We start from the raw sequence: 61067 nt of genomic DNA, 5'->3' as shown, positions 1-61067 counted from the left end.
TGATAACACTAGTGCTATAAACATTTCTAAGAATCCTGTTCAACACTCTCGCACAAAGCACATAGACATTCGTCATCACTTTATTAGAGAGCTTGTGGAAAATAAAATTCTTGTCTTAGAATATGTTGAAACTAGCAAACAAATTGCAGATATTTTTACTAAAGCTCTTGACTCGGTCCGATTTATTTCTCTAAGGAAGTCCTTAGGGGTTTGTACTGTTTAATGCTTTTATTTTTTCATAGTCCTTGATATTTGAGTTGTCTTAGAGTTCATAATGTCTTGTCTTTGTCCTAAGAATTTCAGTCATCATTTTATTGCTAATGTTGTAATATTATGATGTCATACAGGTTTGTCAGGAAAATTGTCCACTCCTCACAGGAATATTCAGGTTCATCAAACAGTGTTATGTAAGCTACCATTTTCTAATAATGTTGTTCAAAAACTGTGTGTTCAAGCTCCATTGGATGAATAGAGCTACCTATGTCAATGTGTGAAAGCCATCTCTGAGTAAGTTTTAACTATGTAATTGGGAGTTATGTAGAAGATACGCTACCATTGAAAAGGGCTACCATTGAGGTAGTGTGACAGCGTCTCCTATGGGTACAATTTATCAGAAAAAGTCTTTTTGACAAATTGGGCAATGTTCCCTGCTTACACTTTCACACACTAATGCTTGACACAGTTTGTGGTAAAAATTGTTTATTCTCGAAAATGGTGTTATAAAGCTATTACATACTGTTTGATGTGCTTTAATATTCTTGGTGATGGAGTCAATTTTTCCTGTGAACCGGTATGACCTCATTCTATTACTTCATTAGTTTGATAAAATAATTTCTGATTATTCTTATGAGTTTGATTTTTTCATCAGGGACAAAGACAAATGGACATTGTGAATTCTAGTTGCAAAAATATCAAGGTTATTTTATTTTTCTGTCTTTTATTCAAAAAAAAAAAAAAAGATTCGTGATCGAGTTGTCAAGTGAGCTTTGTTAAAAAATTTTGTTCTTTTTTGTTATGTTTCATTATGTTCTTAGACACAATTTTTGCTCTTAAGTGGTGATTAGTGCTTTTTGTGTCTTGGTGTGTTCTCTTGTTCTTTATTTGCAATTTTTCTTTGGGGGGCATTTTTTTCTTTTCGAATTTTTTTTCGAATTCTTGTACATTTTTTCTTTTAGTTTTTCATTTTATGGAAACATGTTTTAATTGTATACTCTATTTTGTGTTTCCTTTATTTGTGGAGATTTGGTGCTTTTAGGAAACTTGTACTTAAATAATTAATTATTTTTTGTTTCCTTTTTGGTGGCAATTTCGGTTTTGGTAAGGGTTTTTAAATTCTTAGATTTTGTGGGAATTTTTGGTTTCCTTTTTTCCATTTAAGAAAACATTGACCGAATTTTGAAAAACCTTTTTTGGTTTCCTTTTTCCTCTCCCCACGTGGTGATTAAGGTAAGTAAGTTACTTTCCTTTTTCCATTTTCTTTCTTATTGGGTAATTAAAATTGAAATGTTATATATGCTTAACCACCCATTCACCCACGATCACCACTCTCTTCTCCTTTCATTCTTTTTTCTCTCAAAGGTCTAATTTTTTTCAATGTGTAAGAGGTTTTGTGTTCTAGGGTTTCAAAGAAAAATGGCCAAAACTAAGAATGCCCAACCATCCAAGAAGCCCACTCGTGGATCTGCTTCTGCTTCTCCGGTGACTCCGCCTGCACCGCCTGCACCAGCAACCGGAGCTTCTGGTTCGTCTTCTGCTCTGACGAAGTCTGCCAAGAAATCGAAGACCCAAGCTCGAAAATCAGTGGCAAATTTCTCATCTCCTCTTGTTGGTGCCTCTCCTATTGCTTCTCCAACACATGGGTTGGGTGATCATGATGAATCCCATTCATCCGATCACACATTGTCGAAGTCCTCTTCTTCGAATGGTGCTCCTAATGTCGACCAAACTTTGGTGACTTTGCCCACAGTGAGTTCTCGAACTAGGTCCAAGGTTTCCACTCCTAAAAAGCCTGAAGTGGTTAAACCTAAAATTGCATCCAAAGGGAAAAAGTTGGTTTCTTCATCTTCAAAGGGCAAAAATCTCAAGGAGAATCCCCCTTCGGTCTCTTCCTCGGATTCTGAACCAGAAGAAAGTGAGGAGGATCATGATTCAGAGGGCTTGTCCGATTCAAGTGAAGAATTTGTGCCCAAAGATCTTCCCCGCCGTTGATGATTACGGATCCGAGAGTGAAGAACCGTAAACCGAACTCCGTCACTACAGAATCTGTTCCAGTCCCTCCTGCTGTTCCAAAGAAGGACAAAGGAAAAAGGCCCATTGTCTCTACAAATCCTGTTCTTCCACAGAAAAGAAAGAGGCCCTCTGGTATTTCTCTTGATAACTTCAAGCCCCACTCTCATTATTTTTGTTATAATGATCATGCTAGAGATATGAAATTCTATGAGAATAGGAATTTTACTGTGGAGAAAAATTTTAATGTTATTGCTCATAAGCCTTTTGGAGTGTATAACATGTTGAAAGAAAGACAATGGGTAGATACCTTGATCGGTTTTGATGGGTATGTGGATAGAATTGTGAAGGAATTTTATGCTAACATCACTGATGAGTTTCTCGATGAGGACTCTTTCATGTTTGGCAAAGTTTTTGTCAGAGGACACTGGTATTCCTTTACTGTGAAGGATGTTGCTGAGGCTCTCAATTTGCCTATGGGAATTGAGCCAACTGATGTGGAGTTTGATCGTCAAAAGGTGTTCGGTTATCTCTCTGGTGATAATGAAATTGAACTCTCCGACACCATGCATATGTCTCAACTCACCTATCAACATGCTGCTCTCATGAGGTTTGCCTTATCCAATTGGTTTCCTTGCTCCAATCCGGTAAATGTTTCAAATGAACTTGCTTTCTTTTTGTATAAAGTTTCAATTGGTGCTAAAATTGATTTGGCTGACATGATTTGGGAGCAAATTGTCTCTCGAAGGGTAAGAAACCTAGGCTCAATCTCATTTTTCCTCACTTAATCTATAAAATTTTATCTGATCAAGAGGAATTGATTCTTGAGAATGAATCAATTGAGATGCCTGCTGATGGAACCACTTTCAAAATTTCTGAGAAGCCTCCTCAAGGAAAAACTGCTCAAAGAAAGGCTCGGTCTGCTTCCCCTGGTCTTACAAATGATCCTGCTGCTAGATCTGCTTCCACTTCTGCTCCTACAGAAATGGCAGAATTCAACTTGCGTTTGGGAAGAATGGAGACCAGTCAGGCCCTGCTTCTGAGGAAAATGGACAGCATCATGAAATACTTCCGACCCAATGATGATGAATAAGTGGTTCAATCTTTTATCTTTTGCTTTTTATTAATGTTTCTTTGAACTTATGACTTTGTCCATGTTTTTTTTTGCTATCTTTGGCTCCTTGATAGACAAAAAGGGGGAGTAGTACTATTTTTTTTTTTTTGGATTCATTGAACTCTTTGTTACAACTCTGGACCCTTGGTTTTAGGGGGAGTTGCTTGTTTGTGGTTTAACACTTTTCCGTTTAAAAAGTTGTTTGTGGTTTAGCACTTTTCCATTTAAAAAGTTGTGTTATTCGGTTTGCAAGCTTTTCCGTCCAAAAAAAGTTAATTGTTTTATGTGTTAGAGAGCTTTCATGCAGGGGGAGTATTTTCTATACTCTTGTATCTTTAAAAAGCTATTTGCTTTGGTTTCTAACACTTAATGCAGGTTTTCTCATAATAAAATGTTTTGTCAATCAAAGTGCCAAAGGGGGAGATTGTTAATTCTATTTTTGGCATATTTAATTGACAAAAATATTTTATTATTCATTGTATATTTTTGGCTGGTATACATTAATATGGTTTCCTATTTGGTGTATTCAAACTTGAAAGGAAAGTTGTCTAGCTTTCCTATTTTTGGAAAAAAGGTAAAAAAGGTAAGTTTGGTTACCCATTTCGTTTTTATCTAACCAGCTGTGTAATCTGATCTTGTGTTGAGTTTCCCATTTTCTTAGATCAGGTTTCTTGAAGAGAAAACCGGAGCTAAACTTTCCTTTTCTATAAAAGGAAAGTTGTAGTTACTGCCCACGATTCTGTAGGTACAGAAACGAAAATTCCTGGACTGATTGAAGAATTATTTTAGGGAAGTTTCTAGTGAGTAGAGGTCTTGTTCAGACCGAATGTAAGCTGTCTATGAGATGTATATTCATTATAAATACATCCTATAGCTGCTAGGTTTTGTTATCTCTTTCACACACTTAGAATTATATTCATATCTTAAGGAAAGAGTGTCTTTGTTATGTTAACTCTTTTATTCACTTTCATATCATAAGAAAAGAGTGTCTTTGTTTTGTAGAGAAGAGTTGTTCTACTCTTACTCTGTTTATTTGTTGTTTGTATTGTCTTGAGTCTGTATTCAAGTCTACAACGAAGAAGAACATCAGTGCACCTTCGGGAGAAGGGTATTTACAAGCTTTCGGGAGATTGCTTTTGAAGTCTTGCATCGGGAGGATACAAGCACACAACCTTCGGGAGATGGTTGTATAGGCTTTCGGGAGATAGCCTTTAAGCCTTGAATCGGGAGGATTCAAGCACTCTTCAAGGTGATCGAAGGGAGTTCGAGCACTTGGAGTTTTATCAAGATTCGGTTAGTAGGTGGAATACATCAAGCTTGCGGCATACAATAAGAGGGAGTCTATTTATGCATAAGTCAATTACTTTGTATTTTTGATACCGATCTAATGAATCTTATCTCTGGGCGTGGCCCCGTGGACTAGTAACAATCTGAAAGGATTGTTGAAACCACGTACAAAAATCTTGTGTGTTTTTACTTTTATGCACTGTTTGTTTTTCTGGGTTTCTCTGGAGTTACAGAGTTGCATTCTGTAACTACAGAAAACTGTTTTCAGTACCAGTTTTATTATTCCGCATTTAATTAATCATTTAATTAAATAATCAAACTGGGAATATTAAAATACGGAATTTCATACACAATAACTCAAAATATAAGATAAAAAAACATGTTATATTTATCAGCTAGTTAAAAATCGGAAACAAATAAACTAGTTCCATAAAATAACCAAGATAAAAATTTACACACAAAAGACCAGTTAAATATAATAAATAAATCAAAAACTAAATAAAAAATTGTTCCCTTAATAACTAAATTAAAACTCAATTCCTTGAATTAATCAAATCAAAAACTGGTTTTTGAAATAAATAATTCAATAATTGTTTTTTGAAATGACTTTAATACAAAACCAGATGACGCATAAATTAAAATAGAACCAATTTCACAACTAAATAAATAAAAATAAATAACACACAATAACTTGATAACCGGTTATAATTCTAAAAACACTGATACATAAATTATAAAAGAACAGGCCATTAATTACTAGTCGAGTTATAAAGCCTCAGAAATTACAATTCTGTAAAATTACTGCAACGAACAAGCCATTAATTTTCGTGTTTACTTTGAATAATAATCATTATATGGTGATTCTAGAACCCTAACCAAATTCTTTCCATATTAATATAAAAATATAGCATGAATTTATATATCATTTTTTTCAATTAAATGATAAAACTTTAATATTTGTAGATGGATCGATTCAATACTCTACTGTCTTCAAATCAAACATCTAAACTAAACCCAAAAAAAGTTCAACTTACCATATTACTAGAGCAAATATCAAAAGAAAAACTACCGAATTGCAATTAGCAAACATACAATCTTCAGGTACGAAATTTCCCATTTTAGAGAATTAATGTATAATATTCATACTATTGATCTTAAATTTGGCTAACCGACAACAAAGTCGTATTTATAATTGATATTACCACGTGTACACAATAAGAACATGAAAATAAAGAGACACATTATTTTTATAGAAGTTTAGCGCCCCTTAGTTAGCGAGTAATGATCTACTCCCATTTTAGTTGTATTAATAACAGAGATAATACCACTCAGATTACAAGAGTTGTGGATTTTGAAGTGGCTCTCTTAAGATTACAATAATGAGAATCAGTAGGCAAATCTCAAGTGAGAGAGATGAAAGAGACTTAGTCTCTTCAACAATTCCTAGGATGTATAGAAGAGAGAGAAAAAGAGAGTTGGGGTTTTAGACTTAAAGCTTGAGAGCTTTAGGGTTCTTCAAACTTAGAGAAATTAGGTTCAGGTTGAGGCTTGTTATGTAGGAGAGCTTACAAGAGAATAATAACATAATATCCCTGAAAATAGAAAACATAACATATGTATTGCATAATAAAATAATAAATAATTAATATGTTAATTAATCACCAAAAATAGGTAAATATTTGATATTTATTCCCTATTTTTGTGGATTATTGAAGCCCAATTTGCAACTTGGATTGCTGTCCAGGATGTAAGCTGCGCACCAAGTGCCTGCCAGAGTGAATGCTACACACCAAGTACCTGCTAGGGTGTAAGTGTTGGGTTTTATGCCCTAAATAAAACTCATTTCAATATAATCAGATTTACTTATTAATATATATCAGAAATAACATTTAATGTTGCATGGTTCACATGATTTATTTCATGATTATATGTACATAATGTATGAATTCATCTGAAACCCTTTTCACATACTTGATCCTGTTTATTGTGTCGTCAACACATTGGAAAGTAAACATGACTATGTGAATAAAGTTTCCTAGATTTATCAGACATAGGGTTTTACTGATATGATAATCTACAACAAGAGTTTACTTGTATTTGGAGAAATACTATGTTCTTTCCAGAGCATTGGTTAAAGTAAAGCTCAGGTTGGATGCATGGAGTATGCATCGGAAGGGACCGATATTGAACTTTGACTTAGATTTATTAAACTTACCGTAATATCTATTCAAGTCAATATCGCCTAAGTTGATCCTAGATCAAATGATCTTAATCCTGTTATGATTAGGCTCAATCTTGAAAGGCTATTCGTGTTCTTTGATTTGTTAGTTAAGCCTACTTTTAGGTCAGGGTGATACGTACATTTTGGGAACACGGTAGTGCAATTGAGTGGGAGCGCTATCATAAACATGGAATCTATAGCTTCTATCTGGCGAATAGTAAGCAAAGGATGATCTCCTTCGAGCTTGACCAAACGAACATAAATGGTGGAGTACTCATTTCACATTAGCTGAAATATCATTTATACGGGGTCAAGTGTTTTAAGGAATAAATACATTGTAGGGTGTAACGGTAATTTAATCCCTTTACAGTGTAGATCATTCATATAGAGGATCATTGATCACATTAGGATTATAACAATGGATAACTAATGATGTGTCTATATGGTGGAACATATAGAGCATTCTATATACCGAGTGCAATTCTCGAGTTCTATGCGTGGATTCAACGAAGAATTAATAAGTTAGTGAATTTTAGTGCTAAATTCTTGATCTACTTATTGGAAGCTCGGTTATATAGACCCATGGTCCCCCCACTAGTTGAGATAATATTGCTTGTAAGACTCATGTAATTGGTTTTGATTAATCAATTATAATTCACAAGTTAGACTATGTCTATTTGTGAAATTTTCACTAAGTAAGGGCGAAATTGTAAAGAAAGAGTTTATAGGGGCATATTTGTTAATTATGATACTTTGTATGGTTCAATTAATAAATATGATAAATGACAATATTATTTAATAATTATTTATAGTTATTAAATAGTTAGAATTGGCATTTAAATGATTGAATTAGGAAATTGGCATTTTTGAGAAAATCAGATACAAAAGGTGTTAAAATTGCAAAATTGCAAAGCCCAAGGCCCAATCCATTAAGTGTATGGTCGGCCACCTTTGTAGCTTTTTTAAATGATTTTTTCATTATTTTAATGCCATATAATTCAAATCAAACCCTAGAGGAATGCTATAAGTAGATAGTGAAGGCTTCGTGAAAATAACACACTTTCGAATCGAAAACTGAGCCTTCCCTCTCTTCTCTAGCCGCCACTCTCTCTCTCTTTTCTTCCTCAATATTTCGAACCTCTCTTAGTGATTAGAGTAGTGCCCACACACATCAAGTGATACCTCAATCATAGTGAGGAAGATCGTGAAGAAAGATCATCAGCAAAGGAGTTTCAAAGATCAAAGATTCGCAGAAAGAGATCCGGGTTCGAGATATTGATAATGCTCGCTACGTAAAGGAATCAAGGGCTAGATATCCGAACGGAAGGAGTCATATTATTCCGTTTGCACCCAATGTAAGGTTTCTTTAACTTTATATGTGTTTATTTCATCGTTTTAGAAAGTTCATATTTAGGATGTTAATAAACATACTTGTGAGTAGATCTAAGATCCTGGTAAAATAATTTCCAACAACTGGCCTCAGAGCCATGGTAATTGATTTACTTACATGTAATTTGGACTTTAAAACGATTGTTTGTATGTTCTTTGGATGGTATCATGTTGTATTGAGTGTTATTTGATGATTGATTGATGATTGTGAAATTTTCGTGAAAAATAATTGTTATTTCGGTTCTGGAATTATTTTTATTGGATAGTATGGAAAAAATTAAGCAAGTTAGCCTTTTACAGAACTCAATTTGGATTTTATTTGAATTAGTTATGATTTTTTGAAGATTTAACAAAATCGGAAATTGTCTTGATAGTTTCTCATGATCGCAGAACTGTCCGTACAGTTTCGGATTTTTTCCTTTTTCTTCAATTTTTCATACTTTTTCATGGAATTAACTTCCAATTTTTTGTATGGTTTTGTATATATACTATTACTATTCCTAATTCAATTCTAATTATCATTTTGAATTAATTTAAATTTTTTTTAATTTAATTCAAGATATTAGTGTAATTTGAATTTGAATAGAATTAGTATTTATCTTTTTGCTTAAAAAATCTATCTTATTTTAAAATTTGATTATATCTTATCTTATTTTAAATTTAAAAATAAGATATTAATAATCATGTAATTTTTAAATGATATAAGATATTTTGCTATTTTTTTTAAATTTTGTTATTTTATTTATTTAAATTACATTTAAAATTTGAAAAAGATATTTATTTATCTTTTCTAATTTTTTATTTAATTTTTATTTATAAAATAACATTTAAAATTTAAAAGTAGTTAGCAATTTTTTTTTGAAATGATATTTAGGTTGGTTGAAACCTAATTTTTCAAAAATTGTAGGTTTAATTTTAAATTTAGATTTTTTTTAAAAAAAAAATTTTCGAATTTTTCAAATTTTTTTTTTAAATTTTTTCGAAAAATTTAATAAATATTTAATAATTATTTTTTCAATAATTATTTTTTTTATTTAATTAATTATTTTCGAAATTAAATATTTAATTTAAAATTAAATAAATCCTACATCCAACTATCCAACTAACCTTGTTGCAGGAGTATGTGTTTTAGCTTATGTGTAAGTTTTTTAAAACCTATTATTACTTGATTGCAAATAGCCATGGGTACTTTTTGCCGTATCTAATGATCGATGGCTCCACAGTCAAGATAATAATTTGTAACGGTATATTTACAATCTTCTTTCATCTGTGTATGACCTAGCAACATGATAGGACCCATCCAAAGTGTGCCTGTGTGAGCCTATGTGTTTAATTTTATTATAGCTGCATATAGGTTAATGTTGCTAAATAAAATATCATAGTTCTTGATAGGATTTATTTAGGCCCATTTAGTTTTGGGCCTATTCAATTAATAACGGCTTGTTCTTATTAAGGTTAAATTCCTCTCTTTTGGGCCTTTGTGTGAGAGTTGGGAGCCATAGAAGTGGGTACGACATACCGAACCCGCACCCCTCACACAAACTACCCCAATTGTGAAGGCCCATTTGCTCGATTTGAATGATCGTACTAGGTTAATTAAACTAGTTTAACCTAATAAAATTGATTAGCAACATAATTAATTTCATTTATTTTGAAATTAATTTAAGAAAAATATAGTTTAAGGAATTTTATATTCTAAGCTAAACTATATGTATTTTCTTGTATTTAATTAAATATAGAATTATAACCATCTAGATTCTTTCTGGAACTTAATTTAAATTTTTCATTAAATATTCCTATTTAAGTTGATATTTAGTTATCTTCAACTAACCAACTTAAATCTGAATATCTTTTGAATTCAAAATTTCAAAATTAAGTTGAGGAATTTTAGGCATTGGTTATTAAGATTCTTTAGATATTTTTTTTTAGGTTAATATCTTTTCAAATATTAACTTAAAATGGAATATTTTCAAATTAAGTGGTTACAACTTAATTTTTGATATTTAATTAAATTTAAATTTGAAAATATTTAAGTTCTAGATTTTTCTAGTACAACTTAAATTAGATATTTTTTCAAATTTTGTGGAAAAGATACTTAGTCAAATAAGATATTTTCTAGATAGTTATTTATAGACTACTTATTATTTCTAATATTAAATAGGAAAATATTATAAATTGTGAAATTAATTATTTATTAATTAATTTTGGTACAATTTATTTTAAATATATTTTTTCCTAGTATTAAACTTAGATTAATAATTAAGCCTTCTCTACACTTAATTATTTATTTCTTGAATTTAATACATTTAATTAATTTGAAAATTAAATATCTAAGTTGATTTTTATCATCATACTTAAATATTTCTTTTTCATGACATTTAATTAAATAGAAAATTATTTTTAGTTGAAATTTAATTTTTCAACTAAATTTAAATAATTTTCAAAATATATTTTTTTCTTTATTTTATTAATCAATTTTCGAAATTGCATTTCTTAAATGCTAGAATTTCGAATTTTATCTTGAAAAATAGATTAAGTTGTAAATTAATTATTTTAATTAATTCTTGGATCAACTTAAATCAATGATTTTTTCATTTATTGATTAATTTAAAATAAATTGAATTAAAATATATTATTAGAAATTGAATTAATTAGTCAAAGGAAAATCTAGATAGGTGATATTTTTGCTTGAAGTATTTTTCTAGTGTATTTAATTAAATAGAAAATTAATATTTAAGTTGATTTTCATCATCATACTTAAATATTTGTAATTTTTCTTATATATTTAATTAAATAGGAAAATTATATTTTTTGTTGTAAATTAATTTTATTAATTAATTTTGGGCCAACATTAAATTAGAATAATTTTTCCAGGATTTATTTTAATATGCATTTTTCGAAAATTGTATTCTTATATACTTTAATTTTTCGAAATGCAATATATATTTATAGAAAATTAAATTTGAGTTGTAAATTAATTTAAATTAATTTTGTAACAACTTAAATATTTTTTCTAAATATTTATTGGAAATTATTACTAAGATGGAAATAATTCATGTTATTTTCATATCCATCTAAGTAAAATTTATAAATATTAAATTAAAATTTATATTTAGAATTTTTCATTCTAAATTGGAAATTTTAAATAAATAAATATATATTTAAAATAAATAGAATAAATAAAGAGAATAAAAGAAAATACAACTCTTTTTAAATAATGAGCTTTATTATCAAGAGACATTCGATCTCCATTGTGGGTTTTACACCGCGTTTGTTTTAGTGAGTAATCCTCCCTAATGGAGGAACGTTCATTAGCAATTTCGCACCGTTGGTTAACCTCGCATGATAAGTAGTTTGTAAGTGTTTTGTATGGTATGGATCACCCTAATGGTGGCGACCATACTTGACTGGCAAATTATGAAACAATGGTGGAAGCTCATAAGATAGAATTGCCTTGACTCTCGCCTAAACGGACAACTCGAATTCCAATCTTGATCGAATAAAAGGTTGCTGGGAATGTTTAACATTTGCATTTAGCTGACAACTCTATTCAATGAATGGTAGCTTTGACTCTCGCCTAAACGGGACACTGATATCAGTTTGTTGAAAACCTTGGAAATTATTTAGGATTGTAAGTTTTAGTATTTTCACTTGTCATTCCTACTTACTATATGTTTATAATTTCTGAATTGTGTATGAATTTATATTGAACCATGTTATTTTCTGTTATTAAGTTGTAGTTTAATTTCGAATCTTCATTGTTGGTCTAACTTGGCTTGTTTATCTAATGAGATAAATCCTTTAGTGGATTTTCACCATTAGACATACATAATAGTGTTAGATCTCGAAAGATAAATATTGTATATGCGACATCTAGCTGTTCATCAATTGATGACACCTTAGACTAGTATTTTTACGATATAAAACAAGAAGATTATATAAATAAGATTACTTTGACTTTCGCTAATCGAAGCATCGTTGGATTCTTATTTTAAACGAAATTATCCTAATTCCTCTTAGCTTATTCATTTCGAATTAGCTTTCAAATATATCATTGGATGAATGGTCTATGAATCATTTCATGTCATTATATTTTCTCTTAAGAAATTAAATGACGCATATGATTATAACCCCGAAATTCTATTCCCAATTGATATAAATCCTCAATCTTAGAAATCTCCTACTTGTATGGGCAAATCTGACTTAGAGTTTGTATTAGTAGTGGTGGTCCAAGAAAGAATTACTCATTAAATTTGGTTGAATTTAAGTCTTTGACTTTAATTTTAGATTCCAAATAGAAATTTTCTTAAATTTCTAATTCAGTAATACAATACGGATTACACTTTCTCAAGTGTTTAATATCCATCTTTTATTAATGGATTAAACCGTATGGAATGTGAGTTAGGTATTCTGTGACCCGGTGATCCACTTGAAGTATTCTAAGAACTCTCTCGATGTAACTAAACCTATGTCATCATAGACAACTTTACCACATTTTCTTAATCTATGGCATTTGTATCTTGTTCATAGTGGTTTTGACAAGATCAATCTCTGCAAAGAGTTAATATGCCTATATCCCCGGAAAGTAGTTCATCTCATTCGCAGATGAATGTACATTCAGGGGTGGATATGAGTTTTTCGTTGTATTCTTAAAACGATAACTCTAGATTATACCTTATGCAAAGAAATTTGAAATGTTTAAAAAAATTTCATTAATTTCTAGCAATGGTTAAACACCATTAAGGTAAGTGGTTAAAGATCTTGCGAACTGATAGGGGTGGAGAAATAGTTAGTAGATATGCAGTTCAAAGATCATTAAATTGATTTTTGAATTATATCCAAACTTACCTCCCCAGAAATTTCGAGTTGCATGTTGATGATTAGTTACTAGTCGTTGCCTAAATCCTTCTATGGTAATACAATTTCAGAATGATGTAATGGTTGTATACTTAATGTAAATCATTACTAGATTCATGGATGACCTAATCAAAATCTTAAGAAAAGCTAGAACTGTTAACCATGTTTTCTTAGCTATTCTAAGTGATTAGGGGTGGACCATCCCATTGTCAATAGATAAGAAAGTGTTTGTTCAAACAAATACTACTTTTCTAAGAAAATGACTAAGTCCGAAAAACAAGTAGCAAATAAAGGAGATACTTAATTCTTGATTCCAAAAGTGTTCTATCATCTTATATGACATATGATGATCCCACAGCCTCTGTTGTCTTGTCACAACCGAAGAGATCAATACCATTTAGTTTTCTTAGACATAATTCACGGTACCTTGTCGTAGTGGGAGAGTTTCTAGGAACTCACCTTCTTATGACTTGGGAGACACTAGTGATTAAAATCCATTGTGAGTTTAAACAAGTAATGGATTGTCAAGATAAGAAACTAAGAAGAAAGCCAATAGAACTATGGTTTAATCCATTCACATGGAATGACCTAAAGTTTTCTATTACAAGGACATAAAAGGAAATTTTCGTTAATAAGTCTATTCTATGGACTTAACAAAACTTCCTGTTCCTAGTATTATAGGTTTGAGTTTATATTTAAACCTATGGCTTGTGGTATACCGGTAATTACTTACTCTAATGCAAGCAACTTACTTTAGTAAGATGCTGAAGCATTTTCTTTCTAATGGCAATCTATAGAAGCTTCACAACTTCTTAGGCATAGATTTTATTTATCTAAGGAAAAGTCTCAACTATTCCAGAAAAGATAAAGCCATGAAAAAATTTCTTATATCAACGGTGAGAGGTCTTAGATATGCTTTTGTATGCCTTAGACCGGACACTAACTGTTGAGTGGGAGTAATGAGTAGGTATCGATTAATCCGGGAGAAGAACATTGGAAGACAATCAAGTAAATCTTAAGATAAAGAAGAGGAACTATATGTTAGTCTATAGGGTGTGTTTAAAACTCTTAGACTACACCATATCGATTTCGAAATTTGCCTATGTGCTAGTAAATCTTTCGATAAGATGGTGGTTACTTCCGGGTGGAATAGTGATTTTGGAGAAGTGTAAAAACCTATGCGAAGTCTCTAGGTCTACCGAGAAAGGACCGAATGTTAAAGCTGCAGGAAAGTTACTTATTCAGTCTAAGGAAAGTTCAATACATCTTTGGCACCATTCCAAATTGCCTTAAACTACTAGTGTTAATTTCCTGATTAACCAAAAGTAGTTGCCAAAGGTATAGAATCCAGTATCCCAAGAGAGTAAACATATAGAGAGGAATTTCACATTATCAATGATTTTGTGATTAAAGGAAGAGTAATGGTGGAGAAAAGGTTGTGTTTAATTCAACCTTTCGCATCCTATTACGAGGAGTTTACTACTACTACACTTGATTTGTATATCAAGGTGTTGAGATTATTTGAAACGCACTTTTTGTTTTATATTAGTGCAAGTGGGAGTTTGTTGGGTTTTATGCCCTAAATAAAACTCATTTCAATATAATCGTATTTACTTATTAATATATATCGAAATAACATTTAATGTTGCATGGTTCACATGATTTATTTCATGATTATATGTACATAATGTATGAATTCATCTGAAACCCTTTTCACATACTTGATCCTGTTTATTGTGTCGTCAACACATTGGAAAGTAAACATGACTATGTGAATAAAGTTTCCTAGATTTATCAGACATAGGGTTTTACTGATATGATAATCTACAACAAGAGTTTACTTGTATTTGGAGAAATACTATGTTCTTTCCAGAGCATTGGTTAAAGTAAAGCTCAGGTTGGATGCATGGAGTATGCATCGGAAGGGACCGATATTGAACTTTGACTTAGATTTATTAAACTTACCGTAATATCTATTCAAGTCAATATCGCCTAAGTTGATCCTAGATCAAATGATCTTAATCCTGTTATGATTAGGCTCAATCTTGAAAGGCTATTCGTGTTCTTTGATTTGTTAGTTAAGCCTACTTTTAGGTCAGGGTGATACGTACATTTTGGGAACACGGTAGTGCAATTGAGTGGGAGCGCTATCATAAACATGGAATCTATAGCTTATCGGCGAATAGTAAGCAAAGGATGATCTTCACTTCGAGCTTGACCAAACGAACATAAATGGTGGAGTACTCATTTCACATTAGTGAAATATCATTTATACGGGGTCAAGTGTTTTAAGGAATAAATACATTGTAGGGTGTAACGGTAATTTAATCCTTTACAAAGGTGTAGATCATTCATATAGAGGATCATTGATCACATTAGGATTATAACAATGGATAACTAATGATGTGTCTATATGGTGGAACATATAGAGCATTCTATATACCGAGAGTGCAATTCGAGTTCTATGCGTGGATTCAACGAAGAATTAATAAGTTAGTGAATTTTAGTGCTAAATTCTTGATCTACTTATTGGAAGCTCGGTTATATAGACCCATGGTCCCCCCACTAGTTGAGATAATATTGCTTGTAAGACTCATGTAATTGGTTTTGATTAATCAATTATAATTCACAAGTTAGACTATGTCTATTTGTGAAATTTTCACTAAGTAAGGGCGAAATTGTAAAGAAAGAGTTTATAGGGGCATATTTGTTAATTATGATACTTTGTATGGTTCAATTAATAAATATGATAAATGACAATATTATTTAATAATTATTTATAGTTATTAAATAGTTAGAATTGGCATTTAAATGATTGAATTAGGAAATTGGCATTTTTGAGAAAATCAGATACAAAAGGTGTTAAAATTGCAAAATTGCAAAGCCCAAGGCCCAATCCATTAAGTGTATGGTCGGCCACCTTTGTAGCTTTTTTAAATGATTTTTTCATTATTTTAATGCCATATAATTCAAATCAAACCCTAGAGGAATGCTATAAATAGATAGTGAAGGCTTCAGGAAAATAACACACTTTCTGAATCAGAAAAACCTGAGCCTCCACTCTCTTCTCTAGCCGCCACTCTCTCTCTCTTTTCTTCCTCAATATTTCGAACCTCTCTTAGTGATTAGAGTAGTGCCCACACACATCAAGTGATACCTCAATCATAGTGAGGAAGATCGTGAAGAAAGATCATCAGCAAAGGAGTTTCAGCATCAAAGATTCAGAGAAAGAGATCCAGGTTCAGATATTGATAATGCTACTTGCTACGAGAAAGGAATCAAGGGCTAGATATCTGAACGGAAGGAGTCATATTATTCCGCTGCACCCAATGTAAGGTTTCTTTAACTTTATATGTGTTTATTTCATCGTTTTAGAAAGTTCATATTTAGGATGTTAATAAACATACTTGTGAGTAGATCTAAGATCCTGGTAAAATAATTTCCAACAGTAAGCTGGCCGGCCAAGTGCCTGCCAGGATGTAAGCTGGCCTGCCCTTCCTTTGCTAGAGGTTGGCTGGCCTATGCTGGTCATAAGGCCAGCCAAGGGGGTTCGATCAGACCCTTTAAGGTGGCCAGTTCGTTGTCTCTTTGTTATGCTTAAGTATTCAGACTTCTCGTCAACTGATATATTGTGTATGATGACTTGGCTTCTTATTGACAAGTTATACTACATGTGTCCTTAACCTTGCCCACATAGATATGCCACATCATGTGTGCAAAAATTGGGATATTTATCCCCGATGTCTCCGTGCAGATGTCTGTATGGATAGGGACTTTCCATAATCAGTTTGGACTGATGGAGCCTTAACCGGCCAGATCTTCCAATATATTCAGTCTTGAAATGTTTTCTCTTGCTTGTTTGATCACATTCCTAAGCAGAAAGCTGATAATATTTATACATGTTATTTTTTTTGCATGTTGCATGGTAAATGAGAGAGGGGCACATCAGAAGCTATATAAGCTTAGTTGGTGTAACTCATTCTCATTCCACATTTCTCATTCTCTGTCTTTGAAAAAGGAAACCAAAGAAAGCTCTTCACTTTTTTTCGATGGTCCAATCTTTCCACCATCTTTCCCGAAGGTTTTCACTAGTGGGTAAGCTTTTGAATCCCGCTCTCTGCTTATTTATTTGGATTTGCCATTGTTTCATTCAAGCTTTTCCATGCTTTAAATATTCTTTGATTCTCACGTTAGATTGTAGTCTTTTTGGTATTTTAATCTTCATGATAGTTTTAGAATGCATAATGTGTGATTTCGTGACGAAAAATATTTGATTTCGGCCTTCGTTGTGATTCTTGACTCTTTGAGTCACGAAGAACACGAAGACCATGTTCGAGTTTTGAAAAACATACATTTTGATCCAAAACTACCGTTAGCCGAACCTAGGAGTCTTGTTTAAGATATAGCTAGCCCTAGGGTTTTTTCATGGGGACTGGCCAGTTTTAGCGTTTCACCCTAGAAAGTTGGTCGGTTCATGGTTGGGTCCTGTGACCCTGGCCGGTTCTTGGATGGGTCATGGGACCCTAGCTGACGCTTTCAAAGCTTTGGGACCCTGGCCGACCTAGGCCTTGGTCTCAAGTAGGTGGCTAATTTTCTATCCTCTTTTGACCTCGGCAAGAATCCTGTCATAGCCTTGTGGGCATATACAACCTTAGTCTTATACCTGGTTCCCTTAGAAACTCTATATGAAACTTAATGGTGAGTCTATTATAGTCGAATTCTCAACTTAAGACTCAACATTTGTCCAAGCTGTTGCACTTGAGACTGTACTTCGCCAATACCCAGCCTTGTACGATGAAATTGTCTGGCAAGTACCCTTGGGTATAGTTGACTAGAGCGTTTTCTAGACCTTGTCGCTTTGTCAGGTGATAACTCTGTGAAAATAGAGCTATTTAGCTCTTCTGTGCATTAAATTAGTTTTGTTTTCAAGTATTTTTAGTTTATTTTAGTAATCTTTTTATTTAGATTTGAATAAATATTAATTTTAATATTTTTTTATTAGTTTTAATTAATATTTTTTCATGTTAAATTTTTATTTATTTAGTCTCCCGATTAATTAAATACAATCATGTGTGGTGTTGTAAGAGTTTAAAATGCAAAATTGGCATTTAGTGTATTGGGCTATTTTTTGTTACTTGTGAAGCCCAAATCTTATGAAAAGTGTCCAAATTTGTCTATGGTGAAGCAGGCATGGCTTGAATTGAAGGAGGGGACAGGCGGCTGCTCCAAGAGCTCCAGGAACACCTACATCAAGAAAAAAAAAATGAAGAAAATGAAGAAAAGAAGAAAAAGAAAAAGAGAGAGTTTTATTTGAGCATTATTTAAGATTTTAATTTAGCATGTTTGGTATTATTTTTTGTTTTTTGTTTTCAAAAAATTGTTTTTGAAATGAAAACAAAAAATAGTTTTTGAAGTTTTTAAAACACGAGTCATGTTTGGTTAGTGTTTTTTAAAAACAATATTGACAAAAAGTGAATTGGTTTTTAAAACAGAAAACAACATTTTGTTGTTTTCAAAATTCTTGTTTTTTGTAACTTCGTTTTCTGAAAACTGTTTTAAAAAAACAAAGCCAAACAAGCCAAATTATTTTCAAAAAACAATTTTTTGTTTTTAAGAACAAAAAACAGTTTTTTAGTTATGATGCCAAACATGCACTTAGAGTCTTGTGACAAGCTCTAAATGGGTTTTTATTTCTACCTGTCTTTTCTTTTGAATTTTTTAATTTTTGCACAATCTATTATAAATTAATTTTTATTTTGCTAGAATTATTTTGTTGACTTAAATTGTGATTTGATATTTTGTTGCTATGTTTAGTGAATTGATTTTGTTCATTCAAGAGTATTTTATGTAATTGCTTACTTTGCTTGATCACCATTAGTAAGTACTAACTAATTTTGATTTTGAAAAAAATAGGGTTATTGGAATTACTTGAATGATGCATGAATATTACCTTGAAAAAGTATGATTTGTAATTGGCATAGGAATATGTTATTTACCTTGTATGACTTGAAGAAATTGTGCTTAAATTAATGTTCTTAAAATTAATTGGGCATATGAATATGTTAATTAATTAGAGAATCAAACCATAAAAACTTTGGAAAAATGATTATGAAATTTTAAATTCCTAGTTGACATCATCCATTTACAACTATACTCATTTGCACCATTATATCAACATTGCATTTTTAGTCAAATTTAATAATTCTTACTTATTTTCTTCTCAAAGTTTGTATTTGTTAATTTTTATATATTCTCACTACTTTATTTTTTTTTTCTGTTTAAACCAATTTGTGAGTAATTAGTTTATAAATTAATTTCTAATTTTCAATCCATGTGGATACAATACTCGATTTATTACTTTATTACTTGTTATGATTGCGTGCACTTGTGTATGTAAAATTTTCTACGACAAATTTTTGGCGCTGTTGCCGGGGATTGATTTAGTGAAATTTTGTTTGTGAAACTTAATTACTATCAATTTGGTTTTTTTTTTTATTTTTCATTTGTTTAGTTTTATTTTTTTGTTCTATTTTACGCTTTGTTTGTCTTGTTTTGGTTTCTTTTGCAAGGTACTTGAGATGTCTCATCGACAAGTCCTTAGAAATTATGTTCAACATGACTTGGAGCCCTTATATGAAGTATGGTGGAGATACAAGACATTTCTAATGAGGTTTCAATATCATGGTTTGTCCAAAGAGTTTTAATGAGAAATCTTCCTAAATGGGTTGAATCCAAGCACACGAGAATGGGTAGAAAGAGGAGAGGGTATCACTAATTTCTACCGACTATCAATTGATGAAGCCTATTAGGGGCCCATTTGGCAAAATTTTTGGAAAAGCTAAAAGCTGCTTTTCAAAAAAGTTGTGACGAAAAGGTGTTTGGTAAGCAGTTAAAAAACAACTTATTGTAGAATTTATGGAAAAACTACATCTAAAAGCTAAAGTTTGTACAACCCAACTTTTAGAAAAATCTATTTTGATTAAAAGACTATAAAAAATTATTTTTACTAAAAATTTATTTAATTATTTATTATATATTATAAAAAATAAAAATATTTTTAAATAAAAAAAATATTTAAAAATAAATAATATTTAAATTTCTAATTTTTTATTTTATTTTAAAAAATATTTTATATTTATATTTTTATTATTAACAAACAATATCAATTTATGTTTCTTATAAACTACAATTTTATCCTTTACAAGAGATAAAATATAATTTAAAAATATTAAAAGTTATTTTTACTAAATGCATATAAATTTATACTATGGAAAAATAATTAAAAATATATAAAAAATATATAAAAAATAAAAATTTTATATAACATATTTTTTTATATATATATTTGTGATTATAATGAACTAGATTAAAATATTATCATTATTATAATAGAATCTTAACAACTCGCAGCACTTTAAAAATTATAATTTACTAAACACTCAGGTCAACTTTTTTCTACAATTCTGCCACAGCTGCTTTTTCTCACAGCACAGCTACAGCTACTATTTCCCACAGTACAGTTGTGCCAAACTGGCCCTAGATGTTGGAAGTCATGGCGGAGTACAATGAGTGGTGTTGTAATTATCCAAATAATGACCATGCATGGGAGGACAATTACAATAATTTGGAGCCAAATTTTGACACTTACACTCAATGACCAAATGATGATAAATTGGGGAATTTTCAAGAGTTTAACATAGAAGAAGAGCCTTATCAAATGACTCAACCAAGTTCACTTGAGGCGTTGATGATGGAGTTCATGGCAAAAAATGATGCCTTAATTCAAAGCCAAGCTTCATCCTTGAGGAAATTGGAGAACCAATTTGAGCTTTCGGTCAATGAGTTGTGTGATAAATTCCATGAAACTTTGGGTATTGGTATGGAAAATTCAAAGGGAGAAGAAGAAAGTGAAAATGTTATTTTGAGGAGTGGTAATGAGTTGAAGATACTTGGAGAAAATTTTGAACAATTACAAGAGCCCACTTCAATCTAAAGTAGTGAAGAAAAGAATGACGAAGCAAGCATTTCAAGTTTGTCAACATTTGTTGCTATTCATAATGTTGCAGCATTTTCACAGCAAAATCACCCAAATTTTGACAAAATTTAGCAACAAAATGTTTACATTCCTCAACCTAGTGAGTCATTAGTCATGGAAGGCTACGTTTATGAAGATCCTTTTTGGCCACCACCTCCTCCTCCACCATTGGCATGGTACCTTGGCATCCCTCATGTGCATTCATCGAATTCAAGTCAAGTTGAGCATTTGGGCTATTCAATTCCATATCTCATCAAGCTTGAGGGCATCCACGATAAAGACCCATTTGTGAGGGCATATGCCACTCTCTATAGGCGGAAGCCGCTCTATGGTGAGAACTTCTCAAAAAGTCAAACTGACGACTTTAAATCAAGCTCTTCTTGGGAGACAACCCAAGCTTTCTAAACTTTGTCTCTATTTTATTTTAAATTCAATAAATATGTAATGTTAAATGGTTTTGACAATTGCATTGTAGTTTTTTTTGATCTTTTTTTTTTTTTCTTTTTTTTCTTTTGTAGGTGTAAGCATAAAGTCAAATGGAATTGGGCGCACTTATGAAAGTTGACACTAGCAAGTTTGCACATCATTGACTAGGGGAGTTCTTCTTTAACTCTTCTTTATTTATTTATAAACTTTCTCACACATGTTTGAGAATTTTGTACATACAATGTTTTGGGAAACTGAATTTTTCTTTTTATTTTATTTTGTTTGTTCAAAAAAAAAAATTGAGGTATATGTGCTTTGGTTTGGTGATTTTCCACATTCTAATACATGATTGATAGTGTGCATAGCTTGTTGAAAAATGTAAATATTGTTTGAGCTTGTGACTAATTCTTGTGCTAGTTTCATTTTAATTGAGATACGTCTAATTTTGAGCACAAATGCCTTGTCATTTAATTGTGTGTGATTTGGTGAAAGTTTGTGTAAATATGTAATTTTGTGATCTCACAAATCTTAGAATTTGTTTGATTCTCTCTTGAGGAGAAATCTTAGGCAACGCTTAACTAAGGACATGATTTAGGCTCTCTTTGGACCATTTGAGCCTTTTTAGCCAACAATAGTATTATTTATCCCTACTCACCTTTTTAAGCATAATTGTTCCCTTTATTTCTTTACTGCATGTAAGTCTAGCCAAATACAAATCTTTCTACCATATACCCTTTGAGCACCTTACTATTTTAGGATATTTGTTTGTTGTGTCATGAAGGGGATGGGAGGAGTGTAATTTTAGTAGAGTGGTAATTGAATGAGTGTTTCCATTGTGTCATTTTATTATTCTCACCATGCATTGGGGACAATGTTAAATTTTAAGTTGGGAGAGAGTTACCATATTTTGTGTATATTGTCATTATTATATTTGTATTGTTAGTTATTCAAAAAAAAAACAAAGATTGTTTAAAATTAATTTTGGAGTGTGCCACCCCTTGCAAAAAAAAAAGCAGGATTTTTTTTTTAAAAGTTGGAAGTTCCAGGTGTTATAGCATTGCTTCAACATTCTTGAGTAGAGAGGCACAAAAAAAATGCTATGTTAAGGCATTGCTATAATTCTTGGGAGCACGTTATTTTAGAAAATTTTGGGACAATAAATAATAACAATATTAATGCTCAAATTTTTTGTGGGATATTATTTGGGGAAGTAAGTGTGAGGTCTCATTTTGGTCTTAGAAAAATTAAGGTACTCTTAGGGTGATTTGAGCCAAAATGACTTCTCTTAACCAACTTCACCTAAGCCTTACATTACAAGCTCGAAAAAGTCCTTTTGATCATTGGTTTTGTGTTTGTCTACATTAGTGGAGAGAGAGATGAAAAACAAACCTATGAGACTTTGTCATTTTAGAGATTTTGTGCTTAATTCATATTTACATAAATTGATATAAATGACATGCAATAATTTAAGAAAAGGCATTTCTTACACACACTTGAAGTAATTAAAATTGAAATAAAACTTGTTCTTGAATTTTTCACAATTATTGGACAATCTTTATATTTTTCTCTAAGCTATGTTTACTAATCAATCTTTAAGGAAATTTAGAGATCACCAACTTTTGTGTCATATTGCCCCTTGTTCTTATTTTATTTTGTTTAATTTTCTTTTTGCTTGAGGACAAGAAAACTTTTAAGTTTGGGGTGTTATAACTCTATGAAAATAGAGTTATTTAGCTTTTTTGTGCATTAAATTAGCTTTGTTCTCAAATATTTTTAGTTTATTTTAGTGGTCTTTTTGTTTAGATTTTTTTTTTGAACAAGAAGAGAATTATTTATTCAAACAAGCAAGAACAAACAAAGATTACAAAAGAAACAGGCTGCTGACCGAAAACCCCCAGCCCTTCAAGACCAACTGGATATTACATTAATAATATAGATATCTAGCTTCCCTTTTCCCCCATTATAGCCAATTAAACATCTAGATTTTACACAAGATTTGATCTCTCTACTTAAAGTTCTAGCTGTCTTATAATTCATCTCAAAAATACAACAATTCCTGTTTATCCACACTGTGTACAAGGTTGCCAAAATGACTGTGTTGATGATCTTCTCCTGCATACTGCTGGCAGTCTTGGAGAACCAATTGCTGAAGTCGGACGGCCAGTCAAACTGGACACACCACTTGGTAATCTGACAGATCAACTTTCGGGTAAAGCAGCATCTCACAAACAAGTGCTGGTGAGTCTCATTTTCCTCATAGCAGACCGGGCAAAGAGAAGAAGGAATGGAAAGAAAACGACTTAGTTTGTCTCTGGTTAGCAGCTGGTTGTTCACAATTTGACATCCTATGAACCTATGCTTTGGTAGAACCATTCTATTCCAAATGTTTCTTGCATAGTCAACCTTGTGAGCTTCGATATAAGAGAGATAAAACAGTTTTGCACTAAATTTACCTCTTTTAACAGCAGCTATGACTTTTTTTTCATTGACAGTTGAACGAAGACGAAGGATCTTTTTGAAATACCAGCTCGCATCTTGCTTGAATTCAACTGTCTAGAAGCTCAACCCTCTCAGATATATCGCATCAATCCACCTAACCCAAAGGTTGTCTTGTTTGCTAGAAATAGCCCAGATATACTTTTCCATAAGCGCTATGTTCCATTTCTTCCCTTCTCTGAAACCAAGACCTACTGAGTTCTTGGGGAGACACACTTTCTCCCAAGAAGGAATATGAAATTTTCTTCTGTTTCCAATGGAGCCCCAAAGGAAGTCTCTGCAACATTTGTCAATAGCCGCCGTAATTTTGTGAGAAAGCAAAAATAAACCCATCCAATGATTTTTGACTCTCAAGAGAACCGAATGAATCAATTGAGCCCTTCCAGCAAAAGAGAGGTTCCTACTTGCCCAAGTGTGCAAATTCTTATGGATTTTATCAAGGATGATACCACAGTCAGCAGATCGCCATTTGGTTGGTCTGAGATTCACACCGAGGTACTTCAATGGAAAAGATCCCTCTTCCATTTGTAAAATATTGGCAAGTCTCTGTTTGCAGGTAGTTGAGATACCCCCAAAAAACACCGTTGATTTGGCCTTGTTGGCAACGAGGCCTGTAGCTTCACTAAACAGCTAGAAGGCCTCTTTCACCATCTGAACGGATTTGTCATTGCCTTTGGAAAAAATAATGAGATCGTCCGCAAAGCATAAATCGACAAGGCCTAAGGATGTACACAAAGGGTGAAATCCAAATCCCTTCTTCTTAGAACTCTGAATAAGAAGTCTAGTTAAATACTCCATTATGAGCACAAAGAGAAGCGGAGACATCGGGTCCCCTTGATGAAGGCCTTTTTCACCCTTAAAAGAACCTTGAATTCTTCCATTAAGCAGAAGGGCACAAGAGGCTCCTTGAAGACAGCTTAAGATCCAGGTTATTAACTTGGAAGGGAAGCAGAGAGCTTTTAAAATATCAGCCACAAAGCACTAGTCAACCGTATCATAGGCCTTACTCAAATCAATCTTCATAATACACCTAGAAGAAATGGTCTTCCTAGTGTAACCTTTAAGAAGATCCTGCAAAATCAACACATTGTGAGCTAAAAGTCTCTTCTTAACAAAAGCACCTTGGTTTTCATGAATAAGCTCAGGAAGAACTTCCGAGAGTCTGGTACATATCATCTTCGAAATACATTTGTAAGTTGTGGCACAACAAGCAATGGGTCTGTAGTCGTTAGCTCCTTGAGGGTTATCAATCTTGGGGATAAGAGATATGGATGTTTCATTCACTTCCTGAAGAAGCTTACCAGATTGAAAAAACCCCAACACCACACAAGAGAAGTCATCTCTAATATCGTTCCATAGCTCTTTGAAAAAACTAGCACCAAACCCATCAGGCCCCGGACTTTTGGACGAATGATGCCAAATAAAGCTTCTTTTACATCCTTTTTACTAAACGGACGAATTAGACTCACTTGTTGTTCGATAGTAAGTTTATTCCCAAACTCGAGGCAATCCTCTTCCAATCTTCTAGAAGCCGAGCTTTGTCTCCCCATGAAATTGCGGAAGTGGCTTAAAAAATGCTCAACTACTTTGTCGTACTCATCAACTACAACTCCATTAACAGTGAACGAACACACTTTGTTCTCAGCTCTCCTCTTTTTCATGATAGCATGAAAATAACTTGTGTTTTCATTGCCAAGCCTTAACCAACAAGCTTTCGAGTTCTGGTGCAAATAGCTAAAATACTGTTTTCGGGCAGCTAGGTAGTTAGCATGATTCACCTTTTCAGTTCTAGCAGCTGAAGGACATTGCGGGTTGATGGCCAATGCTTCTTGTACTTCTATAAACTTATCTCGAGCTTCATTGTACAATCCAGTAACATCCTCATTCTTATTAACATAGCAGCTTTTTAGGATGTGTTTGACCCTAAAAAGTTGCTGGTGTAACGAGTTCAAATCAGTAACAAGGTGCTTCTTCCAAGTAGTAAGAACACTCTCTCTGAAACCCTCTTTGAACATCCAGTAGTTGCAAAAACAGAAAGGCTTAGTACCATGGTTACCAACCTTGATATGTTTAATCAAACAATAACTGTGATCCAAAAGAGGCCCCCATCTGAAACTAGCTTTTGTATTCGGGAAATGATCTAACCAACTTTCATTAGTGAAAACTCTATCCAACTTCGAGTACACTCGACTGCCTTCCTCGTGGTTATTAGACCAAGTAAAGAAAAAACCAGAGGTCTTCATCTCTTCAACCTGACCCCAAGCAAGCCAGTTTTGGCTGTCCTAGATTTCAAGACCTCTAATTTTCCTGCCCCCACTTCTATCTTTGTAAGCAAACATAGCATTGAAGTCACCAAGAATAATCCAAGGAGCATTTAGGTGCCCAATGCTAGTGAGTTTATTCCAAAGATCCTTCCTCTCGTTTAACGAATTACTTCCATAGACCGCAGTGAGATAGAACTCATCCTTGTAACCCATCATTTTGAGTTTACAATGAATGAGCTGCCTATCTTCCAACAAAATATCCACTTTAACTAGCTTGTCAATCCAAATCAACAAAATTCTAAACGAAATCTCCTGGCTGGAATTAATCTTCCAGTTCGGGTTATTAGACATAAGCTTACTAACTCTATCATGATAAATCTTAGTCTCAAAAAGAGCCCCAAAACCCACCTTATTTATCTTGCAATGTTCAAAAACCTCACGCTGCTTCTCAATGTTATTCAGCCCCCTTACATTCCAACCTAAAAGATGGAGACTATCCATTAGAATGGTGCCTAAGATCAGTAGCCAGCACACCCTCTGCATCCTCTAAGACCTCATAATCGTTGCTGGTGATTGCTTCTTGTTGAGGCCGAATAACAGTTTTTGAACCTTTCCTCTTAGGAGTCACTCAGTTCTCACGTTATTTTCATATCCATCTAAGTATAATTTATAAATATTAAATTAAAATTTATATTTAGAATATTTTATTCTAAATTGGAAATTTTAATTAAATAAATATATATTTAAAATAAATATTAGAAGAAAATACAACCTTCATTAAATAATGAGCTTTATTATTATAAGGATATTCGATCTCCATTGTTGGTTTTACATAGCTATTGTTTTAGTGAGTAATCCTCCCTAATGGAGGAACGTTCATTAGCAAGTTAGCACCGTTTAATCTCGAAAGATAAGTAATCTTGTAAGTTTTTTTATATAGTTTTGATCACCCTAATGGTGGTGACTGTATAAGACTTGCAAGAATATGAAACAATGGTGGAAGCTCATAAGATAGAATAGCCTTGACTCTCGCCTAAACGGGACAACGCGGATTCACATCTTGATCGAATAAAAGGTTGCTAGAATGTTTGACATTTTAGATGAGTTGACAACTCTATTCAATGGATGGTAGCTTTGACTCTCGCCTAAACGGGACACTAATATCAGTTTGTTGAAAACCTTGGAAATTATTTAGGATTGTATATTTTGGTATTTTCACTTGTCATTCCTACTTGCTATATGCTTTAATAATTTCTGAATTGTGTATGAATTTGTATTGAACCGTGTTATTTTCTGTTATTAAATTGTAGTTTAATTTCGAATCTTCATTGTTGGTCTAATTTGGTTTGTTTTTCAAATGAGATAAATCCCTAATGGATTTTCACCATTAGACTAACATAATAGTGTTAGATCTCGAAAGATAAATATTGTATATGCAACATCTAGCTGTTCATCAATTGATGACACCTTAGACTAGTATTTTACAATATGAAACAAGAAGATTGTATAAATAAGATTACTTTGACTCTCGCTAATCGAAGCATCGTTGGATTCTTATTTAAAACGAAATTATCCTAATTCCTCTTAGCTTATTCATTTCAAATTAGCTGAATAACATATCATTGGATGAATGGTCTATAAATCATATAAAGTCATTCAATATTTTGTCTTAAGAAATTAAATGACGCATATGATGATATTCCCGAAATTCTATCCCAAAATGATATAAATCCTCAATCTTAGAAATCTCCTACTTGTATAGGCAAATCATAGAGTTAGATTAGTAGTGGTGATCCAAGAAAGAATTACTAATTATACAGTTACACTTTCACAAGTGTTTAATAACCATTTTCATTCAATGGATTCAAACTGTATGAGTTTAGTATTCTGTGACCAGAATCCACTTGCACTATTCTAAGAACTCTTTGATACAACTTAAGTCATCAAAAGATACAACCACATTTTATAAATCTATGGCATTTGTATCTTGTTCATAGGGGTTTTGACAAGATCATTCTCTGCAAAGAGTTAATATGCCTATATCCACTGAAATTAAGTTCATCTCATTCGCAGATGGATGTACATTCAGGGGTGGATATGAGTTTTCGTTGTATTCTTAAAACGATCACTCTAGATTTTACCTTATGCAAAAGAAATTTGAAATGTTTGAAAAGTTTCATGAATTTCTAGCAATGGTAAGTGGTTAAAGATCTTGGGAACTGATAGGAGTGGAGAAAAAGTTAGTAGATATGCAGTTCAAAGATCATTAATTTGATTCTGAATTATATCCAAACTTACCTCCCCAGAAATTTGAGTTGCATATTGATGATTAGTTACTAGTCATTGCCTAAATCCTTCTATGGTAATAAAATTTTAGAATGATGCAATGGTTGTATACTTAATGTAAATCATTACTACATTCATGGATGACCTAATCGAAATCTTAAGAAAAGCTACAACTGCTAACCTTGGTTTGCATGTTTGTTAGCTATTCTAAGTGATTAAGGGTGGACCATCCCATAGTCATTAGACAAGAAAGTGTTTGTTTAAACAAATACTACTTTTCTAAGAAAATGACTAAGTCTGAAAATAAAGTAGCAAATAAAGGAGATATTTTTTCTTGATTCCATAAGTGTTCTATCATCTTATTCGTTACAAGATGATCCCACTGCCTCTGTTGTCTTAACACAACCGAAGAGGTCAATACCATTTAGTTTTCTTAGACATAATTCATGGTACCTTGTCGTAGTGGGAGAGTTTCAAGGAACTTTACCTTCTCATGACTTGGAAGATACTAGTGATTAAAATCCATTGTGGGTTTAAACAAGTAATGGATTGTCAAGATAAGAAACTAAGAAGAAAAGCCAAGAGAACTATGGTTTGATCCATTCACATGGAGTAACCTAAAGTTTTCTATTACAAGGACATAAAAGGAAATTTTCGTTAATAAGTCTATTCAATGGACTTAACAAAACTTCTTGTTCCTAGTATTATAGGTTTGAGTTTATCTAAACCTATGGCTTGTGGTATACCTGGTAATTACTTACTCTAATGCAAGCATAAGATGCTGAAGCATTTTTCTTTCCAATGGCAATCTATAGAAGCTTCACAACTTCTTAGATATAGATTTTATTCATCTAAGGAAAAGTCTCAACTATTCCAGAGAAGATAAAGCCATGAAAGAATTTCTTAAATCAACAGTGAGAGGTCTCAGATATGCTTTAGCATGCCTTAGACCAGACACCTACTGTTGAGTGGGAGTAATGAGTAAGTATCAGATTAATCCTGGAGAGGAACATTGGAAGACAATCAAGTAAATTTTAAGATTAAGAAGAGGAACTATATGTTAGTCGATAAGGGTGTGTTTAAAACTCTTAGACTACACCACATCAGATTTCGAGACTTGCCTTTGTGCTAGAAAGTCTGCTGATAAGATGGTGATTACTCTGGGGGTGGAGTAGGAATTTTGGAGAAGTGTAAAAACCTATCTGAAATCTCTTAGTCTACCAGAGAGAGACTGAATGTTAAAAGTTGCAGGAAAGTTCTATACAATTGTGGCACCGTTCCAACCTGTCTTAACTATTAGTGTTATTTCCTGAATAACCAAAAGTAGTTGCCAAAGGTATAGAATCCAGTATCCCAAAAGAGTAAACATATAGAGAGGAATTTCACAATACCAAGGACATTGTGATTAAGGGAAAGTGATGGTGGAGAAAAAGGTTGTTATTAATTCAACCTGTCAGATTCTATTACGAGAAGTTTACTACTACTACTACACTTGATTTGTATATCAAGGTGTTAATGATTATTTGAAATGCACATTTTGTTTTATATTAGTGCAAGTGGGAGTTTGTTGGGTTTTGTGCCATAAATAAAACTCATTTCAATATAATCAGATTTACTTATTAATAAAGATCAGAAATAACATTTTATGTTGCATGGTTCACATGATTTATTTCATGATTATATGTATATAATGTATGAATTCTTTTTAAGTCCAGAACATATGAGTTTGTTAAAGATTATAGTGTTGTCAGCACAGTGGAATATAATCTTAATTATACGTTCAAAAGTTTATTCCCTGATTTGTCAGAACACTGGATTTAGACTGACATGGTATAATCAGCGAAGGTATTCTTACACCTTGGAAAAGTGTTATGTCCTTTCCAGGACATTGGCAAAGTTTACCAGTATCGGATGTATGGAGTATACATCAGAAAGGATTGATATTGAACTTTGATTAGATATATTAAAACTTACCGTAATATCTATTCAATTCAATATCACCTGGTTATCCTAGATCAAATGACCTTAATCCTGATATGGGTAGGTTCGATCTCAAGAGTACTATACATGTTCTTTGATTTGTTAGTTAAGCCTACTTTTGGGTCAGGGTGATACGTACATTTTGGGAACATGATAGTATAATTGAGTGGGAGCGCTACCATAAAGATGGAATCTATAACTTCTATAGGAACTTAGAAGTGAAACGATGATATCCTTCGAGCTTGGCTAAACAGAAATAAATGGTGGAGATCTCATTTCACTTCGCTGAAATATCATTTATACGGAGCTAAGTGTTTTAAGGATAAAATACATTGAAGGTGTAGCGGTAACTGTTGACCGAGGTTTTCGGCAACTATTAAAATATATTTTAATAATAAGCTGTAAGAAAGCGAGATGAAGACTTTTTACGTGGTTGGGGCGTTAATGAGCCTTAGTCCACGAGCCACTGCTATTAATGGATGTATTTAATACAGATTTTACACTTGAGAGGATGTTTTTTCCTTAAACACAGAGAATGTTCTTGGTGAGTTTTTCTCTTCTTGCTCTTTTGCAACCAAGATTCTCCGACCTTATTAAATGAGCTTTGAGGGGGTATTTATAGTGTTTTGGTGGGGTAATCCCTAGAATTGTTCTTACACATGTATCTGTAAGTATCCATAAAGTTGGGCATTTCCGATGAATATACCATGGGTGATGCATGGTCAAATCCCTAGGTGCTGTAGGGCTTTTATGGAGAATGTCCTTTTTGTCTTATGATTGACGTGACTCTTCGCAGAGTAGCCGTCGCTAGACTTAAATGATCATTACTGTAGCGCTGCTGTTTGGGGGTTGTGCCGTCAGACTTTATTGCGTGTTACAGTCCCAACACGCTTCCTCCCATGCAGCATTAAATGCGACTTGATTTCTCGGGAGAGACCTGACACATCCCGGAGAGCCTTCACGCTATACTAGCTTCCGGGAGTAGCTTATACTCCGGGTGTCTCCTCCGGGACCCATGTTAATAGCGCTTCCTGGTGGCATAAAAAGACTTAGCAAATCTTTCCAAGTTATCTGATCCACGTGTTCCCTCTTGACTGGTCCACGTATATTGGGCGAATTTAGGAGCAACATTTACCCCCCAAGCCTTGTTTACTTAGTAAAAATAAACCAAGGCTTGTTCAAGTGTCTCCAGTTGGCCCCTCGTTCCCTAGCTCGAGCCTCGAGCGCGTGGGGGCACATTAAATGATGTTATTTAATGCGACAATATGCTTGTTCGCAGGAATGTTTCCAGCCGCCTCCTCGGTCTTATGATACGACTTGGGGGCGCGTGAAGGTGTGCCTAATAATGGCATTAAATGCGGTGATTCACTTTTGCAGAGGTCGATTCGTTTCGCGCCCCATGATTGATGCGGCGCATTGATGGTGCCAGACGGATACTCAAACGTTCCCACCGCCTTAATGGTAGATTGATCTAGCCCGTTGATCTTTTGGGAATTCGAATCGTGCGTTTCCCCCGCCGTACGATCGGTAGGTGAAGACGCCTGTTCCTCATGCACTTTTGCCTATAAAAGCCACCACCTTTCCTTCATTTCGGTTACTTTCCATTCCCTGCCATTTCTGCTCGAATTTCTCAGAGAGAAAATTTCTCGAAGTAGCACAGACTGCTTTAACACTTAAACACTTCTTTTAATTTGCCAGTGTTCGGTTTTGCCAGTGCCTCTCAACTCTCGCTCAACCACTCTCAGTACTCCCAGTCCAACAATCAACTGTAAGTTTCTTGCATCTTTAGATAATAACATGCTTACATTTACTTTGTTTGTTTTCTGGATTCGCACTTAGAGACTTCTGGGTGTGTGAGTGTTTGAGTTCTTCGAGTTCTGCTTTATGTTTACTGTGTTAGTTGTAGAGTCGCCGTTGTAATGCCTCTGTTGTAGGCGTACAGCTTTGCTTGAAGAAGGCCATGTGTTCTTCGATTAGCACTTGCTTAGGGCATAGGAAGACTTTTCTCTTTTCTTTTCCTTTTTTCAAAACCACTTTTCTGCGATTTTACTGCACCCGACACTTGTTCAGGGACTCTCTCTTGAGTTTCCCAGGCGACACGTGTCCGGAGGGGGCCTCTTTCCAGCGGTTAGGGGACCCCCACTCCCTTTTTTCTGATTTAGGGTTTGGTATGGGGCCTAACTGCTGGGTTTTTTCTTTTTGTTTTTCTCAGAACATAAAATGTCTGCTTCTGGCTCGAAATCTTCGAAGAAGAAAGGGAAAAACATAGCCACCCTGGAGGAGGTTTCTCTGGGACCTGTTGCCCAGGAAGGGTACAAGTCCCGTGCCACTGGTTGGGAAGCGGCCGAGCTTCGATCGACCCTAACTTGCCCTCACCAGCTGGAGAACATCATTAATGTGGCTGGGATCAAACCCTCTACCTCAGGGACCTTCCACCGGCCTCCTCGCGACTCGGAGACGCCTAATCACAACTATGACGGCTTCGGGGCTTGGAGTCAGACCCATTTGATGGCCGGTGCCATGCTCCCGCTCCAGGATTATTTTGTTAATTTTCTTGTATTTGTCGGCCTTGCGCCATACCAACTTATTCCTCAAGCTTACCGCCTGCTTTCAGGCTTATTTATTTTTTACACGCCCGCGGCTGAGGGCTCCCGGCCGGCGGAAATTTTATATTTTTATGAACTTGTATCCGTCCCCAAGAAAGGGGACAAACTTAAGGATGGTTTTTATGGGTTCCGGATCCACCCTGCCAACGAGGGGATGGTTCCATATAATAGGCAGACTCATGTTAAGGAGTACCGCCACCGATTTTTCTTCTCGTCCGGGTTCAGGGCCGTGGACCACCCGGAGCTTCTCACTGAGTGGGTGCGGATCCCACCTTACCAGCGGACGCTCACTACTCAGGCTTTCCTTCGAAGGGCCCAAGCCTTCGCCTCCTATGACCACGCCGATCTTGATGTCGGGGGCCTGGTCACCACGGAGAATTGTAGAAAGGCTAAACTTATCCTTCCTCATCAATCCGTGGATGACTCCAACCTCTCCAAGGTCATCTGCCCTAATGTGAGGGCGCCGGTTGCGGAGAAGGCCTTCCGGGATGAGCTCATTGCTACGGCAGAGAAGAAGTACCAAGACTATCTCTACCGGAAGGCCCAGGAGAAGGCGTATTCTAAGGCCCGTGCCTGCGGGAGAGGGCTTCGCGTGGGGAGTCCGGTGGTGCGAAGGAGCCAAGCCATCGGCGGGAAGTCCGAGGCAAAATTTTTTGACAAGATTCTTCAAGAAGAGATTGGGGGTCCTTCCGCCGGGGGGCCCCTTCGTCTTGAAGGTTCTTCTGAGAACCAGACTTCCCGGCCTCAGCCTTCAGCCCCCGAACCAAACTCGGGTGCTCCCGGTGCTAGCACTTCCGGTGCTGGTGGTAAGTCTCCTTTGATAATTCACTATGTCCCTTCCGTTGATGAATATACCAGTCGTAGGCCCATAGGGTTCGACGAGCGTCTCCGTAGGTTTAAGATGCCGTCGACCCGGTGGGGGGATCATTTGAAGGAATTTTATTTTACAAACTTAGGAGATTACCTAGGTCGGTCCCGGATGGGCCCCGGCCCTCCGGAACCTATTCCCTTAGGTCCGTCGGCTTACATAGCGTCCAGCTGGTTTCGGCCCTCGGACAGTTATCTTGGAGATGATGCGGCCAGCATTAAAGTTCGGGACTTTGCTAGGGCCGAATTAGGAAGTCCGGGTAGGAGTAGTTTATTTGCTGCACCTTTCGTAAGCAGTTTCTCACGAACTTCTAACACTTGCTTATTTTATTGGAACAGGTACCTCCATGGATGCCATCCTGGAACAGCTTGCGGGGTCCATACTCCGGTGGCTCCTCCGGCTTTCACCCCTCTCCCCGGCCCCTTCCTTGAAGGTTTCTTCGGCGCCCCTCCCGAAACCATTGACTTAGTGGATGACGAGGAGGTGCTTCGGGAGAAGGCCGAGGAAAGGGTGGGACTTCTCGGAGGAAGCCGCCGAGGGTCCGGAGAGCCTCAAGCCCTTCCAGTGGTAGCAGAGGAGGACGAGGAGGAGCCTGAAGTGGCTCTGATTCGCAAGCGTAAGGGCAAGATGATTGCCCAGGATGAGCCGAAGAGGCCTCGGAGGGCCGACACTCCCGCTCATGGCCTAGACGGCGGGGTTTCTCCGATGGAGGGAAATCCTGCTCCTCCTCACATTGAGCTTACCCCGATTCCGGGGGATGAGGCAAGGCAGGAGCTTCGCATAGCCAAACACAACTATGCTATGGACGAGTACTCCCGGGGATATGCCGAGGTGGAGGCCCTTAGGAGGATTCTGCGAGCGGAGGTTGAGGCGAGCATCAGCCATCCGGACTATCATGATCCGTGGAACCTCAACCTGGATCCTTTAGCAGACTGGTTCCGTCCCCTCCTAGGGCCCACTTTGGCTCCCTTTGCCGCGGAAATGACCGGTGAGTTCGCTTCTCAGCTTACACGCTGTGCGCCCAAGCGGTTTGCCACTTGCGCTTCCCTGAACTCCATCTTCCAGGTCCAGGACCTCAGCCATTCCCTCACAGTGGTAAGTACTTTGCAATTTCTTGCGTTTCCTTTTTGGTGTTTGTATTTTGTTTTCTTCCTTTGAGAAATTTTTCCTTATACCCCGTTATGGTTCAGCTTGCAGCTGAGGCTGGTCGCCTCTCCAGGAACATTATAAACCATGGCTTCGCTCTGTCCGATTTTGGGGACATGAACGACGTCAAGAAGGTCCTCCAAGACCTTACAGCGGAGAGGCAGATCTACCAGGAGGCTGCCGAGCGCCAGGAAGCAGCGGCCAAGGCCAAGGAAGAGAAGGCCAAGGCTAAGGAGGAGGAGGCCATCCGGAGGGAGGCTCAGGCGGAGGACATGATCCAGGCCGAGGCCCAGCGGAGAGGCAGGATGGAGGCCCATCATCAGGAGGAGCTAAGGGCTCAAACCGAGGCTGCCGAGAAGGCTAGGCGAGATCTTCGGGAGGCCAGGGAGGCTTTGGATGAAATGGCCGCCAAGGTGAGGTCTCTAGAGGAGACTCACCAGTCGGATATCGAATCCAAGGCCGCTCTAGCTGCGGAGTTGAAGGAGCTTCGGGACTACAAAGATCAGTCTATCAGGAAGGCCAAGAGGGCCGAGCTCCTTTCTCCTGTCTCCTGCGCCCGGTGCCCGAAACGCTTTGATGATGGTGTCTACATGGCTTGGGCCACTAATGATCAGAGTATCAAGCTTACTTTTTATCCCAAACCCGAGGACATGATTGCCAAATTTCGGGAAAAGAAGAAAAGGCTTGATGCTGAGCTTGAGGCACGGATCGGACCTCGTCTTCCTCCGCGGGCTGACTGAGCTGCCACATTATTGACCCAGATTTTACCCGTTCTTTTTATAACTCTTTTTTTTTTGTTTGTACATACTTGCTGCTGCCTTAGAACAATTTACATACAGGCGGCAGCTTTTATTTGAAGGGGAGACAATTTAAGGCCTGTCCCCGGGCCATTTACATGTGTATGACCTACCCTTCGGGCTAGGATATATGTATATTTTTTTTATTTATATATATATGCGATCTTTTTTCACACTTATATATTTCAACCTGTCCTTTGGCTCAGGGTTTTCATACTTGCGCTCTTTATTTTTGCGCATTTTTTTTTGACCTGCCCTTTGGGTCAGGATATTTTACTTAGCTTGACCTGCCCTTTGGGTCAGGATATTTTACTTAGCTTGACCTGCCCTTTGGGTCAGGATATTTTACTTAGCTTGACCTGCCCTTTGGGTCAGGATATTTTACTTAGCTTGTTTTTGTTTGTCCGTGCGGTATACCCTAGTACCCCCCTGAGTGGCATAGAAACTTTGTTTTTAAGGCACTCAGTTTTTATTTAATATAGAGGAGGCATACATTTGGACGGTACAAACCCTTTGAACAAAATCTAAGTTTAATTCGCTACTGGTAATATTTTCTGAGGTGATCGGCATTCCAGGCTCTTGGGACAGTAGTTCCGTCCATTCTTTTCAGTTTGTAGGTGCCAGAACCGATTTCGTCCTCGATTTCATATGGTCCTTCCCAATTTGGTCCAAGTACCCCCACTCCGGGTTCTTGGGTGGCTGGGAAGACCCTTCTTAGGACCATATCCCCAATAGCGAATTTTCTGTTTTTAACCTTGGAGTTAAAATACTTGGTCACCTTCTTTTGATAAGCGGCCATACGTATTTGGGACTCATCCCGGAGTTCTTCGACTTGATCCAGAGCTTCTTGGAGCAGGGCCTGATTGGTGGCCGGATCGTAAGTCGTCCTCCTGTGGGATGGGAATAATGTTTCCACCGGGACCATTGCTTCACAACCGTACGCCATTGAGAATGGCGAGTGATCGGTTGTGGTTCTGGGGGTCGTCCGGTAGGCCCACAATACCCTTGGCAATTCTTCAGGCCAGTTATTTTTACGGACGGCGGCTTCTTTTTCAAGGTGACCTTTAGGATTTTATTGACTGCTTCCGCCTGGCCGTTTGTCTGAGGCCGGGCTACCGCGGAGAAGCTTTTCACTACTCCGTGTTGGTTGCAGAAGTCAGTAAATTCCTCGCAATCAAATTGCTTTCCATTGTCTGAGACTATCTTGTGAGGCAAGCCGTATCGACACACTATGTTTTTGATAACAAAGTCTAACGCCTTCTTAGCGGTTATTGTCTTCATAGGCTCAGCCTCTGTCCACTTGGTGAAGTAGTCCACTGCTACTATTGCATACTTTACTCCTCCTTTTCCCGTAGGTAGAGACCCGATGAGATCTATGCCCCAGACCGCGCAGGGCCAGGGGCTGGTCATCAGGGTGATCTCATTTGGAGGAGCTCTCGGTATGTTCGCGTACCTTTGGCACGAGTCACACTTTTGGACATAGTCTATACAATCTTTTTTCATTGTTGGCCAGAAGTATCCCTGCCTCAATATTTTCTTTGAGAGGCTGAGTCCTCCCGTATGATCTCCACAGAACCCTTCATGGACCTCCAGCATGATTTGTCTAGCTTCAGGGTCCGATACACACCTAAATAAGGCATGCTGAGTCCTCTTCGGTAGAGAATTTGATCCATCATTACATAACGATGAGCCTGATACTGAATCTTTCGAGACAGTGCCCTCTCTTGGGGCAACTCGCCTGTAGTTATGTATTTTATGATGGGGACCATCCAGCTGGGTTCTTGCCCAACCGTTTGTGTGGTCTCTTTTATTTTGATGCTTGGCTCTGCCAAACGTTCCACTAGTACTACCCCCAGCTCTTCGATTTCGCTGTCCGAGGCTAACTTAGCCAGACAGTCCGCGTGAGCGTTCTTTTCTCGGGGGATCCTTTCTATTTTATAGTCCGTGAACTCGTGGAGTAGTTCTCGAACTATTGTTACGTACGCGGCCATCCTCTCGCCGCGAGTTTGGTATTCTCCGGAAACTTGGTTTACGACCAGCTGAGAATCGCTGTAGACTTCCACCCTCTTGGCTCCTACAGCTTTAGCCAATTTTAGCCCTGCTACCAGGGCCTCATATTCGGCTTCATTATTCGAAGCTGTGAAGTTGAATCGGAGTGCTGCCTGGAGCCGCAACCCAGTAGGTGATATCATAGCCACTCCAGCTCCTGAACCGTTTTCATTAGAAGCTCCATCCACAAATACCCTCCAAGTGGGGATGGGTGGCTCCGGTGTATTGGCTGTTGCCTCGGCTTCATTACATTTGGTGATGAAGTCCGCCAAGGCTTGGCCTTTTATGGAAATCCGGGGCACGTAATGTAAGTCGAACTGACTCAGCTCCATTGCCCACTTGAGGAGTCTTCCGGATGCTTCGGGTTTTTGGAGAACTTGCCGGAGTGGATGATTGGTCAAAATTCTGATCGGATGGGCTTGGAAGTATGGTCTCAACTTCCGCGATGCCATCAGGAGGCAAAATACTAACTTTTCAATAACCGGATACCTTGTCTCGGCCCCTACCATGCGTTTGCTAACATAGTACACGGGGTGCTGAATTTTTTCTTCCTCCCGGACCAATGCGGCACTGACCGCATGCTCGGAGACGGCCAGGTAGAGGAACAAGTCTTCTCCAAGGACGGGTTTTGACAGGATAGGAGGCTTAGCCATATGGTCTTTTAACCTTTTGAATGCCTCCTCGCATTCATTTGTCCATTCGAACTTTTGGCATTTCTTCAGTGTGTTGAAGAAGGGTATGCACTTGTCCGTGGACCGTGAGATAAAACGGCTCAGTGCGGCTACCTTTCCGGTCAAACTTTGCACGTCCTTATGTTTCTTGGGGGATGGCATGTCCAGGAGAGCTTGGATTTTCTCCGGGTTTGCCTCGATCCCCCTTTGGCTGACTATGAAGCCCAGGAATTTTCCCGATTTGACCCCGAAGGTGCATTTTTTCGGGTTGAGTTTCATGCCGTATCTCCGGACGACATCGAAACATTCCTCTAGGTCGCTTGCATGGCTGTTGCATGCTTTGGATTTGACGAGCATGTCGTCTACATATACTTCCATGTTTCGTCCCAGGAGGCTTTTAAACATCCGGTTAACCATTCTTTGGTAGGTTGCTCCGGCGTTTTTCAGTCCGAAAGGCATGACTAGGTAACAGTATACCCCCTTATCGGTCCTGAAGCTAGTGCACTTCTGGTCTGCCGTATGCATTTTTATTTGGTTGTACCCAGCGTAGGCATCCATGAAAGATAGCAGCTTAAACCCGGACGTGGCGTCCACCATCTGGTCGATCCTGGGCAGCGGAAAGCAGTCCTTTGGGCAGGCTTTGTTTAGATCTGTGAAATCTATACAAACCCGCCAAGTCCCGTTTGGCTTAGGCACCAGGACCGGATTGGCTAGCCATTCCGGATAGTATACGTCGCGGATCATGCTATTGGACAAAAGTTTATCCACCTCTTTCTCTAAGGCCTCGGCTTTCACCGAGTCGAGCGGGCGTCTCTTTTGCTGTACAGGGGGCACGTCCGGGTTGACATTGAGTACATGGGTGATGACATGAGGGCTGATGCCGGTCATGTCTTCTTGGCGCCATGCGAAAATGTCGATGGCGCCCTTCAGTGTTTTTATTATTTTATCTTTTTCCTCCGGATCTAGGCTTCTCCCTATCCGGAGTACTTTGGTGGAGTCGTCGTCGCACACTGGTATCTCTTCGACGTCCTCCATTGGTTCTACGACCCTTTCGGATCCTATGCGAGGATCCAGCTCGTCTTCTTCAGCCTTCTCTATTTCAGGGGCCGGGACCATGAGTGCTTGGCAAGTGGGTGGCAACATTGTAACATTGCCTGGCCTCTCCTTGATTTCCCCTCACCGTTCCGACTCCGGCTTCCTGGGTAGGGAATTTTAGGCATAGGTGTCGGATTGAAGTTATTGCACCAAAGTCGACGAGGGCCGGTCGGCCCAAGATTGCGTTGTAGGCTGTTGGACAGTCTACCACCACGAAGGTGCAATACTTGAACGTGCTTTGGGGGGTATCCGGGCACAGGGTAACTGGGAGCCTGACTTTTCCCATCGGGATTAGCGTTGTCCCGTTAAACCCTGTGAGCTGCGATCCGCTAGGAGAGAGGTCCCGGTCGGTCAACCCTATCGCAGAGAAGGCTTCTTTGAAGAGCAAGTTCACGGAACTTCCATTGTCAATCAGGACCCTAGCCACCACTTTATTTGCGATGGGGGTCTCTATGACCAGCGGGTCGTGATGAGGAAAGCGCACCGTTTTGGCGTCTTCTTCCGTGAACGTTATGGGTTGGTCCATTAGCCGAGGCCTTTGAGCCGGGAGTTGAGTGACCTCCCACACCTCACTGTGTCTTGCGGCCTCGGCATATCTCTTTCGCTCCTTTCGAGTGTTTCCTCCGATATGGGGACCTCCGGAGATCATGGCTACCCGTCCATTAGGCCGGGGCGGTAGTCCGGGTATATGCTGGGTGTCACCTGCGGGAGCAGCTGGAGGCAATACTCCTGCTGTACCCCCTGGTGTTCCCGAAGGCATACCCCCTGCCACCTGCCCCGGGTTAAGGTGGGGCAACCTATTTTTGATCCACTCATAGAGGTGGCCCAAACGGATCAGATTCTCAATCTCATCTTTGAGATTTTTACACTCAATGGTGCTGTGGCCAATGTCGTTGTGGTACTCGCACCTTTTACTCGGATCTCTTCGGGAGCTGTCTCTGTACAATGGCTGGGGTCTCCGGTAGTGCGTATTCTGCCTTGTGGCAAAATATACACGTTCCTGAGAGTCCGTGAGCTCTGTGTACTGGGTGTATTGGGGTGTGTACCCCTTCTTTTGGCGCTTCTCTCCCGTTCGGGTGCTGCCCTTGGAAGACCTTTTGCTTCTCGACCCTTGGGTAGGGCCTGTTAAGCTGGCGGTTGGGGCAGCCTGTGAAGGAGTCCGTCCGTTCACCCCGGACGGGTTGCCGTAATGGGAAGATGCCGGGGGCAAAGCTTGGCCCTGGCTGTATCCGGGAGTAGCAGAAAACTGTATGCCACTTATCGGAGGGGTCGCGGTCGGGACAGTACCCGAGGGCGAAACTTCTGGCATGTATCCTGCTATTCCGGTGGGATAATAGCCTCCGTACGCCACGATCTGGGCTTCTTCGAGGTTAATATATTTTTGGACTCGCTTCTGGAAGTCCTGAAGGCTAGCAGCGCCTTCTTGCTGTAATTCGTTCCAGAAGGGAGTCCCGGTGCGGATTCCAGCTTGGAGAAGCGCAAGCTGTTGTCCGTCGTCGACCTTCTTGGTCTTCGAGGCTTCCTCTCGGAACCTCTTGATGTAATTCTTCAAGGTTTCGGTGGGTAGTTGCTTGATGTTGGTCAAGGCACTAACCTCCAAGTTGACCTTCCTGGCGGCGACAAATTGTCTCCGGAAGTTGGTTTGGAGTTTGTTCCAACATCCCACCGATCCTGGTTCCAATTTCTTGAACTATTCCTCTGCCGATCCGCTCAGAGTGAGGGGGAAGCATAGGCATTTGGCGTCATTGCTGACCCGCATGACTGTCATGACTCGGTTGAATCGTGACAAGTGATCACTGGGGTCGGAGTTCCCAGTATATGCCGCCATCTCGGGCATCTTGAAATTTTTAGGGAGCTCCGCCTCCAGGATATGCTTGGCACAAGGCTCCCAGTCCTCACTGTCCGAGTCGGAGTCATCTCCCTTCTGCCTCCGGGAGACTCGGGCAATATCTTTTCGAAGGATGGCAAGCTCTGCCATAATCCCTTCGTTTACAGTACCCGAGGAGACTTCGGGTCTGTATCTTTTTTGATCAAGGTGATCCCGGAGGTCACCTTGATTCCCATTGATTTGATTTCTCAGATCAATGGGTGGACATCTCTGTCCTCCTCTTCCTCTACCCCCTGGTTCCTGGTGCACGGAAACGCTTTTCCGGTCCCCTCGATCCTGAGGGCCAAGACTCCCTCTTTGGGACTTGCCCCTCTGCGGACCTTTCCCTTTAGGGAAATCTGAGCGGACCTTACGCGGATCCTGCGCCTTTTTCTTTCGACCAGGGGCAGAAGTAGGGTTTTTCGTTTGGTTTTCCTCAGCAGGGTGCCTTATAGGGCTAGGTTCCCTAGGCCTTTGCTGCTGGGAATTAGGCGAAGACGTCGCTGGCTCCCCGTTGAGTCCAGCGGCCATCGCCTTGGGATGCACGTGAATACCAGCTGCCTCCATGGCTTTCTGCATGGCTAGCATCACCTCATGCATCTTTTGATTTTGCACTTTCTGAGCTTCGATCTCAGCTTCGTGATCGATAGCTTTTTGTCTGAGGAGCACCAACTCTTGGTAGCTCCCATCATCGTAAGCGTACTCGTCGAGGTGTTCCTCGTGGTTTTCATCTGGAACTTCTTCCTCGGACTCCTCTGCTGCCCTTGAGGCTACATCTTCCTCATTGGGGTCTTGAGCGTCTTCTAGAGGGCGAGGATGACGTGTAGCTCTTGTCTCCACCATTATCGTGAAGTTAAATGCTTGTTGCGAAGCAGCTTTCCTCAGCTCTCAATGAAAGCACCAAAATGTTGACCGAGGTTTTCGGCAACTATTAAAATATATTTTAATAATAAGCTGTAAGAAAGCGAGATGAAGACTTTTTACGTGGTTGGGGCGTTAATGAGCCTTAGTCCACAAGCCACTGCTATTAATGGATGTATTTAATACAGATTTTACACTTGAGGGGATGTTTTTTCCTTAAACACAGAGAATGTTCTTGGTGAGTTTTTCTCTTCTTGCTCTTTTGCAACCAAGATTCTCCGACCCCATTAAATGAGCTTTGAGGGGGTATTTATAGTGTTTTGGTGGGGTAATCCCTAGAATTGTTCTTACACATGTATCTGTAAGTATCCATAAAGTTGGGCATTTCCGATGAATATACCATGGGTGATGCATGGTCAAATCCCTAGGTGCTGTAGGGCTTTTATGGAGAATGTCCTTTTTGTCTTATGATTGACGTGACTCTTCGCAGAGTAGCCGTCGCTAGACTTAAATGATCATTACTGTAGCGCTGCTGTTTGGGGGTTGTGCCGTCAGACTTTATTGCGTGTTACAGTCCCAACACGCTTCCTCCCATGCAGCATTAAATGCGACTTGATTTCTCGGGAGAGACCTGACACATCCCGGAGAGCCTTCACGCTATACTAGCTTCCGGGAGTAGCTTATACTCCGGGTGTCTCCTCCGGGACCCATGTTAATAGCGCTTCCTGGTGGCATAAAAAGACTTAGCAAATCTTTCCAAGTTATCTGATCCACGTGTTCCCTCTTGACTGGTCCACGTATATTGGGCGAATTTAGGAGCAACAGTAACAGTAGTGCCTTTTCAATGCAGATCATCTATTAGAGGGTCATTGATCACATTAGGGTTATAACAATGGATAACTAATGACGTGTCTATATCATGGAATATATAGAGCGTTCTATATGACTAAGAGTACAATTCCAAGTTCTAAGTGTGGATTCAATGAGGAATTAATAAGTTAGGGAATTGACTTGGTAAATTCGGTTCGACTTATTGGAAGCTCGATTATATAGACCCATGGTCCCCATACTAGTTGAGATCATACTGCTTGTAAGACTCAGTTAATTGATTTTGATTAATCAATTATAATTCTAAAAGTTAGACTATGTCTACTTTATGAATTTTCACTAAGCAATGGCGAAATTTTAAAGAAAAGAGATTCTAGGTTTATTTATTGATTAAGAGACTTTATATGTCGAAATTAATAAATATATTAAATGGCAATATTATATAATAATTATTTTTTAAGTTATTAAATAATTAGAATTTACATTTAAAAGGTTAAATTGGAAAATTGGCATTTTTGAAAAAATGGGAATGGAAAATAAAAAATTGGGAAAGTTGCAAAGTGAGGCCCAAATCCCTTTGTATGGCTAGCCACATGCACTAGGAAATACCATTTCTAGTTTCCATTATTTTAATGCCATACAATTCTAACCTAAACCTAGAGGGTTTTCTATAAATAGAAAGTGTTGGCTTCAGGAAACTTACACACATCTTTCATCATTTAGTTTCTCTCAGAAAATGCCACACGCCCCTCTCTCTCTTTTCTTCTCTCTAAATTTTGAAATTCCTTGAGTGATGAGTAGTGTCCACACACATCAAGTGGTATCTCAATCATAGTATGTAAGACTATGGAAAATCTGCATCAAAGAAGGAAAAAAGAAGATCCAGATTCAGATCTTGATTATGCTCTGCTACAGAAAGGAATCAAGGGCTAGAGATCTGAATGGAAGGAGTCATATTATTCCGCTGCACCCACTGTAAGGTTTCTTAAAATTTATATGTGTTTATTTTCATTGTTTTAGAATTCATATTAGGGTGTTAATCAAACATACTTGTTAGTAAATCTAGATCCTGGTAAAATAATTCCAACATCATCTTGGATTGAGGGCAGCTTAGGGCTCGCTCTCACGACGCTTTTGCTGACAGCACCAGGCTTCGAGACACCTTTCCTCTTCTTCACCATGGGAGGAGGAGCGGAGCATCACACTTTTTATTTAGATTTGAATAAATATTAATTTTAGTATTTTTTATGTCAAATTTTTATTTATTTAGTCTCCCAGTGAATTAAATACAATCATGTGGGGTGTTTTAGGAGTTTAAAATGCAAAGTTGGCATTTAGTGTATTGGGTCATGTTTTGTTACTTGTGAAGTCCAAATCTTATGAAACATGCCTAAATTTACCAATGAATTACTATTGCAATGGGTCTTATCAATTAAAATACAAAAAAAAAAAAAAGATAAAATAAAAAGAAAGCTACAAGGGGCCAATGTGAAAAAGAAATGGCAAGGCATATGATATATCATACATGCATCTCATTATATATATGAGAAGCAGGCGTGGCTTGAATTGAAGGAGACGGCAGCGGCTGCTCCAAGAGCTCCAGGAACACCTACATCAAGAAAAAAAAAAGAAGAAAAAGAAAAAGGGAGAGTTTTATTAGAGCATTATTTAGGATTTTAGTTTAGAATTTTAATTTGAGTTTGGAAAAAATCAAGAGGAAGAAAAAGAGAAATTTGGAGAAGAAACTTAGTGCATAATTGACATTATAATTAAAAAATATATATATTTTTTTTGTTTTTAAAAACAGAAAATTATTTTTTGAAAATAATTTGGCTTTTTTGGCCTTGTCTTTTGAAAACAGTTTTTTTTAAAAAAAGTTACAAAAAATAAGAATTTTGAAAACAACAAAATGTTGTTTTCTGTTTTAAAAACCAATTCACTTTTGATTAATGTTGTATTTAAAAAACATTAACCAAACATGATTTGTGTTTTAAAAACTTCAAAAACTATTTTCTGTTCTCATTTTTAAAAATAACTTTTTGAAAACAAAAAACAGAAAACAATACCAAACATGCTCTTAGAGTCTTGTGACAAGCTGTAAATGGGATTCTATTTCCATCTATCTTTTCTTTTAAATTTTGTAGTTTTTGTACAATCTATTATGAGTTAATTTTTATTTTGCTAGAATTATTTTGTTGACTTAAATTGTGATTTGATATTTTATTGATATATTTAGTGAATTGATTTGTTCATTCAAGAGTATTTTATGTAAATTTTTGCTTGATACCATTAGTAAGTACTAGCTAATCTTGATTTTTAAAAAATAGGGTTAGTGAAATTACTTGATGCATGAATATCATCTTAGAAAAGTGTGATTTGTAAATGACATAGGAATATGTTATTTACCATGTATGACATGAAGAAATTGTGTTTGAATTTGTGTTCTTAAAATTAATTAGGCATAAGAATATGTTAATTAACTAGAGAATCAAACCATAAATACTTTGGAGAAGTGATTATGAAATTTTAAATTCTTAATTGACATCATCAATTTACAATAATACTCATTTACACCATTTTATCAACATTGCATTTTTAGTCCAATTTAATAATTCTAGCTTATTTTCTTCTCAAAATTTGTGTTTGCCAATTTTTATATATTCTCACTACTTTATTTTTTTTTTTGTTTAAACTAATTTGTGAGTGATTCATTTTATAGATTAATTTCTAATTTTCATTAATCCCTGTGGATACGATACTCGATTTATCACTTTATTACTTGTTACGATTGTGTGCACTTGCGTATGTAAAATTTTCTACAACATCAGGTTTCTCCCCTTATCTTTTGTGTGCAGATGATCCCGAGTGACTATTAGGGGAGGTGACAATAGCATCAACGAATATTTAGTTGGTCTTCCCTTTGAGGGGTAGTGTTTATTTCATTCCTTTAGCAGCTCCTTGAGTGATCGTGAGATTAGTGGTGGTTCATTATGCCACGGGTCAAGCAAACATGTTGCAGAGCACCACTTTATGACCCTCATATTGAAAGGCTAGCCACCAGAGGGAGAGTAGGGATTGCTAAGGAGGTTGCACAACCTCTGGATGACAGAGAGCTAGGGGCTGGCCAGGCTTAGGCACCTGTGGCCAAGCCCGTGGCTAACCGAGATCGAGGAGGTCGCGCTTGTCAAAAGGAACATGTACAAGACTTGCTATGTTTTTCTCAACACCCCCTGGGTTCATAATGATGAGGCCAAGTAGCCTTTGAATAGCTCGATCATCTTTCAGAGGTCGGAGTGGACCGAGTTCTAGAAAAGGCTACAGAGCCTCAAGTCCTTGATCAGGAGAGCAGCGAAACTAGTGGATCTCTGCCCCATCCCCTATCACAACCCTAACACATGACAAGATCAAGGAAACTGTGCTGGTGGGAGATGTCCGATGCGATAGGCCTTTGAGAGACCAACGAGCACATCGATTGGCCTTCAACTTGATGGCATGATCAGAGCGCCATATAGAGCAGGGAGCAGTGTTGCCCCTACATCCTTATTTTAGAGATATTGCCATATACTTCAGGGTGTGCCTGACTTAGATCACCCCAAAAGGTATAAAAATACATTTCGACAATGCTCATTCTCTATGCTGAAATCTATTCTAAAGTAGAATTAGACAGGATAATTTTACTTCAGCCAGATAGGCTAATAGTGGTTGGGCGACACCAACAACTTAGCTTTGTCAAAAGTTGGAGGATACACCAGGAATTACTTCATTGCATGTGATATCCCGCAAGTCTGCCACTACTTCCAGAGGGTGCCGACTTACACACGCTCCATCCCCACTCACCGGATGTGAGATAGAGCTTATTATATCCTGCCCTTCCCCATCGATAGGAGGAATATATTAAGGTTGGCTTGCGAGGCCAACTTTCAAAGGTATGGTCTATAAGTAAATAAATCCAAAATATATTTAATGTGGTTAATCCCACTGTGGAACAAGCTATTATTGCAAAAATGGGTGAATACAACCAACTATCAGTAAGAGTTTCATCTTTTGACCAAAAATAGCTAAGAGGTGGAATACCACAAAAAGAAAGGGAACATAATAAAAACGATGTTTTTGTAATTAGTTTTGAGGGAGATGAGGGCCTGTCTAGAGGCCCAGACGAGGCCTCGGTGGTAAAGGAGACTTGCCCTAGAGGTGGGCATACTCCTGATATGGATGATGATATTTCCCTCTCTAGGATTGCAAGGACCATGGAGAGAAGAGAGAAGGCCCTCCGCCAAAATTTGGCTCACGAAGGTGTTGGAATTTATTTTACCAGGATCTTAGATCTACTCACAAGTATGTTTATTAACATCCTAAATATGAACTTTCTAAAACGATAAATTAAACACATATAAAGTTTAGGAAACCTTACATTGGGTGCAGCGGAATATAATGACTCCTTCCGTTCAGATATCTAGCCCTTGATTCCTTTACGTAGCGAGCATTATCAATATACGAACCTGGATCTCTTTCTCGAATCTTTGATGTTTTGAAACTCCTTTCTTGATGATCTTTCTTCACGATCTTCCTCACTATGATTGAGGTATCACTTGATGTGTGTGGGCACTACTCATACACTAAGGATTTCGAAATTATCAAGGAAGAAGAGAGAGAGTGGTCAGCTAAAGATAGGGAGAGAAAAGGCTCAGTTTTTCTGAATAGAAAAGTCGGAAAAAAGTGTAATTTTTCTGAAGCCTTCACTATCTATTTATAGCATTCCACTAGGGTTAGATTTGAATTATATGGCATTAAAATAATGAAAAAATCAATTTAAAAAAGCTACAAAGGTGGCTGGCCATACACTTAATGGATTGGGCCTTGGGCTTTGCAATTTTGCAATTTTAACACCTTTTGTATCTGATTTTCTCAAAAATGCCAATTTCCTAATTCAATCATTTAAATGCCAATTCTAACTATTTAATAACTATAAATAATTATTAAATAATATTGTCATTTATCATATTTATTAATTGAACCATACAAAGTATCATAATTAACAAATATGCCCTTATAAACTCTTTCTTTACAATTTCGCCCTTACTTAGTGAAAATTTCACAAATAGACATAGTCTAACTTGTGAATTATAATTGATTAATCAAAACCAATTACATGAGTCTTACAAGCAATATTATCTCAACTAGTGGGGGGGACCATGGGTCTATATAACCGAGCTTCCAATAAGTAGATCAAGAATTTAGCACTAAAATTCACTAACTTATTAATTCTTCGTTGAATCCACGCATAGAACTTAGAATTGCACTCTCAGTATATAGAATGCTCTATATGTTCCACCATATAGACACATCATTAGTTATCCATTGTTATAATCCTAATGTGATCAATGATCCTCTATATGAATGATCTACACTGTATAAAGGGATTAAATTACGGGTTACACCCTACAATGTATTTATTCCTTAAAACACTTGACCCAGTATAAATGATATTTCGGCTAATGTGAAATGAGTACTCCACCATTTATGTTCGTTTGGTCAAGCTCGAAGGAGATCATCCTTTGCTTACTATTCGCCAGGATAGAAGCTATAGATTCCATGTTTATGATAGCGCTCCCACTCAATTGCACTACGTGTTCCCAAAATGTACGTATCACCACGACCTAAAAGTAGGCTTAACTAACAAATCAAAGAACACGAATAGCCTTTCAAGATTGAGCCTTTAATCATATCGGGATTAAGATCATTTGATCTAGGATCAACTAGGCGATATTGACTTGAATAGATATTACGGTAAGTTTAATAAATCTAAGTCAAAGTTCAATATCGGTCCCTTCGATGCATACTCCATGCATCCAACACGAGCTTTACTTTAACCAATGCTCGGAAAGAACATAGTATTTCTCCAAATACAAGTAAACTCTTGTTGTAGATTATCATATCGGTAAAACCCTATGTACGATAAATCTAGGAAACTTTATTCACATAGTCATGTTTACTTTCCAATGTGTTGACGACACAATAAACGGGATCAAGTATGTGAAAAGGGTTTGAATGAATTTATACATTATGTACATATAATCATGAAATAAATCATGTGAACCATGCAACATTAAATGTTATTTCTGATCTATATTAATAAACAAATCTGATTATATTGAAATGAGTTTTATTTAGGGCATAAAACCCAACAAACTCCCACTTGCACTAATATAAAACAAAAAGTGCGTTTCAAATAATCTCGACACCTTGATATGCAAATCAAGTGTAGTAGTAGTAAACTCCTCGTAATAGGATGCGAAAGGTTGAATTAACCACAACCTTTTCTCCACCATTACTCTTCCTTTATTCACAAAATCATTGATAATGTGAAATTCCTCTCTATATGTTTACTCTCTTGGGATACTGGATTCTATACCTTTGGCAACTACTTTTGGTTAATCAGGAAATTAACACTAGTAGTTTTAAGGCAATTTAGAATGGTGCCAAAGATGTATAGAACTTTCCTTGGGCTTGAATAAGTAACTTTCCTGCTGACTTTAACATTCGGTCCACTTTACGGTAGACCTAGAGACTTCGGATAGGTTTTTACACTTCTCCAAAATCACTATTCCACCCCCGGAAGTAATCACCATCTTATCGAGAAGATTTACTAGCACATAGGCAAATTTCGAAATCGATATGGTGTAGTCTAAGAGTTTTAAACACACCTTATAGACTAACATATAGTTCCTCTTCTTTATCTTAAGATTTACTTGATTGTCTTCCAATGTTCTTCTCACGGATTAATCGATACCTACTCATTACTCCCACTCAACGGCGGTGTACGGTCTAAGGCATACAAAAGCATATCTAAGACCTCTCACTTTGTTGATATAAGAAATTTTTCCATGGCTTTATCTTTTACGGAATAGTTGAGACTTTTCCTTAGATAAATAAAATCTATACCTAAGAAGTTGTGAAGCTTCTATAGATTGCCATTAGAAAGAAAATGCTTGACATCTTACTAAAGTAAGTTGCTTGCATTAGAGTAAGTAATTACCAGGTATACCACAAGCCATAGGTTTAGATAAACTCAAACCTATAATACTAGGAACAGGAAGTTTTGTTAAGTCCATAGAATAGACTTATTAACGAAAATTTCCTTTTATGTCCTTGTAATAGAAAACTTTAGGTCATTCCATGTGAATGGATTAAACCATAGTTCTATTGGCTTTCTTCTTAGTTTCTTATCTTGACAATCCATTACTTGTTTAAACTCACAATGGATTTTAATCACTTGTGTCTCCCAAGTCATAAGAAGGTGAGTTCCTAGAAACTCTCCCACTACGACAAGGTACGAGTGAATTATGTCGAAGAAAACTAAATGGTATTGATCTCTTCGGTTGTGACAAGACAACGAGGCGAGTGGGATCATCATATGTTATAAGATGATAGAACACTTTTGGAATCGAGAATAAATATCTCCTTTATTTGCTACTTGTTTTTCGAGACTTAGTCATTTTCTTAGAAAAGTAGTATTTGTTTGAACAAACACTTTCTTATCTATTGACAATGGGATGGTCCACCTTTAATCACTTAGAAAAGCTAACAAACCATGGTTAACGATTCTAGCCTTTCTTAAGATTTTGATTAGGTCATCCATGAATCTAGTAATGATTTACATTAAGTATACAACCATTACATCATTCGAGAATTGTATTACCATAGAAGGATTTAGGCAACGACTAGTAACTAATCATCAACATGCAACTCGAAATTTACGGGGAGGTAAGTTTGGATATAATTCAAAAATCAATTTAATGATCTTTGAGCATATCTACTAACTATTTCTCCACCCCTATCAGTTCGCAAGATCTTTAACCACTTACCTTAACCATTGCTAGAAATTATGAAATTTTTCAAACATTTCAAATTTCTTTGCATAAGGTATAATCTAGAGTTATCGTTTTAAGAATGCAACGAAAAACTCATATCCACCTGAATGTACATTCATGCGAATGAGATGAACTACTTTCAGTGGATATAGACATATTAACTCTTTGCAGAGATTGATCTTGTCAAATCCACTATGAACAAGATACAAATGCCATAGATTAAAAAAAATGTGGTAGTGTCTATTGATGACATAGGTTTAGTTACATCAAAGAGTTCTTAGAATACTGCAAGTGGATCACTAGTCACAGAATACCTAACTCATATTCCATACGGTTTTTAATCCATTAATAGAAGATGGATATAAACACTTGAGAAAGTGTAAGCTGTAATGTGATACGGAATTAGAAATATAAGAAAATTTCTATTTGGAATCTAAAATTAAAGTCAAAAGACTTAAATTTATACCAAATATAATGAGTAATTCTATCTTGGACCGACCTTTACTAATACAAACTCTAAGTCGATTTGCCCATACAAGTAGGAGATTTCTAAGATTGAGGATTTATATCAATTGGGAATAGAATTTCGGGGTTATAATCATATGCGTCATTTAATTTCTTAAGAGAAAATATAATGACATGAAATGATTCATAGACCATTCATCCAATGATATATATGAAAGCTAATTCGAAATGAATAAGCTAAGAGGAATTAGGATAATTTCGTTTAAAATAAGAATCCAACGATGCTTCGATTAGCGAAAGTCAAAGTAATCTTATTTATATAATCTTCTTGTTTTATATCGTAAAAATACTAGTCTAAGGTGTCATCAATTGATGAACAGCTAGATGTCGCATATACAATATTTATCTTTCGAGATCTAACACTATTATGTATGTCAATGGTGAAAATCCACTAGGGATTTATCTCGTTAGATAAACAAGCCAAGTTAGATCAACAATGAAGATTCGAAATTAAACTACAACTTAATAACGAGAAAATAACATGGTTCAATATAAATTCATACACAATTCGAAATTATAAACATATAGTAAGTAGGAATGACAAGTGAAAATACTAAAACTTACAATCCTAAATAATTTCCAAGGTTTTCAACAAGTGATATCAGTGTCTAGTTTAGGCGAGAGTCAAAGCTACCATTCATTGAATAGAGTTGTCAGCTCGTCTAAAATGTTAAACATTCTAGCAACCTTTTATTCGATCAAGATTGGAATTCAGCGTTGCCCGTTTAGGCGAGAGTCAAGGCAATTCTATCTTATGAGCTTCCACCATTGTTTCATAATTTGCAAGTCAAGTATGGTCGCCACCATTAGGGTGATCCATACCATACAAAACACTTACAAACTACTTATCATGCGAGGTTAAACGGTGCGAAATTGCTAATGAACGTTCCTCCATTAGGGAGGATTACTCACTAAAACAAACGCGGTGTAAAACCCACAATGGAGATCGAATGTCTCTTGATAATAAAGCTCATTATTTAAAAGAGTTGTATTTTCTTTTATTCTCTTTATTTATTCTATTTATTTTAAATATATATTTATTTAATTAAAATTTCCAATTTAGAATGAAAAATTCTAAATATAAATTTTAATTTAATATTTATAAATTTTACTTAGATGGATATGAAAATAACATGAATTATTTCCATCTTAGTAATAATTTCCAATAAATATTTAGAAAAATATTCAATTTAAGTTGTTACAAAATTAATTTAAATTAATTTACAACTCAAATTTAATTTTCTATAAATATATATTGCATTTCGAATAATTAAAGTATATAAGAATACAATTTTCGAAAAATGCATATTAAAATAAAAAATAAATCCTGGAAAAATTATTCTAATTTAATGTTGGCCCAAAATTAATTAATAAAATTAATTTACAACAAAAAATATAATTTTCCTATTTAATTAAATATATAAGAAAAATTTAAATATTTAAGTATGATGATGAAAATCAACTTAAATATTAATTTTCTATTTAATTAAATACACTAGAAAAATACTTCAAGCAAAAATATCATCTATCTAGATTTTCCTTTGACTAATTAATTCTATTTCTAATAATATACTTTAATTCAATTTATTTTAAATTAATCAATAAATGAAAAAATCATTGATTTAAGTTGATCCAAGAATTAATTAAAATAATTAATTTACAACTTAATCTATTTTTCAAGATAAAATTCGAAATTCTAGCATTTAAGAAATACAATTTCGAAAATTGATAAATAAAATAAAGAAAAAATATATTTTGAAAATTATTTAAATTTAGTTAAAAAAAATAAATTTCAACTAAAAATAATTTTCTATTTAATTAAATGTCATGAAAAAGAAATATTTAAGTATGATGATAAAAATCAACTTAGATATTTAATTTTCAAATTAATTAAATGTATTAAATTCAAGAAATAAATAATTAAGTGTAGAGAAGGCTTAATTATTAATCTCTAGTTTAATACTAGGAAAAAATATATTTAAAATAAATTGTACCAAAATTAATTAATAAATAATTAATTTCACAATTTATAATATTTTCCTATTTAATATTAGAAATAATAAGTAGTCTATAAATAACTATCTAGAAAATATCTTATTTGACTAAGTATCTTTTCCACAAAATTTGAAAAAATATCTAATTTAAGTTGTACTAGAAAAATCTAGAACTTAAATATTTTCAAATTTAAATTTAATTAAATATCAAAAATTAAGTTGTAACCACTTAATTTGAAAAATATTCCATTTTAAGTTAATATTTGAAAAGATATTAACTTAAAAAATATCTAAAGAATCTTAATAACCAATGCCTAAAATTCCTCAACTTAATTTTGAAATTTGAAATTCAAAAGATATTCAGATTTAAGTTGGTTAGTTGTAGATAACTAAATATCAACTTAAATAAGAATATTTAATGAAAAATTTAAATTAAGTTAGGAAAAGAATACTAGATGGTTATAATTCTATATTTAATTAAATACAAGAAAATACATATAGTTTAGCTTAGAATAAAAAATTCTTTAAACTATAATTTTCTTAAATTAATTTCAAAAATAAATGAAATTAATTATGTTGCTAATCAATTTTATTAGGTTAAACTAGTTTAATTAACCTAGTACAGTCATTCAAATCGAGCAAATGGGCACTTCACAATTGGGGTGGTTTGTGTGAGGGAGTCTTGAGTTCGGTATGTCGTACCCACTTCTATGGCTCCCAACTCTGCAACAAGGCCCAAAAGAGAGGAATTTAACCTTAATAAGAACATTGTTATTAATTGAATAAGCCCGAAAACTAAATGGGCCTAAATAAAATCTATCGATAGTATGACATTTTATTTAGCAACATTAACCTATATGCATCTATAATAAAATTAAACACATAGGCTCACACGAGCACACTTTGGATGGGTCCTATCATGTTATTTAGGTCATACACGAGATGAAAGAAGATTGTAAATATACTGTACAAATTATTATCTTGACCGAGGAGCCATCGGATCATTAGATCTGGCAAAAAGTAACCATGGCTATTTGCAATCAAGTAATAATAGGTTTTAAAAAACTTACAAACAAGCTAAAACACATACTCCTGCAACAGGGTTAGCTGGATAGTTGGATGTAGGATTTATTTAATTTTAAATAAATATTTAATTTCGAAATTAATTAATTAAATAAATAAAAAAAAAAATTAAAAAAAATTTCGAAAATTTTTAAAAAATTAAAAAAAAATTCGAAATTTAAAAAAAAAATTAAAATTAAACCTACAATTTTTGAAAAATTAGGTTTCAACCAACCTAAATATCATTTCAAAAATTTGCTAACTACTTTTAAATTTTAAATGTTATTTTATAAATAAAAATTAAATAAAAATTAGAAAAGATAAATAAATATCTTTTTCAAATTTTTAAATATAATTTAAATAAATAAAATAACAAAATTTAAAAAATTAGCAAAATATCTTATATCTATTTAAAATTACATGATTATAAATATCTTATTTTAAATTTAAATATGGTCAAAATATCTAAAAAGATTTAATTAAAAAATCTTAAAAGATAAGATATTTTTAAAATATCTTAAAAGATATTATAAATATCTTAAAAGATATTATAAATATCTTAAAATATCTGATCTTAAATTTAAAAAAAATATAATCAAATTTAAAAATAAGATAGATTTTTAAGCAAAAAGATAAATACTAATTATTCGAATTAAATTACACTAATATCTTGAATTAAATTAAAAAAATTTAAATTAATTCAAAATGATAATTAGAATTGAATTAGGAATAGTAATAGTATATATACAAAACCATACAAAAAATTGGAAGTTAATTCCATGAAAAAGTATGAAAAATTGAAGAAAATTGAAAAAATTCGAAACTGTACGGACAGTTACGCGATCGCGATGAAAGCTATCAGCCTTGTGCGAATTTTGTCAAATCTTCAAAAAATCATAACTAATTCAAATAAAATCCAAATTGAGTTCTGTAAAAGGCTAACTTGCTTAATTTTTTCCATACTATCCAATAAAAATAATGCCAGAACCGAAATAACAATTATTTTTCACGAAAATTTCACAATCATCAATCAATCATCAAATAACACTCAATACAACATGATACCATCCAAAGAACATACAAACAATCGTTTTAAAGTCCAAATTACATGTAAGTAAATCAATTACCATGGCTCTGAGGCCAGTTGTAGATAGGGAGAGAGAAAGGCTCAGGTTTTTCTCTGAAGAAAAAATAGAAAATTTTAAGTGTAAATTTCCTGAAGCCTTCACTATCTATTTATAGCATTCCACTAGGGTTAGATTTGAATTATATGGCATTAAAATAATGAAAAAATCAATTTAAAAAAGCTACAAAGGTGGCTGGCCATACACTTAATGGATTGGGCCTTGGGCTTTGCAATTTTGCAATTTTAACACCTTTTGTATCTGATTTTCTCAAAAATGCCAATTTCCTAATTCAATCATTTAAATGCCAATTCTAACTATTTAATAACTATAAATAATTATTAAATAATATTGTCATTTATCATATTTATTAATTGAACCATACAAAGTATCATAATTAACAAATATGCCCTTATAAACTCTTTCTTTACAATTTCGCCCTTACTTAGTGAAAATTTCACAAATAGACATAGTCTAACTTGTGAATTATAATTGATTAATCAAAACCAATTACATGAGTCTTACAAGCAATATTATCTCAACTAGTGGGGGGACCATGGATTACATATAGCGAAAGCTTCAATAAGTAGATCAAGAATTTAGCACTAAAATTCACTAACTTATTAATTCTTCGTTGAATCCACGCATAGAACTTAGAATTGCACTCTCAGTATATAGAATGCTCTATATGTTCCACCATATAGACACATCATTAGTTATCCATTGTTATAATCCTAATGTGATCAATGATCCTCTACGTATGAATGATCTACACCTTTGTAAAGGGATTAAATTACGGGTTACACCCTACAATGTATTTATTCCTTAAAACACTTGACCCCGTATAAATGATATTTCAGCTAATGTGAAATGAGTACTCCACCATTTATGTTCGTTTGGTCAAGCTCGAAGGAGATCATCCTTTGCTTACTATTCGCCAGATAGAAGCTATAGATTCCATGTTTATGATAGCGCTCCCACTCAATTGCACTACCGTGTTCCCAAAATGTACGTATCACCCTGACCTAAAAGTAGGCTTAACTAACAAATCAAAGAACACGAATAGCCTTTCAAGATTGAGCCTAATCATATCAGGATTAAGATCATTTGATCTAGGATCAACTAGGCGATATTGACTTGAATAGATATTACGGTAAGTTTAATAAATCTAAGTCAAAGTTCAATATCGGTCCACTTAGATGCATACTCCATGCATCCAACACGAAACTTTACTTTAACCAATGCTCTGGAAAGAACATAGTATTTCTCCAAATACAAGTAAACTCTTGTTGTAGATTATCATATCAGTAAAACCCTATGTCTGATAAATCTAGGAAACTTTATTCACATAGTCATGTTTACTTTCCAATGTGTTGACGACACAATAAACAGGATCAAGTATGTGAAAAGGGTTTCAGATGAATTTATACATTATGTACATATAATCATGAAATAAATCATGTGAACCATGCAACATTAAATGTTATTTCTGATCTATATTAATAAACAAATCTGATTATATTGAAATGAGTTTTATTTAGGGCATAAAACCCAACAGAAGGCACCACTAGCAAGGCCACTCTGTCGATATTTTATAAGGAATTTAATATTTCATATAAATTATTCAATAATTTAATATTCATGCATATATCAAAATTTTCAACTTTTTATTTAATAATTAGAAATTTCTTTATAGGCTTTTTAGGGTATAAATCATAACATGATCTTGACCATTGATAATGATCAAATGGCTAAAATGATTCAGGATGATGATTGTCAATTTTTGGAGCCCGAATCGTGCCTGTTGGATTGTTTTCAAACTTTTTGTAAAGAAAAATTACACGACTTGGGGATTTTGACATTATATCTTCAGAGTTGAGATATGCATGTGAGACATGTCTATAAATATCTTGAAAAGATATTTCAAACACAATTGGAATTGCATCAATCAGATCAATATTGAGTGAGTTATGGTCATTTTAGTGAAGGTTGTTTAACAGCTGGTGCCCAAGTTGACATCCAGCGCCCAGGTTGACGCTGTATGAGTGGGAAAACATGTTACACTTATATATTTTGATGCCTAAATGCTCTTTTGACATCACTTAGTCAACGTCTTAGCTCTGGTGAAATTGTTCACCAATTCTTGGAGATTTTGCTTTTTTCGTGAAATTGGATGACTCAAAAGTTCCTGATTTACGACTGTTTTGTAGATATTACACATTGCTGAAAAGGTGAAATATAAAATGTGAATTTGACTTGTGAAAAATCGTAGCTTTAGTTTACTATAAAAGAAAAATAGGCAGATGTTCGATATGGAAATGTAATTGGATAAGCAAAACCCAACGCACCAGGTTACATGTCAACCTGGGCACTGGGTGCTCCTTAGTGAGCGTCCTGGGACTTGTTTTGATAATTCTTTGGAATTCAAGATTACGAATGACATCTCCTACCCCATTTTGGACTAAGATAAGAAGAAAGTTCGGAGAAAAAATTGTGTTTGAGTAGTAGAAACATGGAAACCAGGTTGAATGTCAACCTGAGCACATGGGTTAGCACCAGTGTCAACCTGGGTGTTGGGTCCCTATTTTGGCCCTCAAATGGTTTCATTTGTTTTTCGAGAACACTTTAATCTTGGTTATTGATGGAAACACAAAAATTTCTAGGAGACTTCTCAGTAAAAATGCTTAGAATTGGCCCAGGTTGAGAAAGTTTCATCTTAGGCAGTGGAACCTAGCACCCGGTCAACCTAAGGGCTGGGTCCTTGTTTTGGCCATCAGATGGCTCCTTTTTTTTTTCCCAAAAGTACCTGTATCCTAATTGCTGATGAAATAAGAGAATATGTCTGGAAGACTTTGTTAGAATTGTTGTTGGAAATGGCGTAGGTTGACAATATGTTAACCTGGGTGCTAATTGTTGGGAATATTTTACCAGGATCTAGATTTACTAACAAGTATGTTGAATTAACATCCTAAATATGAATATCACTAAAACAATGAAATAAAACACATAAGAGTTTAGAAAACATTACATTGGTTGCAGCGAAATTTAATGACTCCTTTCGCTTAGATTTTTAACCCTTGTTCCTTTTTGTCGCAGAGTATTATCAAGATCTGAGCCTAGATCTCTTTCTCTCCTTCGGGTTTGGTTACCACAGTCTTACTCACTATGATCGATTACTTGACTTGCTATGTGTGGGCATGACACTCTTTCAATGTAGGCTCGAATATGAAGAACAATGAAGGAGGCTTGAAAAACTGTATAGAAGATGTCTCTCATCTACTAATTGTCTGACATAGAAAACTAGGTTTAAGTTTGGTTGAATGATCAGTTGGATGAGATGAGAGCATCATATTCGTTATATAGTGTTTCAACTAGGGTTTAGGGCTGAATTATATGGATTAAAAAAGAATAAAATATTGGACAAAAATCACTCTAAGGCCAGCCATAAAGTGGACCACTCTCTAGTTACAATTTTGTTACTTTTTTTCAACCACTTATTCTTCTTTCACTAATACCATATTTTCCAATCCAATCCTATAAATGCCAAAATTATTTATTTAATAATTATAATTAATATATTGAATAAAATTTCCATCTATATTATTTATTAATCAGACCATACGAAGTTTCTTAATTAACAAATTGACCCCAAAACCTCTTTTCTTCACAATTAAGCCCTTGCTTAGTGAAAATTTATAAATAAGACATGGTCTAATTTTAGAATCATAATTGATTAATTAAAATCAATTAACTGAGTCTGCAAGCAGTATTATCTCAACTAGTGAGAGGACCATGAGCCTATATAACCGAGTTTTCAATAAGTAGATCTAGAATTCACCAAGTAAATTCTCTAACTTATTAATTTTTCCTTGCGCCATTATAGATTTGGAATTGAATAACACTCTCAATTATATAGAACACTCTATATGTACCACGATATAGATACGTTATGATTATCCATTATTACAATCTTAATAGTCAAAAATCCGCTATAGATGATCTACACTGAATAGGAACAAATTTATCGTTCTACCCTTCAATGTATTTTATCCTTAAAACACTTAGGTGGCGTTTGGTAATACTTTTGTTTTCTAATTTTAAAAATAGAAAAATAAAAGTAGATTTTTTGTTTTTAAAATTTTGTTTTTAAAAAATAAAAAATGTGTTCTATAACTACTTTTGTTTTTAAATTTTAAAAACAGAAAACAAAAGTATGTTCTGTAACTACTTTTGTTTTATAATTTTAAAAACACAAAACAAAAGTGTGTTCTATAACTATTTTTATTTTTCAATTTTAAAAACAAAAAACATAAATTTTGATTTTTTTTTAAATAAAAAATTATGAATATCATTTATTTTTATTTTTAAACAAATATATAAAAATTATAAAAAAAATCAAATAAAAAATACTCATTAACATCTTAAAAAATTTCAAGTAATTTAAAATCACGAAACTCATTATCTATAATAATACAAAACCGACAAAGTCATAATAAAATATGAACTAATAATTGTCCAATCTTGACGAAAAATATTAAAAAAGTTCTAATTGTTAATAAGCTTCACTCATTATCTTCATTGTCGATTTGCTCTCCATATATGATCAACAATTTCATCACGGACATTAGCCATTTCACGAATTTGATCTCTTGAAATGCTAAACTCAACACTATTATTCAAAGTTTCGTGAGTGCTTTGTATAGTAGCATCTTGTACTTTAGGAATGTCTTCATCTCCATCAAAATGTCTTTTTTTTGTATTTTTCCTTATAAAATTGTGATATCCACAACAGGCAATCACAATGTAATTCTGTATTTTCAGATAATATGAAGGCATTTGCTTGAAAATGGGAAAACGAGCCTTCAACAATAACCACCTCACTATCTGTTCCTGTCATCTATTCAATCTACATGTAATTACAAAACTAATCCTAAAATGTATATAAAAAATAATAATAAAATTAATTTAAAAAGTTACAAACTAATGAAAACTAATAAATCATAATCACCCTACAAAATTATCTAATCGAAATTCAAAGATAGATAACTTCTCAAAGATAGTCTCATGGGAATTAGCAAAACAAACGCAATTCATGCCAAAACTTATTTGGTGGGAGAGACTC

The 61067-nt window shown here is 35.4% G+C and overlaps 1 protein-coding gene and 1 long non-coding RNA gene across 2 annotated transcripts in view; both read right to left on the bottom strand.

The window, feature by feature from the left end:
* Nucleotides 1-24681: 24681 nt before the first annotated feature.
* LOC133034253 (uncharacterized) lies at nucleotides 24682-26294 on the bottom strand. The gene is made up of 3 exons (XM_061109306.1): nucleotides 25431-26294; nucleotides 25110-25338; nucleotides 24682-24956 (listed from the first exon to the last, which is right to left on the bottom strand). The coding sequence occupies exons 1-3, from the start codon at nucleotides 26292-26294 to the stop codon at nucleotides 24682-24684; spliced, it is 1368 nt and encodes a 455-aa protein (XP_060965289.1).
* Nucleotides 26295-60322: 34028 nt separating this feature from the next.
* LOC133033956 (uncharacterized) overlaps nucleotides 60323-61067 on the bottom strand; it is a 4139-nt gene continuing 3394 nt past the window's right edge. Inside the window, exon 2 of the long non-coding RNA XR_009685959.1 lies at nucleotides 60323-60842. This is a non-coding gene — a long non-coding RNA (uncharacterized LOC133033956). The remainder of the gene's footprint in view (nucleotides 60843-61067) is intronic.

Source organism: Cannabis sativa, chromosome 2, assembly GCF_029168945.1.
Source record: "Cannabis sativa cultivar Pink pepper isolate KNU-18-1 chromosome 2, ASM2916894v1, whole genome shotgun sequence".
NCBI classification, from domain to species: domain Eukaryota; kingdom Viridiplantae; phylum Streptophyta; class Magnoliopsida; order Rosales; family Cannabaceae; genus Cannabis; species Cannabis sativa.
The sequence above is the reverse complement of the archived record's forward strand: the minus strand, read 5'-3'. Positions and strand labels throughout refer to the sequence as shown.

Excerpts from the sequence above, each read along its gene's own strand:
- LOC133034253 (XM_061109306.1), bottom strand. The coding sequence starts at position 26,294 with ATGAAGACCTCTGGTTTTTTCTTTACTTGGTCTAATAACCACGAGGAA. Across the intron at positions 25,339-25,430 it reads TCCGGGGCCTGATGGGTTTG|GAAGTGAATGAAACATCCAT; the intron begins GTGCTAGTTTTT and ends AAGCTTCTTCAG. Across the intron at positions 24,957-25,109 it reads TTTGCAGGATCTTCTTAAAG|GAGCCTCTTGTGCCCTTCTG; the intron begins GTTACACTAGGA and ends GCTGTCTTCAAG.